This window comes from Arachis ipaensis, chromosome B7 (genome assembly GCF_059453495.1).
Source record: "Arachis ipaensis isolate K30076 ecotype BB chromosome B7, ASM5945349v1, whole genome shotgun sequence".
NCBI classification, from domain to species: domain Eukaryota; kingdom Viridiplantae; phylum Streptophyta; class Magnoliopsida; order Fabales; family Fabaceae; genus Arachis; species Arachis ipaensis.
In genome coordinates this window covers 46,285,187-46,357,275 of record NC_142442.1, presented here as the reverse complement: position 1 = coordinate 46,357,275, position 72,089 = coordinate 46,285,187, and the positions used below count along the sequence as shown (strand labels likewise).

General features: G+C 39.5%; 1 protein-coding gene and 2 non-coding genes across 3 annotated transcripts; 1 reads left to right on the top strand and 2 right to left on the bottom strand.

Moving 5' to 3' along the window:
* Positions 1-36,711: 36,711 nt before the first annotated feature.
* LOC148551025 (small nucleolar RNA R71) lies at positions 36,712-36,819 on the bottom strand. Its single transcript, XR_015893387.1, has one exon. It is a non-coding gene; the product is annotated as a small nucleolar RNA R71 (small nucleolar RNA).
* A 7,982-nt stretch (positions 36,820-44,801) lies between these two features.
* On the bottom strand, positions 44,802-44,909 carry LOC148551024 (small nucleolar RNA R71). The gene has a single exon (XR_015893386.1). It is a non-coding gene; the product is annotated as a small nucleolar RNA R71 (small nucleolar RNA).
* Positions 44,910-64,513: 19,604 nt separating this feature from the next.
* Positions 64,514-65,005, top strand: LOC107607167 (uncharacterized). The gene has a single exon (XM_016309144.1). It carries the CDS (start codon positions 64,514-64,516, stop codon positions 65,003-65,005), a length of 492 nt encoding a protein of 163 aa, XP_016164630.1.
* The last annotated feature ends 7,084 nt before the right edge of the window (positions 65,006-72,089 follow it).

Sequence of the window (72,089 nt, the reverse complement as noted above, 5' to 3'; positions counted from 1 at the left end):
CAGCAGAATTGAAGTTTCATCTGTACCATCACGCCTGACAGTAGAACAAGCTGCCTGGAAATCTCTTAGGTGCTTGATGGGCTCTTGAGCAGGTAAGCCATGAAACTTGGGCATCAAATTGAGCAGTGCGGTCTTTATTTCAAAATTTGTAGCTACTGCTGGGTGATGCGCTTGAAACGGTTGCATTGTAAAATCAGGGACTCCTTCCACCTGGATGGTAACTCTCTTAGCTGCCATGTCGTCTGCACGTGAATCAACCGAATCAGTAGAACGGGAGCTGGTTTCTTCCTCAAGTTCACTTTCAGATCCGCCCTCAGAGCGGACTAACTGATGCCGAGCTCGCCTTATTTGTGAAATAGTCCTCTCAATTTCAGGATCGAATATTAGCAAGTGCGGATCAGGAAGTGAACGCGTCATTTGACGAAAGAAACATGCAGCTCATAGTAGCAAAATAAAATAAAATGCAAATAAATAAATTCTAATTAATAACTTTAGCACTCTATTGCAACTCCCCGGCAACGGCGCCAAAAATTGAAGCGGGCAAAAATTAGCGAATTAAAAATGATTAAAATATATACGTTGCAAGTATAGTTCTTAGTTCGCCGGAAATCCGCCTATCAATTTAGAAAGGTGTCACAGAAAATTGAATTTAAAATACTGGGAGTATGAATCCCAGGTCGTCTCCCAACGAGTTGTAGAAAAGTGTGCTATTTTATTCATCAGAGGTTTTCAAAAAGGTTTGAATTGGGCAAATAGGAAATTAAATTTGTGAATTTGAATAATGTAAATAAAAGCCTTGACTGGGAATTAATTATTTGGAATCCCTATTATTGTTGGAATGCTCTCAGGATTAATTGACAATTAAAGGTTATCCTGTTTAGTTATCCTTCACTAGGTGAAGGAAAGTTAAACAAGTTGGAATGCTACGTCTGTTCACAAGTTGCAATCCACTTAATTAAAAGGGATTGGTGTTAGTGATTAGAAGTCAATCCAACCATAAACCCAATTACAATTTTTCTTTCAAGCCTTCCAACTCAAAGGTTCCTTTCAATCAATTCCCCATTAAGTTAGGGAACTACTCACTCATTGTAAAGGTAAAATTCATAGCATATAAAAAGGAATTAAGGAAAGACATTGTAAATAAAATTAAAATAGTCAATTAAAAATAAAAGTGATCCTTGTATTAAATAAACCTAAGAATATTCCAATGGTAAAATTAAACAAAGCAAAGAACATGGAAGAGTAAGACCAAGTAAAGAAAATGAACTAGAATGACGAAGTCTTGATGAGGTAATAACTCTTCTCAATATCCCAAACTATGAATGTAAAATAATAATCCTAAAAACTATGAATGTGTAGAGAGAAAACCTAGGGGAGGAGCAAAACTAGATCTAAAACTAAAACTGTGTAGAATGAATATTGTCTTTGGTTTATGCATGTTCTCTGGCTCTAGTCTGCTGTTCTGGGCCGAAAACTGGGTCAAAATAGGGCCCGAAATCGCCCCCAGCGAATCTACAAATTATGCAGGTCGCGCACTGATGAGCGGATATTTTTTACGCTTTTTGGGGTTAATTTCATATAGTTTTGAGTATGTTCTAGTTAGTTTTTAGTCTATTTTCATTAGTTTTTAGGAAAAATTCATATTTCTGGACTTTACTATGAGTTGTGTGTTTTTCTGTAATTTCAGATATTTTTTCTGGCTGAAATTGAAGGATCTGAGCAAAAATCTGATTCAGGCTGAAAAAGGACTGCTGATGCTGTTGGATTCTGACCTCCCTGCACTCAAAGTGGATTTTCTGGAGCTACAGAACTCGAAATGGCATGCTTCCAATTGCATTGGAAAGTAGACATCCAGGGTTTTCCAGCAATATATAATAGTTCATACTTTGCACAAGGATAGATGACGTAAACTGGCGTTCAACGCCAGTTCTCTGCCCAATTCTGGCGTCCAGCGCCAGAAAAGGATCAAAAGCTGGAGTTGAACGCCCAAACTGGCACAAAAACTGGCGTTCAACTCCACAAATGGCCTCTGCACGTGAATTGCTTAAATCTCAGCCCCAGCACACACCAAATGGGCCCTAGAAGTGGATCTCTGCATCATCCATCATAGTTTACTCATTTTTTGTAAACCTAGGCTACTAGTTTAGTATTTAAACAACTTTTAGAGACTTATTTTGCATTTTTTATAACATTTTTTTAGATCTGAACTTTGTACTCTTTGACGGCATAAGTCTCTAAACCCCATTGTTGGGGGTGAGGAGCTCTGTTGTGTCTCGATGAAGTAATGCAAGTATTTCTGTTTTCCATTCAAACACGCTTGTTCCTACCTAAGATGTTCATTCACGCTTAACTGTGATGAAGGTGATGATCCGTGACACTCATCACCTTCCTCAACCTATGAACGTGTGCCTGACAACTACCTCCGTTCTATATCCGATTTAATGAGTATCTCTTAGATTCCTTAATCAGAATCTCCGTGGTATAAGCTAGAACTGATGGCGGCATTCATGAGAATCCGGAAAGTCTAAACCTTGTCTGTGGTATTCCGAGTAGGATTCAATGATCGAATGACTGTAACGAGCTTCAAACTCGCGAGTGCTGGGCGTTAGAGACAGACGCAAAAGGATGAAGAATCCTATTCCAGGATGATTGAGAACCGACAGATGATTAGCCGTGCTGTGACAGAGCATGTGAGCATATTCTTCACTGAGAGGATGGGATGTAGCCATTGACGACGGTGATCCCCTACATACAGCTTGCCATGGGAGGACGTGCATGCGTGAATCAGAAGACAGAGGAAAGCAGAGATTCAGAAGACAAAGCATCTCCAAAACTCTAACATATTCTCCATTACTGGATAACAAGTAACCTTTAATTTATGCTCTCTTGGTTATTCGCGATTCAAATGATAAACATAACTGACTTCCTGACTAAGATTTACAAGATAACCATAGATTGCTTCAAACCAACAATCTCCGTGGGATTCGACCCTTACTCACGTAAGGTATTACTTGGACGACCCAGTGCACTTGCTGGTAAATGGTACGCGTTGTGAAAAGTGTGATTCACAATTCGTGCACCAAGTTTTTGGCGCCGTTGCCGGGGATTGTTCGTGTTTGGACAACTAATGGATTACTTTGTTGCTTAGATTAGGAAAAATTTCTCTTTTTATTTAGAGTCTCTTATTATTGTCGTGTTAAAATTTTAGAATCCTTATTTTCTTTTTAAAATCTTTTTCAAAAATAATTTTTCTACTGAATTCTGTGCCAAACTTTAAGTTTGGTGTTTTTTTTTGTTGATTTTTCTTAAAATTTTCGAAAATTTATTTTGGTTTTCTAAAAATTTTAAGTTTGGTGTTCTTCCTTCATGTTCTTGTGTTCTTGTGAGTCTTCAAAGTGTTCTTGAGTTTTCCTTGTGTCTTGATCTTAAAATTTTTAAGTTTGGTGTTCCTTGGTGTTTTCCCTCCAAAATTTTCGAAAATAAGGAGCATTAGATCTAAAAATTTTAAATCTTGTGCTATCTTATTGTTTTTCTCTTTCCTCTTAAAAATCAAAAATATCTTTTCTCTCTATTTTAAAAACAATTTTTCGAAATATATTTCTAAAAATTCAGATTTTTATTTCAAAATTTAAAATTTTTTTTCAAAATCATCATATCCTTTTCAAAACTTCCTAACCACTTTCTCTCTCCTCAGTTTTTCGAAAATCTTCACTCAATTTTTATTTATTTTAATTTATTTCATTTTCGAAATAAATATATAAATAAATAAATAAAAATAATTTTTCCATTTTACATCATCTCCCTTTCTCCATCATGGACCTAAGCGGAAATGAACAGTCCAGGAGGACTCTGGGGTCATATTCTAACCCCTCTACTGCTTCATATGGGAGTAGTATCTACATACCCTCCATTGGAGTCAGTAGCTTTGAGTTGAATCCTCAGCTCATTATCATGGTGCAGCAAAGTTGCCAGTATTCCGGTCTTCCACAGGAAGAACCTACAGAGTTTCTGGCACAGTTTTTACAAATTGCTGACACAGTACATGATAAAGAAATAGATCAGGACGTCTACAGACTATTACTGTTTCCATTTGCTGTAAAATATCAAGCTAAGAGGTGGTTGAATAACCAACCTAAGGCCAGCATAAGGACATGGAAACAGCTAACAGAAAAATTCCTGAATCAGTACTTTCCCCCAAAACGGATGACACAGCTAAGGCTGGACATCCAAGGCTTTAAACAAGGAGATAATGAATCTCTTTATGATGCCTGGGAAAGATACAGAGAGATGCTACGAAAATGCCCCTCTGAAATGTTTTCAGAGTGGGTTCAGTTAGACATCTTCTATTATGGGCTTGCAGAAGGAGCTCAGATGTCTCTTGATTACTCAGCTGGTGGATCTATCCACATGAGAAAGACAATTGAAGAGGCTCAAGAACTCATTGATACAGTTGCCAGGAATCAGCATCTGTACCTAAGCAATGACTCTTCCATGAAAGAAGAGGTTAAGACAGCAACTGCTGAACTCAGTCCTGTAAAACAAGCTGCTGAATTCAATCAGCAATTGGACTTTCTAACAAAGCAGTTAGCCGAATTCAAAGAAAGGTTACAAGAGACAAGGATGGCTAATATACATATGGACGAACAGTTTAAGCAAACAAAGCAGCAGCTGTCAAGGCAAATAGCAGAAGAATGCCAAGCAGTTCAACTAAGAAGTGGGAAAACATTAAATACCCCACCTCAAGGCAGCAAAAAGCTAAGAAATGAGCAAACCACCCAAAATTCACCTGAGGACAGTAAGAGCCTAGGGAAAAGTAATTCTGGAACTAAAACGCCAGAAAATTGGTGGAAGGCTGGCGCTGAACGCCCAGACCATGCTCAGGACTGGCGTTCAACGCCAGAAACAAGGCAGGACTGGCGTTCAACGCCAGAAATGGGCAAAGATCTGGCGTTGAACGCCCAAAATGGGCCAGATCTGGCGCTGAACGCCCAAAATGGGCACAGTTCTGGCGTTCAGACGCCAGGAGCAGACAAGGAGCTGGCGTCCAGTTTCACTCCAGCTTTTAACTCTGGCACTCAATTGCCAGTGAAGGATCAGACACACACAAATGCTGATAACAACCCCTCTAAAAAAGGCTTCTTCAACCACTTCTGTAGGCAATAAAGCTGCAGCAACTAAGGTTGAAGAATATAAAGCCAAGATACCTTATCCTCAAAAACTCCGGAAAGAGGAGCAGGATAAGCAATTTGCTCGCTTCGCAGATTACCTCAGGACTCTTGAAATAAAGATTCCATTTGCAGAAGCACTTGAGCAAATACCTTCTTATGCCAAGTTCATGAAAGAGATCTTGAGTCATAAAAAGGATTGGAGAGAAACAGAAAGAGTTCTACTCACTGAAGAATGCAGTGCAGTCATTCTGAAAAGCTTTCCTGAAAAGCTTAAAGACCCTGGGAGTTTTCTGATACCATGCATATTAGAAGATAATTGCACCAAGACAGCTTTATGAGATCTTGGGGCAAGCATCAACTTAATACCTGCATCCACTATCAGAAAGCTTGGCTTAACTGACGAAGTTAAACCGACCCGGATATGTCTCCAACTTGCTGATGGCTCCACTAAATACCCATCAGGCGTGATTGAAGACATGATTGTCAGGGTTGGGCCATTCGCCTTTCCCACTGACTTTGTTGTGCTGGAAATGGAGGAGCACAAGAGTGCTACTCTCATTCTAGGAAGACCCTTCCTAGCAACTGGACGATCCCTCATTGACGTCCAATAGGGGGAAATAACCCTGAGAGTCAATGATGATGAGTTCAAGTTGAACGCTGTCAAAGCCATGCAGCATCCAGACACATCAACAGACTGCATGAAAGTTGATCTTATTGACTCTTTGGTAGAGAGATCAACATGGCTAAGAGTCTCGAATCAGAGTTGGAACATATATTTAAGGATGTTCAGCCTGATTTGGAGGACTCATAGGACATGAAAGAGCCTCTGAAATTTCTTCTGGAAGAGGAAAAACCTCCTAAACCCGAGCTCAAGCCATTACCACCATCCTTGAAATATGCATTTCTGGGAGAAGGTGATACTTTTCCAGTGATCATAAGCTCTGCTTTAAATTCACAGGAAGAGGAAGCACTTATTCAAGTGCTAAGGACACACAAGACAGCTCTTGGGTGGTCCATAGGTGACCTTAAGGGCATAAGCCCAGCTAGATGCATGCACAAAATCCTATTGGAGGATAATGCCAAACCAGTGGTTCAACCACAGAGGCGGCTAAATCCAGCCATGAAGGAAGTGGTGCAGAAAGAGGTCACCAAATTACTAGAGGCTGGGATTATTTATCCTATTTCTGATAGCCCCTGGGTGAGCCCTGTCTAAGTCGTCCCAAAAAAGGGAGGCATGACAGTGATTCATAATGAAAAAAATGAACTGGTTCCTACAAGAACAGTTACAGGGTGGCGCATGTGTATTGACTACAGAAGGCTCAATACAGCCACCAGAAAGGATCATTTTCCTTTACCATTCATAGACCAGATGCTAGAAAGACTAGCAGGTCATGATTATTACTACTTTTTGGACGGCTACTCAGGCTATAACCAGATTGCAGTAGATCCTCAGGATCAAGAGAAAACAGCATTCACATGTCCATCTGGAGTGTTTGCTTATAGAAGGATGCCATTTGGGTTATGTAATGCGCCTGCAACCTTCCAGAGATGCATGCTCTCTATTTTCTCTGATATGGTGGAAAAATTTCTGGAAGTCTTCATGGATGACTTCTCAGTATATGGAGACTCATTCAGCTCCTGTCTTGATCACCTGAAACTTGTTCTGAAAAGATGCCAAGAGACCAACCTAGTCTTAAGCTGGGAAAAATGTCACTTCATGGTGACTGAAGGGATTGTTCTTGGGCATAAAATTTCAAACAAGGGAATAGAGGTGGATCAAGCAAAAATAGAGGTAATTGAAAAATTACCACCACCTGCCAATGTTAAGGCAATTAGAAGCTTTCTGGGGCATGCAGGATTCTATAGGAGGTTTATAAAGGATTTTTCAAAAATCGCAAAACCTCTAAGCAATCTGCTAGCTGCTGACATGCCATTTGTGTTTAACACAGAGTGCCTGCAGGCGTTTGAAACGCTGAAAGCTAAGCTGGTCACAGCACCAGTCATTTCTGCACCAGACTGGACGTTACCATTTGAGCTAATGTGTGATGCCAGTGATCACGCCATTGGTGCAGTATTGGGACAGAGGCATGACAAGCTTCTGCATGTCATTTATTATGCTAGTCGCGTTCTAAATGATGCCCAGAAAAATTACACAACCACAGAAAAAGAATTACTTGCAGTGGTTTACGCCATTGACAAGTTCAGATCATACTTAGTAGGATCAAAAGTGATTGTGTATACTGATCATGCTGCTCTTAAATATCTACTCACAAAGCAAGATTCAAAACCCAGGCTCATCAGATGGGTGTTACTTCTGCAAGAGTTTGATATAGAAATAAGAGACAAAAAAGGGACAGAGAACCAAGTGGCTGATCATCTGTCCCGGATAGAGCCAGTAGAAGGGACGCCCCTCACCTCTCTTGAGATCTCTGAGACTTTTCCGGATGAGCATTTATTTGCCATTCAGGAAACACCATGGTTTTCCGATATTGCAAACTATAAAGCTGCAAGGTTCATACCCAAGGAGTACAACAGGATACAAAAGAAGAAATTAATTATTGATGCAAAGTACTACTTGTGGGATGAACCTTATCTCTTTAAGAGATGTGCAGACGGAATAATCCGTAGGTGTGTGCCTAGAGAAGAGGCACAGAGGATCCTGTGGCATTGCCATGGATCTCAATATGGAGGCCATTTCGGAGGTGAGCGAACAGCCACCAAGGTCCTCCAATGTGGCTTCTATTGGCCCACACTCTATAAAGATTCCTGAGAGTTTGTACGTAACTGTGACAGTTGCCAAAGAGCTGGCAATCTGCCTCATGGTTACACCATGCCTCAACAAGGAATCTTGGAAATTGAGTTGTTTGACGTATGGGGAATTGACTTCATGGGACCTTTCCCACCATCATACTCAAACACTTATATTCTGGTGGCAGTTGACTATGTATCAAAATGGGTTGAGGCTATTGCCACACCCACCAATGATACTAAAACAGTGCTGAAGTTCCTCCAGAAACATATCTTTAGCAGGTTTGGTGTCCCTAGAGTACTAATCAGTGATGGGGGCACTCACTTCTGCAATAAACAGCTTTACTCTGCCATGGTTCGGTATGGAATTCGCCATAAGGTAGCCACTCCATATCATCCACAAACTAATGGGCAAGCTGAAGTCTCTAATAGAGAATTAAAGAGAATCCTGGAACGGACAGTAAATACCCGTAGAAAGGATTGGGCACGGAGCTTGGATGATGCTCTGTGGGCTTACAGGACAGCATTCAAGACCCCTATAGGGACCTCTCCATACCAACTCGTGTATGGTAAGGCATGTCACCTGCCCGTGGAACTGGAACATAAGGCCTACTGGGCAACCAGATTCCTAAACTTTGATGCCAAACTAGCAGGAGAAAAACGATTGCTCCAGCTAAATGAGCTAGAGGAATTCAGATTCACAGCTTTCGAAAATGCCAAGCTTTATAAAGAGAAATAAAAAAAGTGGCATGACAGAAAGCTGTCATCTAGAATCTTTGAACCAGGACAGAAGGTTCTGTTGTTTAACTCTAGACTCAGGCTATTCCCCGGGAAACTAAAATCCCGGTGGAGGGGACCATACGTGATTACAAGTGTATCACCATATGGTTATGTGGAGCTTCAAGATATTGATTCTGATAAGAAGTTCATTGTCAATGGACAGAGAATCAAGCACTATCTTGAAGGCAACATTGAGCAAGAATGCTCAAGGCTGAAGCTAGATTAAAAGCTCAGCAAGGTCCAGCTAAAGACAATAAAGAAGCGCTTGCTGGGAGGCAACCCAGCCATGGGGCAACAATCCTCTAAGCATTTTACCCTATTTTTATTTTTATTTGTTTATATAAAGTTCACTGACACTAAAGTGAGGAATCATTTACAGAAGACCTCGGCACTCAAAACAGAGAAAAAGAGCTCACTGGCAAGAAAACGCAAGTAATGGTAGCAATCTGGGCGTTCAACGCCAGAAATGGGCACCCACTGGGCGTTGAACGCCAGTAATGGTAACAGCTGGGCGTTGAACGCCCAGGAGAGCAGCAATTGGGCGCTGAACGCGTAAAACAGGCAGTGTTTGGGCGTTCAAACGCCAGGATGGCAAGGAGGAGCCAAATTCATTTTTCCACACGTTTTTCCATTCTAATTTCAAATTTTATGTTTCAATGCATGATTTTTACATAAACATGTTAAGACCCCTGATTTCTAAAATCCTTAATTTCTAAAAATCCCTCTTTCCAAATTCAATCCAACTCTTTTCAAATCTATTCTAAAAACAAATTTATCTTTTTCACTCTAAAATATTTTCAACTAATCAATATCTTTTTCAAATCTCCATATTATCTTTTTCAAAATCTAGATTCATCTTTTTCAAAAATCTATCATATCTTCTCAATTTTAAACTATATCCTCTATCTTATCTTTTTCAAATCAATCTTTTTATCCTATCTTTTCCAATTTTTCAAAAAAACCACCCCCCATCCCTTTAAATATGGGTTCGGCCCCCCTCCTCCTCCATCCACAATTGCACCTAGCTCTCCTTCCATCCCTCTCCTTTCTTTTCTTTTGCTTGAGGACAAGCAAACCTCTAAGTTTGGTGTGTTTATCCGAGATCACTAAGATCATGGCTCCTAAAGGAAAACAAACCACTCCAAGAGGCAAGAAAGAGAGTGTTCCAAAACCACTTTAGAATCAAGGGAAGTTCTTATCTAAAGAACATTCAGACCATTATCATAAAATAATGGGTATGAGATCAGTGATCCCAGAAGTTAGATTCGATCTGAAAGAAGATGAATATCCAGAGATCCAGGAGCAAATTCGAATCAGGAACTGGGAAGTCCTAGCTAATCCTGAAACGAAAGTGGGGAGGAACATGGTCCAGGAGTTCTATGCTAATATGTGGCAAACTGACAAGCAGAAACTATCTGGGACTGCTCTCTATGACTATCGGACCGTGGTCAGAGGAAAGATTGTTCATACCCACCCTGATAGGATCAGGGAAATCTTAAAGCTACCTCAGCTGAAGGATGATCCAGACTCCTTCAACAGGAGGATGATGAGAGCAGACAAGGGCCTGGATAAGATTCTAGAGGACATATGTATCCTTGGAGCCAGGTGGACCACCAACACAAAGGGTGTCCCAAATCAACTCAAGAGAGAGGATCTCAAACCAGTCGCCAGAGGATGGCTAGAATTCATTGGGCATTCTCTGTTGCCTACTAGAAACCGTTCTGAAGTCACAGTTAAAAGAGTAGTGATGATCCATTGCATCATGATGGGAAAGGAAGTGGAGGTTCATCAGCTGATTTCAGCTGAACTCTACAAAATTGCTAACAAAAATTCTAAAGAGGCCAGGTTGGCTTATCCAAGCGTGATTTCTCTGCTCTGCAAGGACGCTGGAGTAAGGATGGGAATAACTGAGTATATCTCAGTTGAGAAGCCAATCACCAAAGCATCAATGGAAAAACAACAAGCACAGGATGATCCCATCAAGAAGAGAGCACAGGAATTCCTCCCAGAGATCCCTCAATCTGAATAGTGGGAGTATCTTGAGACGTCTGTTACCAAGATACGGGAAGCTATGGAGCAAATAATAAAAGAACAGAAGGAACACAGTCAAATGCTGACCTATATGTTTAAAGAACAAGAGGAGCAAGGGCATGACTTAAGGGAATTGAAGCGCCAAAAGTCTTCTCTTGCAGGACCAAGCACCCCAAGGATCAGAGGAACCCCCGTTCCCCCAGAATAAAGGTTGTTAATTTCCAATTCCTGCCTTAACTCTGTGACAGTGTCCTTATAGAAGTTTACCTTAGGAGTCATATAGTAGTAATTAGTATCCATTTTGATTTTATCTCCAATTAAGCTATAGTTTATTTTTCTCATCATCAGCAAACATGAATAAAGTAGTAGATCTTTTGAATAAGAGGCAATAAAATTTCGAGTTTTAATAAGAAAAATTCTAATTAGTTAAATGTGGTGGCAATGCTTTCTGTCTTCTGAATGAATGTTTGAACAGTGCATATGTCTTTTGAATTTTTTGTTTAAGACTGTTAAATATGTTGGCTCTTGAAAGAATGATGAACATGAGACATGTTATTGATAATCTGAAAAATCATAAAAATGATTCTTGAAGCAAGAAAAAGCAGCAAAGAACAAAGCTTGCAGAAAAAAAAATAGAAAGAAAAAGAAAAAGCAAGCAGAAAAAGCCAAAAGCTCTTAAAACCAAGAGGCAAGAGCAAAAAGCCAATAACCCTTAAAACCAAAAGGCAAGGGCAAATAAAAAGGATCCCAAGGCTTTGAGCATCAGTGGATAGGAGGGCCTAAAGGAATAAAATCCTGGTCTAAGCGGCTAAACCAAGCTGTCCCTAACCATGTGCTTGTGGCGTGAAGGTGTCAAGTGAAAACTTGAGACTGAAGGGTTAAAGTCAAGGTCCAAGGCAAAAAGAAGAGTGTGCTTAAGAACTCTGGACACCTCTAATTGGGGACTTTAGCAAAGCTGAGTCACAATCTAAAAGGTTCACCCAATTATGTGTCTGTGGCATTTATGTATCCGGTGGTAATACTGGAAAACAAAGTGCTTAGGGCCACGGCCAAGACTCATAAAATAGCTATGTTCAAGAATCATCACACTGAAATAGGAGAATCAATAACACTATCTAAATTCTAAGTTCCTATAGATGCCAATCACTCTGAGCTTCAATGGATAAAGTGAGATGCCAAAACTGTTTAGAAGCAAAAAGCTACTAGTCCCGCTCATCTAATTAGAATCTGAGCTTCACTCAAAAACTCTGAGATATTATTGCTTCTCAACCTATTAGTCTTCTATTTTATTTGTCTAGTTGCTTGAGGACAAGCAACAGTTTAAGTTTGGTGTTGTGATGAGCGGATATTTTATACGTTTTTTGGGGTTAATATCATATAGTTTTGAGTATGTTCTAGTTAGTTTTTAGTCTATTTTCATTAGTTTTTAGGAAAAATTCATATTTCTGGACTTTATTATGAGTTGTGTGTTTTTTTGTAATTTCAGGTATTTTTTCTGGCAGAAATTGAAGGAGCTGAGCAAAAATCTGATTCAAGCTGAAAAAGGACTGCTGATGCTGTTGGATTCTGACCTCCCTGCACTCAAAGTGGATTTTCTGGAGCTACAGAACTCGAAATGGCATTCTTCTAATTTCGTTTGAAAGTAGACATCCAGGGCTTTCCAGCAATATATAATAGTCCATACTTTGCACAAGGATAGATGACGTAAACTGGTGTTCAACGTCAGTACTCTGCCCAATTCTAGCGTCCAGCGCCAGAAAACGATCAAAAGCTGGAGTTGAACGCCCAAACTGGCACAAAAACTGGCGTTCAACTCCACAAATGGCCTCTGCACGTGAATTGCTTAAATCTCAGCCCCAGCACACACCAAGTGGGCCCCAGAAGTGGATCTCTGCATCATCCATCATAGTTTACTCATTTTTTGTAAACCTAGGCTACTAGTTTAGTATTTAAACAACTTTTAGAGACTTATTTTGCATTTTTTATAACATTTTTTTAGATCTGAACTTTGTAATCTTTGACGGCATGAGTCTCTAAACCCCATTGTTGGGGGTGAGGAGCTCTACTGTGTCTCGATGAATTAATGCAAGTATTTCTGTTTTCCATTCAAACACGCTTGTTCCTACCTAAGATGTTCATTCGCGCTTAACTGTGATGAAGGTGATGATCCGTGACACTCATCACCTTCTTCAACCTATGAACGTGTGACTAACAACCACCTCCGTTCTATATCCAATTGAATGAGTATCTCTTAGATTCCTTAATCAGAATCTCCGTGGTATAAGCTAGAACTGATGGCGGCATTCATGAGAATCCGGAAAGTCTAAACCTTGTCTGTGGTATTCTGAGTAGGATTCAATGATCGAATGACTGTAACGAGCTTCAAACTCGCGAGTGCTGGGCGTTAGTGACAGACGCAAAAGGATGAATAATCCTATTCCAGGATGATCGAGAACTGACAGATGATTAGCCGTGCTGTGACAGAGCAGGTGAGCATATTCTTCACTGAGAGGATGGGATGTAGCCATTGACGACGGTGATCCCCTACATACAGCTTGCCATAGGAGGACGTGCATGCGTGAATCAAAAGACAGAGGAAAGCAGAGATTCAGAAGACAAAGCATCTCCAAAACTCCAACATATTCTCCATTACTGCATAACAAGTAACCTTTAATTTATTCTCTCTTGGTTATTCGCGATTCAACTGATAAACATAACTGACTTCCTGACTAAGATTTACAAGATAACCATAGATTGCTTCAAACCAACAATCTCCGTGGGATTCGACCCTTACTCACGTAAGGTATTACTTGGACGACCCAGTGCACTTGCTAGTAAGTGGTACGCATTGTGAAAAGTGTGATTCACAATTCATGCACCACACACATCACGCGATCGCGTCGCTTATGCGGACGCGTCATTTGCGTTTCTGCTTTGCCACGCGGACGCGTCGTCCATGCGGCCGCGTCACTCGTGCTGTTCCATCCGCGCGGTCGCATCATCCATGCGGCCGCGTCGATGCAAATTGTTCTTTTCCGCGCGGTCGCGTCATCCATGCGACCGCGTCGCCTCTCGCTGGTCATCTCCTCAATTTCTTGTGTTCCTTCCATTTTTGCAGGCTTCCCTTCCAATCTCCAACTCATTCATGCCCTATAAAGCCTGAAACACTTAACACACAGATCATGGCATAGAATGGAATAAAGAAGAAATAAAATACATAATTAAAAGTCTCTAGGAAGCAAGTTTTCAACCATAAAACATCTTTAGGAAGGAAATATAAATGCATGCTTATTTAATGAATAAGTGGGCAAAGATCATGATAAAATCACACAATTAAACACAATATAAACCATGAAATAGTGGTTTATCAATGATACGGAGGTAGATTTCTCTCGACCTCCAATCTATGACTTAAGTGATGAGGAAGACATAGATGGCTTTGATCAGGACATGGATATATTTGAAGAATCTTGCAAAGAAGTGGAGAATTTCACAGAAGAGCACAAAGGAGTAGAACTCACAGAACCATTGGAACCACCTATCCCAAGGCCATTACCACCCAATACAAGCTTCAAGTGGGTACAATCCTTAACCTTTAACCGTATTTTTCCACTTGAATATGGTTTGCTTGAAACAGATGGCCAGCTTAGAGCTCTCTGCGGCTTTAAGAGTAAGCGGGAAATGGCTCGTACTCAGAGCTGGTACACAAGGTTCAATAAGGTTCCACGCTTCAACTCGAAGTGTAAGGATTGGTTTCATATTCAATCAAGTGGATCTCGAAAAGAGTTTGGTCATCTTGGTGGGAATCCAATTTTTAAACCGCCCAGATGGAAAAGTACAGATGAAGATGAAGGCAGATTTAAAAGCAAAGTTTGGGATCCTGGAATCTATTCTGACATTCATCACCCCGGGAGCCTGACAATCTGTTTGAAGCTGCTCAGAAGCTTCACATGCCTAGTTTGGGACCCCGGAGGCTATTGTCATTCCAAGCAATAGTGGAGATTTATGGATGAATTCAAGCATAAGCCACCATAACAGAAAGCTCCTCCAATGTCCAACTTAAGGACTTTAACTAAAAGTGCTAGGTGGGAGACAACCCACCATGGTATGACCGTTCCTTTTTCAATTTTTATTTAGTTTTATTTGTTTTCAAGTTTTATTTTATTTTATTATATTGAACCTGGAAGTTTTGCATCGTATTCATATTAATCATTGCATTCTGGATACTGCATAAAAAAAATAAAAGAATAAAAAAATAAAAAAAGGGGTGTGCGACGCGACCGCATCACTCATGCGATCGCGTCAAGTTGCGAAAAACACTTCCCACGCGCTCGCGTCATTCACGCGGCCGCGTGATCTGGAGATCGGCGTAAACATCCAACGTCCAGAAAGTTAGGCTGGAATCGTGCGGCCATCGTGCGTTTTGCACAAATGACCCACGCGATCGCGTGCCCCACGCGATCGCATCACTTGCACAACATCAATCCCACGCGACAGCGTGAGCGACGCGATCGCGTCGCAAGGATTGCATAAACACCCCAAAGGAGACAGAGAGTTGTGCTGAAACGACGCTGGAACTGTGCGTTTCGCACAAATTCTAGTGACATGATCGCATGCCCCAGCCGATCGCGTCATTCACTCTTTTTGCCCTCCACGCAATCGCGTGCCCCACGCGATCGCGTCAACCACCATTTCAGCCCAACTACGCGACCGCGTGCCCCACGCGATCGCGTGGATTCAAATTTATACCCCCCCAGTCACGCGAACCCTATCAGTCGCCCCCCCCCCCAAACCCCTCTTCTTCCTCTCTTCTTCTCCAACCAAGCACTACCACCTAGCCACCATCACCCACCGCCGCCACCGCCGACCACCCCCCAGACCCCGCCGGCTACCCATCCCCCTTCCTTCCCCCCCCCACCTCTTTCTTCTTCTTCCTTCTTCTTCCTCCCTCCACCGCCACTGCCCTCCTCCGCGATCACCACCACCGCGCCGTCGTCACCACTGCCCAGCGCCACCCACACCCCCTTCCTTCCCCTATTACCCCCTACCCCCATTCCCCTCCCTTTTCCCTCCCTTCCTCCGAACAGCAGCCACCGCCGCCGTGCTGGACACCACCACTGCCGTCCCCAGCCACCTCTCTGCCCCACTCTCCTTATTTGGCCTACCAGGTTCCGACGAACGCCACCCTTCTATCCATTCGTAGTTAATTCATACATTTCTGTTTATGTTCATATTTAGGCTAGTTAGATATGCATGTTGTAGTGGATTCTAGGTTGTTAGGTAACCTAGGATGTGGTTAGTGGATTTAGGCCTGTTTAATTGCGCTGTTCGTGTTTCTTGTTTCATTATTTTCGCAATTTTGATGTTGCTGTGATGTTAGTTTTGTTCATATGCTGTAATTTCTTGTTTCATGCTGCTTTTTACTCTGATTTTTCATGATTCTTATTCCTTATATGTAATTGCAGCTTTATTTTTGATTCATATGAACTATTCTGTTGCTGTTTATTTTCCGGGACAATCCAATTTTAGCCAGAATGCTGCCCAAATTTTTGTAAAATATTTCCATTCATGTCTTGGTTTTGGCATTTTCAACTGTGCTTTCCTTAGATTTCACCAAACCAGTTCATGAATGACAGGGCACGCATTCTTATTCTCTTTGATATCCTGGTTCATAAATTGTAATTTTGATGTTTGATTCCAATTTTTGCTATTTCTATGTCTATCTGAATCATCATCAACCTATTTTCCTTGTTTGGTTCTGAGTTACCTGTAGCTTCTAATTATGAATGCTTGTTACTTAGAAACTTATCCTTATGCCACTTACCTTACCCCATTTTTCACTAACTCACTAATTTTATCTTCCTGAACTCTTTTTCAATTCTAACCAAACTAACCTTTCAAAACATCTCTTCTGGTTTTTCACTTTCTTTTAACCTTCTAACCATGGCATACTGATAATTTTTTTTCTTCCTAATTAACATGCCTTCTATTACATTTTGGATTGTGCATTCTTCTTTTCAAACTTTTAACTCCTATTCAATCCTTGATGCACATTTGCTTAGCTCATATTCATTACTCTCCTGCTCCTTTGCCACTATGTGCTTCTTTTGTTACTTGCCTACTTGTTTTCCTGTTTTTATTTTATCCTTGATTTCTATTTTTTAGGATGTCAGACTCCCACAGAAAAGGAAAAGGAAAGGCAACAACTGGCAAACGGTAAAGAGAAGAATCCTCTATGTCTATCCTAGATCTCATGCATGATGCCTCCTGGCGGGAGAAAAACTTTACCCCGCAGGAGAAGGCCGACCAGCTACTCCCTGCTACTAATCCAGTAAAGTTTGCAAACCGATAATGCGAGCTGAAGTATCCGGTATTTGCAACCTCTAGGAACTTGTACCTGGAGAGAACTTTGAAGATCCCAGAAGAACTCCAGCAATACACCTCTGATCAGATCAAACAAAGAGGCTGGTTCTTCCTGGAAAGAAACCTGACTGAGGTCAATGCATCTTGGGTAAGGGAATTCTACTGCAATTACTTCAAGACTTCCCTAGACGCAGTGAACCTAAGAGGGAAGCAGATTCTGGTCACTGAAGAGGCCATTGAAGATGTTCTACAACTTCTGCCTAAATCCGATCAGCTGGATGGTTATCAAAAAGCTGAGGAGGATATGCGCTTCATGAAGTTTGATTGGGATGCAGTCAAGGCCCGGATAGCCCTTGACCCGACCGTTCCATGGATTATGGGTCAGAACACTACCATGCCAAAGGGAATCAAGCAGATTTACTTGAATGATGAGGCTCGGTTATGGCATCAGATACTTAGCAACTTCATTATGCCGAGTACTCACGAGACTGAGATACCAGCCGCTATGATCACCCTCCTATGGTGTGTGATGGAAGGTAAGGACCTGTACCTGCCACGCTTTATCCGGTACTATATGGCCAGGGTCCACCTTCGAGGCACTCTTGATAGCAAGAATTGTTGTGGGTCTAGAATTTCTCTTGTAGAAATAAGAATTTCGTTGCAAGTATAGCCCAAACCAACAAACAACTCTCGCATCAAATTAAATTTTAGGTTTTGTCACAAGTACAAACCCCAATAAGAAATAACCGGAGTATTTTGGACTCCGGGTCGTCTCACGAAGAGTTGTAATGAAGTGTTTAATTATTGGCTATGAAAATCAAAGGGGGGGTTGATTTGTGTTTTGGCAAGAAAAGTAAATTAAACAAGTACTTAAAGAAAGCAAGATAAAGAACTCTTGGCTAAGACTTAGGTAATTGAGATCACCATCCCTGTCTACATACCAAATATTGATAATTATGAGAGGCCAACCCATTAAGTCTACTTCCAAAGCGTTAAGTACGTAATATCTACTCCTAGGCTTGAAGTACGTCAAATAGGCTTGATCACATCCACCCATAAGTCCTAACCTATCTACTAATTAGCTTAGTAGTGGGTTAGCGTCAATGAGCTTCAAATTGATCACATAGGGTTCTCAAATCACCAATTCAATGAGACCCAATGACTCAAGGTCACTCAATTCCCTTAGCCTAGGCCAAGAGCAAAGAAAACTACTCAAAAAATAGAGGAAACATTTTAACAAATACTTAGTGTGCAAGAAAAGTAAACATCATCAAATGCAAGAATTAAAGGAAACCATAACCATCAATAGCAAGAAATCAACAATAGCAAGCAAGATCAACATAAAAGAACATGGAAATATAAAATTACATTAAAAGAAATCAAGATCCAACAATGTCCACCAACACAAAAGAGAGTAAAATAAGAAATTAACAAGAGAAACTACAAGATCAAAGACAATAGAACACTAAAACATAAAGAGAATTGAAATCAAAACAAGAATTAAAAGAGAAATTTGAGAGTGATTATCATAACTCTATCCTAATTTCTATCCTAAATCTAGGGAGAGGAGAGAGCTTCTCTCTCTAGAATTCTATCCTAAAACATGATGAAAACTAAAACTATGACTACCTCCCCATTCCCCCTTCAATCCTTGGGTTCAATAGCATCAGAAATGGGTTGGATTGGGCTCAAAAAGAGCTGCAAAATCGCTGGGGGCGATTTCATAAAAGTGGGCCACGGACAGCATCGGTGCGCGGGCGCAAAGTGCGCGTGCGTGCCCCTGAACGTGAAGCAACATATGGAAAAGTTTATATCATTTCGAAGCCCCAGATGTTAGCTTTCCAACGCAACTAGAACCGTCTCATTTGGACCTCTGTAGCTCAAGTTATGGTTGATTGAGTGCGAAGAGGTCAGGCTTGACAGCTTTACGGTTCCTCCATTTCTTCATGAGTTCTCCCACTTTGCATGCTTTTCTCCTCACTCCTTCCATCCAATACTTGCCTTACGAACATGAAATCACTCAACAAACACATCAAGGCATCGAATGGAATTAAAATGAGTTAAAATCCCCAATTTTATGGCCTAAAAAGCATGTTTTCACATTTAAGCACAAATCAAGGGAGAATTGCAAAACCATGCTATTTCATTGAATAAATGTGAGAAAACGTGATAAAATCCCCCAAAATAAGCACGAGATAAACCACAAAATTAGGGTTTATCAACTCTTCCCTTTCCTTATCTGATTACACAGCTAGGCCGTCAAGCTGACATGCCTTGGGAGGATGCTGATGAAAAGCCACCTGCTGCAGAATGCAAGAAGATTATCCCGCACAGCAGGAACTTTCTGGCTTTGGGCTACAGACCTCCATTCCTCACTGCTGCTACTGAGACAGCCACACCATCTGTTGGCCCCTCTTCCTCTATAGCTGCCCCAGCTACCCCTGCCACCACCACTGCACCTCCACCTGCCCCAGAGCCCGTCTATCATCTAGTGCACCGCCTGTTTCAACGGCTTGACCAGATGGAGCGTCGCAACAAGCGACGCTATGAGTACCTGAAGCTGATGATACGATCTGGCGACATCTCCTCCTAGTCTGACACACCATCCGAGGCATCTGAGGAGGAGGCGGATGCGCCCGAGGCTGCGACTCATCCACAGCAGGAGGCAGAGCCGGCAGGCACCCAGCAGGCAGCACACCAGCAGGAGACCCCGCATCAGATTCAGGCTGTAGACCCTGAGATCCCTATCCAGTCAGCACCTTCTCTACCAGAGGCAGCTCCTCAGACCACCACCACAGAGACTCCAGCTACCCGTCCTTCCACTGATGACACCCCTTCACACCCTGCTTGAGTGAGCATCAGGGACGATGCTACATTTTAAGTGTGGGGAGGTCGCCATCTCTGGCGTTCTTTTTTTTGGTGAACCACTACATACTCTTTTTATTTATTTTGCTACTTTTCTGTATTTTTATTTTTATTTTTTTTATTTTCTCAGTACTTATATATATTGCTATTTTTATGTATTTATTACATGTTGCATTTTTAGTTCATATTTTAGCCATTTAGTTTAGTAACAATTCTAACTTATTAGTTATAGAAATTGTGGATTGATTAGCATATTTTACCCTTTTTTTTAGCATAAGATAGCTTAGTTTAAATTGAAAAATATAAAAAGGAAGTAAACTAGGGACTTGAACATAAAAGAAATAATCCACACACCTTGTATATATAGCATTACATGTTAGTTAGTTAACAGCATTTCATCAAGGAGAAACACTAGAACTTTAAAGCCACCTTAAGTTTTACATTGAAAATAATAAGAATTTTTAACTAAACCTGCATGACATACATAACTGATATATGATTTCTGAGTTAGAGAACACACAGCCTGTGAGTTTTGAGCTTAATTGTATGGTTACATTCAAACCATAATATTTTATTCCTGTGTGTTCCGCCCTTCTTTTTTATTCTGATGTTCTTTACTTTGTTTTAATCTATATGTCCGATTATAGAATATAACTATATACCAAGAGAGTGATTGAGGCCATTGTTTTATTTTTAGCTCACTTATCCCAAAATAGATTACCTTTTACATCACCCTTGTTAGTCCCCTTGAGCCTTTAAATCCCCTTTTATTCTATAAACCACATTACTAGCCTTAAGCAGAAAAACAAAATAAAAATCCCAAGTTGAATCCTTGGTTAGCTTAAGATAGAAATTGTGTATGGTTTACATGTGGAAAACCTATTGGGAACATGGATGATAAAAACAAAAAGGTAGAAAGGTTGAAAAGAATAAAATAATTCAAATAAAAATTTTGGGAAGCATGCTCATGTGAAATCAAAATAATTGAATTACCATGTGCATTAAAAAAAAAAGAGAAGTGTTATTTTTCAGTAGTTGAATAAAGGGGACACGAAAGAATTCTCCAAATGTAAAATAAAGCAATGCACATGGGATAAAAATAATAAACATTAAGGCTTGAGCATGTAACATCAAAAGTGGAAAATATAGGAAAATAGGTAAAGAAGCTTTGCTTTAGAAAGTATGTATGTTAGGTGAGATCTTAGACTAATTAAGGATTCACTTATTAGCTCACTTAGCCTTATACATATACCCTTACCTTTACCTTGGCCCCATTACAACCTTAATTTAAGACCTCATGATTTTTGGTATGTCTATATTCTATAATTGTTTATTGGTTAGATGAAGAACAAAGTTATAGAAAGAAAGAATAAAAAGAAGAATAGAGTGATTAACCCAATAAACACTGAGTGACTAGAGAATAAACACAAAATCCAGTGAGGGTTCAATAGCTCATTAACATATATCTGTGCTTAAATTATTAATTGTCTTGCAAGTTTATAAAATGTTTTTTCTCTTCCATCTCAATTGTAAAGGCACTTTATCACCATCTAAGGCTTGGCTATATATATATATGACTCCTTGAGAATGTGAATTAATTCAACTACATGCAAGCTTTATATTCAAGTGAATAAAAATTAGAATTGTATGATGCATCATTCATCTAGGTAGTTGCATTTAGATTAGATTACATTGCATGACATTCCACCACTTTAACCTTACCTTACTCTTTATCTTGGACTTAGCATGAGGACATGCTATTGTTTAAGTGTGGGGAGGTTGATAAACCCATATTTTATGATATATTTTGTGCTTAATCTGAGTGATTTATTCAATCCTTCACCTACTTATTCATATTAACTGCATGGTTTTACTTTCCCTTCCTTATTATATGATGTATGTGAAAAACATGTTTCCTATACTTTAAAATTAATTATTTTAATTACCTTTATTTCCATTAGATGCCGTGATTAGTGTGTTGAGTAGTTTCAGATCTTCTAAGGCAATGACTCAAAAGATGGAAAGGAAACATACAAAATGGAAGGAAAGCATAAAACGGAGTTTGTGAAGAAACTGGCAGCCACGCGATCGCATGGACGACGCGGCCGCATGCCAATGCGAAGAAAGCGCGGCGCAAACTCATGACTGACGCGACCGCGTGATAATGAAAAACTCCCAATGACGTGGCCGCGTGACCCACGCAGACGCGTGACAGAGGCCACGCACCAGAAATTGCAGAAAACGTTCCCAGCGAATTCTGAAGCCCTTTTTTTCCCAAATCCAAGTCCAGAAGGCATAGACCAGAGGTTATGAAGTGGGAGAATGCATCCATTCAAGGAGAGTCTCCACTTTAGTTACTTTTCATGATTTAGATTTAGTTTTGAGAGAGGTTCTCTCCTCTCTCTTCTCTCTTTAGGATTAGGATTTAAAATTAGGATTTTATTCGCTTTCAGGATTATCTCTTTATCAGGTTCAATATTCCTTTTTATTATTTTCTCAATTTAATTTATGAATTCTTCCATGTTACAAATTACTCTTTTGAATTAATGTTATTTGAGGTATTTCAATTTAGTATTGCTTTCTTTTTTTACTTTATTGTTATTCCCATCTGAAGGTATTTTTATTCCAGTAGATTTACTTTTCTCCTTTTGGTCTTGGTTAAGAAATCAGTAACTCAGGAGTTATCAAACTCAAACATGATTGATAATTGTTATCTTTGTTAATTGAATTGAACTTCAATAATCCCAATCTTTTCTTAGGAAATAAATAGGATCCGAAGATCAAACCAATTAATCTTTTGACCTTCCTTTATCTTAGTAAAGGTTAACAAAGTGGAATTAAGATTCAATTCTCATCATCATTGATAAGGATAACTAGGATAGGACCTCCAATTTCTCATACATTGCCAAAAGTTTATTTACAGTCATTTATTTATTTTACTTGCCATTTAAATTGCTCGTTCTTCATTTACTTTATTTGCTAATTAAACTATTCACTCCTCATTCTCAAAACCCCAATTTACAATCTCCATAACCAATAATAAGAACATACTTCCCTGCAGTTCCTTGAGAAGATGACACGAGGTTTGAATACTTCGGTTATCAATTTATTTAGGGGTTTGTTACTTGTGACAACCAAAACATTTGTATGAAAGGACCTTTTTTGGTTTAGAAACTATACTTGCAACGAGGATTTATCTGTAAATTTCTAGACCACAAAAAAGTTCTCTCATCATGGACGCATGGTTCACGCAACCGCGCGGAATGGAGGAGATCACAATGACGCGATCGCGTGCCTGACGTGAACGCGTGGACTAGAATCTGCACAAATGACGCGAACGCGTGGACGACGCAGACGCGTCACATGCGCCACGTGCAAAAAATGTAGAAAAATGCTGGGGGCGATTTCTGGGCTGTTTTGACCCAGTTCTTAGCCCAGAAATCACAGATTAGAAGCTGCAGAATGGACAAATCAAGTGGTCCCACCCATCAGCTGAAGACTTGTTAATTAATTCGAATTTAAATTCAAATCTTATTTTAGGAAAAGATATTATTTTAATTTTAATTTTAGAAATTTGATTTTTAAATTATTAGGATTAGTTATAAAAGGGATCCCAATAGGGTGGTTCCAGGGGAACATTCCACAACGTTATTCCATACAAATTTATATTTCGTATTCCATGAGCAACTAATCCTCCACTGTTAAGGTTAGGAGCTCTGTCTATTGTATGGATTGATAATATTATTTTTCTATTTTAGTTCATGTTTTGATTTATATTCAATAATTGTTTTTGTTCTTTATTTTATGACTTTGGGTGGAACGGAAGTATGACCCATGTTCTATTTGAGTTCTTGTAAAACTTGGAAAAGCTCTTTACTTGAACAATAGCTTGAAAACATATTATCCTGAATTTCTAATTGTTTGTATTTAATGGGATACGTGACATATAATCCCTTTATTTTTGGATAATTAGGATTCTTGTGGCACATAAACTAGAATTTGATCATCACCCTCTAATTGGAATTAATTGACCAAGGAATTGGCAGTTGATGAATTTTAGAAGAGACTAGGAAGGTCTAAGGAATTAGGGTCTAGTCACAAATAGTTTGCCATGAATTAAATCTTGCATGATTAAAATAGTTAATAAGAAAAGTCAATCCAGAAAATAGATAACTCTAAAACCTTAACTGTCTTCTCCATATATTATTCCCAACTTAATTACTTGCCCTTCTTTAATACTTTTGCTATTGTTTAATGTCTTTGAACTCCCAACACTATTTTCTATTTGTCTAACTAATCCTATCAAACGCTATTGTTGCTTAATCCATCAATCCTCATGGGATCGACCCTTACTCACGTAAGGTATTACTTGGTACGACCCGGTGCACTTGCCGGTAAGTTAGTGGGTTATAAATTCCGCATCAGTAGACGTAGTGAAGTGATTTCACTTGCTCCAGGTGAGGATGTGAAGTAATGATATGATATTGTTGAGACAAAATAGCTGGGGATGGTTTTGTTTATAATTTTGATCCTGGTTTGTTGGAGAGTTAGAAAGTCGGGAAGCATGAGAAATGTGATTTAGATTTAGCATTTCCTTATGACAGTTGCATATTCATGGATTAGCGATAACCTAGGATGGATATTTGGGGAAAAGAAGTTTATGATGCTTAGTGAGTTTTTATTGCAGTGCATTGTATTTATTTGGCACTTTTATCGTACTGGGAACCCATGGGTCGGGGGTTATCATTCCGTATATATCTCTTGTTTTTCAGATACAGGTCCAGGTACTCAGAAGTGAGCTGTGGTTCATCTGAGAGGTGGCGAAGATCCTTACATTCTCTACTTTATATTTTGCATAGAATCTCTCCACCTTTATTTTGGAAAACTTATAGCATGTATTGAACTCTTTTGAACTTGCCTATAGAGGCTCTTATGCTTCTTTTGGGAGAGATTAGGAGATTCTGTTGTCAACTACATTCATACTGTACCCTAGCCGACCTAAACTTCGCGAGTCGCGGCTAGTGGCTATTTACTTATGTTATATATATCTATATGTTGTCTATCTCTTAATCTCCTTTATGCCTTTATCTGTATATCGCTTTCGACTTCACGCTTTATCTTTTAGCAGTCGATGCGTGAGTGATACGTCTTCGCAATTTTATTTTTACACTTTCAGGCTTCTCGTTTAATACTCCTTTCAATTATACTTATATTTATGTATCAAAAATCCACCTGAGAGTCGTACCACCGTAATATCAGACTTATGACTCGAGCATAAGGATTTGAATATTAGGGTGTTACATTGAACGCAGGGAATGGTGCTTTAAACGCATGGCTTGCTGTGTTGTCCAGGAGCTTCTCTGTTTTGTCCAAGAGCTTCTGTGTTTGCCACTTTCCATCCTTGTTTCTAGTGTTTCTCTTGCTTACCTCTCTTCATTATTGTTCTTGGTTACTTTCATTCACAATCTCCTATAATTAAGAATTCAAAGCTACTCAAAGTAGTAGTCACAAAACCATAAAATAATTGCTTATAAAAGAAGAATCATTAACTTATTGAATGAAATTCTAGGGTAAAACAACTAAAGATGAGGATACATCACATATGACAGTTCTTATTTTGTCTCATAGAGCTTGTATCATTTTCTCTCTCCTAAAAAAATTCATCTCAAATTTTTATCCAAACCAAAAAGAGATAGATTAGAGACATTAAAAGTAGCTGACACATTATATTCACCTGGAAGATCAATCTTGTATGCATTGTCATTGATCCTTTAGAGCACCTGAAATAGACCATTGCCCCTTGTGTCTATTTTGGATTTCCTTTGAGAAAAAAACCTCTCCTTCCTCAAATGAACCCAAACCCAATCACTAGCTTCAAAGGCAAGTTGTCTTCGATCTTTATTCACCCTTTGAGCTATCAACCTATTTTTCTTTTCAATCAACTCATGTGCTTTCAAGTGCATTGTCATAACTTTTGCAGGTTTACCTTCTACATCTAAGCTAACAAGATCATTCAAAGAAAAAAAATAAGTCTAAAACAGTTAAAGGATTAAAATCATACACAAGTTCAAAAAGAGAAGAATTTGTGGAAGAATGAATTATCCTATTATGAACAAACTCAATAAAAAGTAAACAATCTTCTCAAATTTTCAAATTCTTATCAACAGCAACACACAATAAGGTCCTTAACAAGTAGAGAGTATAATAACTTGGTTTCCAATGTACTCCACAATACTTTTTAAAAATAACTTAGAATTTTTATATCATGATTAGAAACAATAGTTTGAAAAATACCATGCAAGTGCACAATCTCCCTAAAGAATATATCAGCAATATTTGTTGCATCATCATTTTAATAACATGTAATGAAATAAACCATTTTACTAAGCTTGTCTACCATAACAAAAATATTATCTCTACCCTTCCTAATTCTAGACAAACTAAAAAAATTCATAAAAATATCAACTCACGGATGCACAGGAACAGGTAAAGGAGTATACAAACTATGTGGCAATAACTTATATTTAGTCTGTTTACATGTGATATATTTAGCACAAAATTTTTTAACATTCCTACACATGTGTGGTCAGTAAAAATATTCAGATAACACATCTAAAGTCTTATATATGTACACCAAAATGATCTATTAAACCCCATTATGTGATTTCATAACAAGTAAGTCCCTATAGAATAAGCAGGTACACAAAAATTATTACCATGAACTAGAAAACCTTCATGCCTATAAAATTTGTTAAATGCACCATGTTCACAAGAGGCACACATAACAAAAAATTCAGAATTAGTTGCATGCAACTCTTTTAAAAATTTAAATCCTAACAACTTAGAAGTAAGTGTAGAGATCAAAACATACTTTTCAGATAAGGCATAAGCAAATACATTTTCTTTAATTGTTTAAAAGCAATCACATATGAAAAAGTCTCAATGAATTTCACCCATTTAGAATGTCTTTTATTAAGCTTACTTTGTTCCTTTAGGTACTTCAAGGATTCATGATTCGTGTTAATCATGAATTCTTTGGGTAGTAGATAATGTTGTTAGATTTTCAATATTCGAACCAAGACATATAATTCTTTGTCATAAGTTAAATATTTGCGCTGAACTAAATTCAACTTTTTATTGAAGTGGAAATGGCTTGCTTTTCTTACATTAAAACAGCATCTATACCAATCCTAGAAGCATCACCTTCAATTTTCAAGGTTTTGTCAAAGTTAGGTGAAATAAGAATATGGACAGAACACAAAAAATCTTTTAGAGTACGAAATACAATTTTTTGTTCTTTTTCTTCTTTAAATTCAACATCTGTTTTGATAACCTCTATGAGAGACATAAAAATGGTAGAAAATTTTTTCACGAATTCCTTATAAAACCCAACTAAAACATGAAAACTTCTTAGCTTAGAAGCATTTTTAGGTGTTGGCCATTCACAAATAGCCTTTGCCTTTTCCTCATCTACCTATTAATTCCACTCACACTCACAAGAAAATCAAGAAGCACAACTATATCAATACAAAATGTGCACCTTTTATGATTGGCATATAATTTCTCTTTTCAAAATACTTCCAAAAATAACTAAAATATGTGACAAGTGATTATCCAAACAAGTGATATAAATAAAAATATCATCAAAATAAAAAATAACATTTTTTCCAAAAGGCGTGGCAAAACATGGTTCACTAAACGTATAAAAGTACTTGGTGCATTAGTTAACCCAAAAAAAACTATTAACCACTCATATAATCCATGTTTTATTTTAAATTCAGTATTTCACTCATCCCCTAGTTCCATTCTAATTTGATGATTTCCATGTTTCAAATCAATTTTAGTGAATATGCATGTACTATGTAATTCATCAAACATGTCATCTAACCTAGGGATAAGAAAACATACTTTACCATAATCTTATTGATTGCAAGACAATCCACACACATCCTCCAAGTATTATCTTTCTTTGGAACCAACAAAAATAGTACAACACATGAATTCATACTCTTCTTGATGTGACCTTTAGGGGTGGTCCCTCCCCATCTCCAAGTATAGTGGGCTTAAAATGCTAGCCCACCCTACTTTATAGTGCCTTGGTGAACCGACAGACTAGTCTACTTATCTCTTTCTCTTAAAGATAATAAAATTAATTAAAATTAATAAAAATAATAAATTAAAAATTAAATACAAGTAAAAAATAGTCAAATTATAATATATTTTTTCACTATTTTTTTAAGTTTTTAACTTTAATAAAATTGTTTAAAATAATATCTATCAATAGACTCATCTTTATTTTAAGAAATAAATCACATAATTTGAGCATATATATGAAAGTGTAAAATAAAATAAATCAAATTAATAGCTAAAAGAAGAATAAAATATAAAAGTATTTAAAAATTATATAATTATTAATTTTTGTAATGCTAGTCACTTTTTTATTTAATAAAAAATAATAAAAATATTTGGTCTGGAGGGCCGGGCCTACCCACACCACCAAAACTCGCAAAATTGGTGGTGCAGGTTTGGCAGGTTTTTTTTATTTGGTGGGTTCTAAATTTCAACCTAGCCTGCCCTTTTTAGCAGGTTTGGCGGGTTGGCTCGACGGGTTCAGCCTATTTTGCCACCCTAGTGACCTTGGCTAAAAACTCCTTTACTTGCCTTTGAAACTCCTTTGTCTTCTCATAATTACTCTTATAGATTGGTCTATTTAAAATGGTAGTTCCAGGAATAAAATCAATCTAGTACTCAATCCATCGTAATGGAGGTAAATCACTTGGCACTTTAGTAAGAAATACATCTACAAATTTTTACAACAAAGAAACAATTATTTAGGAAATTTCGGCTAAGGTTTGCGTCAAATAATAAAGTGTCTCTAAACCAAACCATAATCATAGCTCTCTTGCCTACCAAAGCAGTCTTCAAATCTCTTTTTTTTTTACAAAGAAAAATAATTTTCTCTCAACTCCCTCATTTTTCTCTTTATTCCCACTATTCTCACGACATGAACTATTTTGCTTTCTTTTCATTCACCTTTAGACCTTTTGGCATATTCTTTTCTCTCATGATCTCTTTTTTCTTAGATTTTTTGTTTACCTCACATCCCATTTTGTTTGGTATCATGTTAAAGCTTCAATTGATCAAGGTAAACCTTTTTAGGTGATAACAGAGCAAACATGATCTTACATCAATTAAAATAAAAAAAAGAACTGATTCATGTAACCATCATGGAATGCTCAACGGTCAAACTGTCAAGGTCTACCCAATAATAAATGACAAGCTTGTAATAAAACTACACAATACCTCATAAAGATACTTCCTAATAGAGAATGCAACTATAACTTTCTTGTCAACCTTTATCAAACCAATGTCATTCAACCACTGTAATGTATACGGTTTAGACGTCGAACACATGTCAAGCCCAAATTCTCCACCATAAGAGTACTAGCCACATTAGTCCAACTCTCTCCATCAATAATCAAACTGCACACCTTTTCACCCACTAAGCATCTAGTGTGAAAAAGATTTTAGCGTTGCTCTAGGCTATCTTCTTTCACCTAAAAATTTAAAGAACGTCTAACAACAAGAGATTTACCATAGATTGCATACTCAACATCACATCAGAACAATCTTCCAAAAGTCACATACTATCATGATCGAAGTCATTACCTTGATCAAAGTCAGACACAATATCACCTTCTTTAATAACCATCGTCCTCTTGTTCGAGCAACCACTAGTATAATGACCTAAACTATGACTGATAAACCCCGTTTTAGGGTTTATCTTGTATGGATTTTGAGAGTTTTATCAATGGTCTTTCACACTTACTCATATAAAAATGCATGATTTTGTGTCCATTTCCCAATTTTGCTTCATGGATGGAAACATGCTTCTTTTACACTAAATTAGATATATTTTAATCCTCCTCTATTACCATTCGATGCCGTGATCCGTGTGTTAAGTGATTTCAGAGTCTATAGGGCAAGGATGGCCTAGAAGAAAGGAAGAAGCATGCATAAAGGGAAGGAGCATGGAAATTGGAGCTTTGGAGTTTTGCGCAGCGACGCATACGCGTGCCTTGCGCGTACGCGTGGATGCGCGCCTCCAAGATTGGTGCGAAGAAGTCGAAGCCAGAAGCCAATGCAATTGCATGGCTAAGCCAAAACCTCATGGATGCACATGCGTGCTTCACGCCTGCGCGTGGATCGTAAAGCTCTAGGGACGCGTACGCGTGCTGTGCGCGTACGCATCGATGCCCGCACGTGACTTTTAAAGAGAAAATGTGACTGGCAATTTTTGGGCAATTACAGACCCTGTTTGGAGCAGAGTTCTGGCGAGAAAAGGCATAAGAAGATCAAGGATTGAAGGGATCCACATCCATTCACTCATTACACTCATTTTCTAGATATTTTCTTAGTTAGTTACATTTTGTAGAGAGAGAAACTCCAACTTCTCTCTAGGATTTTTTGCTCTCTCCATTCCAATTTCTCTTGGATTTCTTTGGTGAGATCAATTGCTAATTCAGTTTTACTTTGATTCAAGTTGTAGATCTACTCTCCTCCACTCAATTAGTGTTCTTATGGTTTGATTCACTTTGGATCTTAGATTTGAACTTTGTTACTTTGATTTGGATTATTGAATTGAGGTATTTCATGTTCATTGATTTCAATTGTTTGATTGTTGATGATTGCTTGAAGTAGATAGCTTGAATTCAATTTCTTTTTCTCAATTTCATAATGTCTCTTACTATTGCTCACCAATTGTTTGAGGAAATGACAACCTTAGCTATGGAGTAGATTCCTCTTTCTTGGCTTAGGGGTTGAGTTGTTGGAGACACTTGAATAGTTAATATCAATTGTTGATTACCAATTGGAGATTGCTAATAGACTTGTAAGTCACTAAAGCTAGACTTCCCTAGGGTTAGACTAGGACTTGTGACTCAAGTTGGTTATTTTCACTTGACTTTCCTCCATAGTTAGAGGTTAACTAAGTGAAGCAATAATCAATTGTTGTCATAATTGATGGAAGCTATAATGATGGAACTTCCAATGCTCACCCTTAGCCAAGGCTTTTATCTTGATTGATTGTTGTTCATTTTTGTTAGCTTGAATTCCTACACAAACTCTCAAAACCACAAAAGACTTCCTAATCAATGATGTGCATTCTAAGGCAATTCCTAGGGAGGACGACTCGGGACTAATACTCTCGGTTATAGATTTTAGAATTGTTTGATGTGAAATTTGCGTGTCGGTTAGACTATACTCACGATTGGATTTATTGCTAATTTCTACACTGGCATAAAAATCTCTCATCAAAATGGCGCCGTTGCCAGGGAATTGCACATGAGTGCCATGTTGTTGGTTATTGTAAATATGTTGATATGTACATACTTGCATTTTGTTTGATTGTGTGTGTTAGTTAGGATTAATCTTTGCTTAGTTCCACTTGTTATCATGAGCTTTATACTTCCTTCATTGTATGACGCATTCACTACTGGATCTAAGCTTAGCCGCATTTGATCTGGAAATTGAGAGAACTTTGCTTCACATTAGGCAAGCTCGGAGGCGGTTAGCCTTTGAAGGTGGTGAAAAGGTTTTCAGTAATTCACCAACCATATCTGAGGTTGATTCCAAACCGTCATTCGAAGAAGGCACTATCTACTCTTCCGTTGATACTACTAATTGTTCTTCTTTTGATCTAGGTGCCGACACTATGGCCGCTCCAAGGAGAGTTACTCTCAAGGAAGCAGGTGCTCCGGACTTTGTCCTTCAACCTCTTCACGTGCTTCACCCAAACTTGAATGCAAACTTTGAGCTTAAAACCGCTTTGATTAATCTTCTACCAAAGTTCCACGGACTTTCCGCACAAGATCCTATTAGACACCTTAAGGACTTTCAAGGTGTATGCGTAACAACTAGGCAGGAAGGTTCCGATGAGGTTGCTATATGGTTGTTTGCCTTCCCATTTTCTCTTGAAGGAAGAGCCAAAGAGTGGTTCTACACTTTGCCTAGTGATGTTGTTACCAATTGGGACTTGCTTGGAAGGGAGTTCCTAGATAAATTCTTTTTCGTGGAAGTGACGGACAAGCTAAGAAAAGAGATCTCATGCATTGTACAAGGTGAGATGGAGACTCTATACGAGTATTGGGAGCGGTTTCGCAAGCTTTTTGACTCATGTCCCAACCACATGATTGACACTCAAGTATTTCTTAGCTATGTGTGCCAAGGAATGAAACCTCAAGACAAGACTCTATTGGATGCTTCAAGCAATGGTTCTTTATCAAAGTATAGGATGGCGGAGGAGGCATGGCAACTCATTACCGACTTGGCCGAGTCCACTCAACATGCTAGGCAGAGAACCAACCATCCAAAAATCGTGACTGAAGTATCCTCTAATAGTGAGACCGCCGCCCTTGCCAAATCCTTGGGTGAGATGACAAGCCTTCTTAAGCAACTCCAACTTGGTCAACAACAACCTCAACAATAACATCAATCTCCACCACCTCCTCAACAACATAGTCAACAATTGGTCCCCAAAAAGTGTGTGGCATTTGCTCTTGCTATTCCCACTATACGGACGAATGTCCAAGTCTCCAAGAAGATAACACCTTGGCGGCTACCCACAATTTCTATGGCCGTCCGAATCAAGGATACTACCAACAAGGTGGCAATTTCAACCAAGGGTATTGATGAACGGATAATTTATACGCTTTTTGGCATTATTTTTAGTATATTTTTAGTAGAATCTAGTTACTTTTAGGGATGTTTTTAATAGATTTTATGTTAAATTCACATTTCTGGACTTTACTATGAGTTTGTATGTTTTTCTATGATTTCAGGTATTTTCTGGCTGAAATTGAGGGACTTGAGCAAAAATCAGATTCAGAGGTTGAAGAAGGACTGCTGATGCTGTTGGATTCTGACCTCCCTGCACTCAAAGTGGATTTTCTGGAGCTACAGAACTCGAAATGGCGCGCTTTTAATTGCGTTGGAAAGTAGACATCCAGGGCTTTCCAGCAATATTTAATAGTCCATACTTTGGCCAAGAATAGATGACGTAAACTGGCGTCCAACGCCAGCTTTCTACCCAATTCTGCCGTCCAGCGCCAGAAAAGGAGCCAAAACCAGAGTTGAACGCCCAAACTGGCACAAATACTGACGTTCAACTCCAAGAAGGACCTCTACACGTGCAACACTTAAGCTCAGCCCAAACACACACCAAGTGGGCCCCGGAAGTGGATTTATGCATCAATTACTTACTCATGTAAACCCTAGTGACTAGTTTATTATAAATAGGACCTTTTACTATTGTATTTGACATCTTTGGATTACCTTATGATCCTTTGATCACGTTTTGGGGGCTGGCCATCTCGGCCATGCCTGGACCTTCACTTATGTATTTTCAACGGTAGAGTTTCTACACTCCATAGATTAAAGTGTGGAGCTCTGCTGTTCCTCAAGGATTAATGCAAGTACTACTGTTTTCTATTCAATTCATCTTATTTCGCTTCTATTCGCACCCAAGAACGTGATGAAGGTGATGATTATGTGTGACGCTCATCACCATATCCCCTATGAACACGTGCCTGACAAACACTTCCGTTCTACATGAAATAAGCTAGAATGAATATCTCTTAGATCTCTTAACCGGAATCTTCGTGGCGTAAGCTAGAATGATGGCGGCATTCAAGAGAATCCAGAAAGTCTAAACCTTGTCTGTGGTATTCCGAGTAGGATTCAATGATTGAATGACTGTGACGAGCTCCTAACTCGCGATTGCAGGGCGTTAGTGACAGGCGCAAAAGGATAGTAAATCCTATTCCAGCATGATCGAGAACCAACAGATGAATAGCCGTGCCATGACAGGGTGTGTGAGCATATTATTCACTGAGAGGATAAGATGAAGCCATTGGCAAGGGTGATGCCTCCAGACGATTAGCCGTGCCGTGACAGGGCATTGGATCATTTTCCCGAGAGATGACCGAAAGTAGCCATTGACAGTGGTGATGTATCACATAAAGCCAGCCATGGAAAGGAGTGAGACTGATTGGATGAAGATAGCAGGAAAGCAGAGGTTCAGAGGAACGAAAAGCATCTCCATTCGCTTATCTGAAATTCCTACCAATGATTTACATAAGTATCTCTATCCCTATTTTATTATATAATATTCGAAAACACCATTATCACTTTATATCTGCCTGACTGAGATTTACAAGGTGACCATAGCTTGCTTCATGCCAACAATCTCCGTGGGATTCGACCCTTACTCACGTAAGGTATTACTTGGACGACCCAGTGCACTTGCTGGTTAGTTGTATCGAAGTTGTGACAAATTATGAATGTGTAATCACGATTACGCGTACCAAGTTGCTCACGTGCCAGGAATAGTTTGAGCCTGGACATCACAATTTCGTGCACCAAGTTTTTGGCGCCGTTGCCGGGGATTGTTCGAGTATGGACAACTGACGGTTCATCCTGTTGATCAGATTAGGTAATTTTCTTTTTGTTTTGTTTTCAAAATTTTTTCAAAAATCTTTCAAAATCTTCTCACCTGTTTTCAAAAAAAAATATTTAATTAAAAAAATTTGTTTTCAAAAATAAATTATTCTATGGCTTCAGAATTTTTAAGAATGAATTCTAGTGTTTCATGAAGCATGTTGAAGCCTGGCTAGCTGTAAAGCCATGCCTGTAGGGCATGTCAGGCGTGTCATCTCTGAGTTACATACTAAAGCTTGGCTGGCTATTAAGCCATGCCTGACCCTTTGATTGGAGCTTTAGAGCATAAGATTCCTGGAATTCATATTAAAAATTTTGAATCCTTATTTTTCTTTTTTTTAAGTAACTTTCGAGAAAAATACAAAAAAATTAGAAAATCATAAAAATCAAAAATATTTTTTGTTTCTTGTTTGAGTCTTGAGTCATGTTATAAGTTTGGTGTCAATTGCATGTGCATCTTGCATTTTTCGAAAATTTTCATACATTCATAGTGTTCTTCATGATCTTCAAGTTGTTCTTGGTAAGTCTTCTTGTTTGATCTTGATGATTTTTTGTTTTGTGTTGTATGGTGTTTTTCATATGCATTCTTGAATTCTTAGTGCCTAAGCATTAAAGAATTCTAAGTTTGGTGTCTTGCATGTTTTCTTTGCATTAAAAATTTTTCAAAAATATGTTCTTGGTGTTCATCTTGATATTCACGGTGTTCTTGGTGTTCATCTTGACATTCATAGCATTCTTGCATACATTCATAGTTTTGATCCAAAATTTTCATGCATTGCATCATTTTAGTGTTTTTCATAAAAATTCAAAAATCAAAAATTATATCTTCCCCTTTTTCTCTCATCAAATTCGAAAATTTGAGTTGACTTTTACAAAAATTTTTAAAATCAAGTTGTTTCTTATGAGTCAAATCAAATTTTCAATTTGAAAATCTTATCTTTTTCAAAAATCAAATCTTTTTCAAAATTCTTAGTTATTTTCGAAAATTCCAAAAATATTTTTCAAAAATTTTTTTCTTATTTTTATATCAAATTTTCGAAAATAACATAATCAATTAATATTTTGATTCAAAAATTTGAAGTTTGTTACTTGCTTGTTAAGAAAGATTCAAACTTTAAGTTCTAGAATCATATCTTGTGATTTCTTATGAATCAAGTCATTAATTGAGATTTTAAAAATCAAATCTTTTTCAAAACTAATTTCTAAAATATCTTCTTATATTACCTTTTTCAAAAAGTTGGTTTCAAAATATCTTTTCTAACCTCCTAACTTCTTATCTTTTCAAAATTTGTTTCAACTAACTAACTAACTTTTTGTTTGTTTCTTAACTTTTTCAAAACTACCTAACTAACTCTCTCTCTCTAATTTTCGAAAATATCTTCCCCCTTTTTCAAAAATTTCTTTTTAATTAACTAATTATTTTTATTTTTATTTTTGATTTTAAAAAATTTTCGAAAAATACTAACATTTTTCAAAAACCATTTTCGAAAATCACTAACTCTTTTTCAAAAATATTTTTCAAAAATTCTCCCTCTCCCATCTTATTCTATTTATTTATTCATTTACTAACATCTCATCTCACATCACAACCCTCCTCACAGTTGTGTTTCTTCCATTCCATTACATTCTTTATCTCCCTCTTTTCTTTCACTCACAAAGGAATCCCTATACTGTGGTATAAAGGATTTCTATTATTATTATTTTTCTGTGCCCTCTTCTTTGTCATATGAGCAGGAGCAAGGACAAGAACATTCTTGTGGAAGCAGATCCAGAACCTGAAAGGACTTTGAAAAGGAAACTAAGAGAAGCTAAAATACAACAATCCAGAGATAACCTTTCAGAAATTTTCGAACAGGAAGAGAAGATGGCAGCCGAAAATAATAATAATGTAAGGAAGATGCTTGGTGACTTTACTGCACCTAATTCCAATTTACATGGAAGAAGCATCTCCATCCCTGCCATTGGAACAAACAACTTTGAGCTAAAACCTCAATTAGTTTCTCTGATGCAGCAAAACTGCAAGTTTCATGGACTTCCATCTGAAGATCCTTTTCAGTTCTTAACTGAATTCTTGCAGATATGTGATACTGTTAAGACTAATGGAGTAGATCCTGAAGTCTACAGGCTCATGCTTTTCCCTTTTGCTGTAAGAGACAGAGCTAGAATATGGTTGGATTCTCAACCCAAAGACAGCCTGAACTCTTGGGATAAGCTGGTCACGGCTTTCTTAGCCAAGTACTTTCCTCCTCAAAAGCTGAGCAAGCTTAGAGCTAATGTTCAAACCTTCAGACAGAAAGAAGGTGAATCCCTCTATGAAGCTTGGGAAAGATACAAACAGTTGACCAAAAAATGTCCCTCTGACATGCTTTCAGAATGGACCATCCTGGATATATTCTATGATGGTTTATCTAAGCTATCAAAGATGTCACTGGACACTTCTGCAGGTGGATCCATTCACCTAAAGAAAATGCCTGCAGAAGCTCAAGAACTCATTGACATGGTTGCTAATAACCAGTTCATGTACACTTCTGAAAGGAATCCTGTGAGCAATGGGATGCCTATGAAGAAGGGAGTTCTTGAAGTTGATACTCTGAATGCCATATTGGCTCAGAATAAAATATTGACTCAGCAAGTCAATATGATCTCTCAGAGTCTGCATGGAATGCAAGCTGCATCCAACAGTACTCAAGAGGCTTCTTATGCAGAAGAATCTTATGATCTTGAGAACCCTGCAATAGCAGAGGTAAATTACTTAGGTGAACCTTATGGAAACACCTATAACTCATCATGGAGAAATCACCCCAATTTCTCATGGAAGGATCAAAAGGCTCAACAAGGCTTTAATAATGGTGGAAGAAACAGGTTTAACAATAATAAACCTTTTCCATCATCCACTCAGCAACAAACAGAGAACTCTGAACAAAATGCTTCTAATTTAGCAAATCTAGTCTCTGATCTATCTAAGGCCACTGTGAGTTTCATGAATGAAACCAGGTCTTCTATTAGAAATTTGGAAGCACAAGTGGGCCAGCTGAGTAAAAGGATCACTGAAATCCCTCCAAGTACTCTCCCAAGCAATACAGAAGAGAATCCAAAAGGAGAGTGCAAGGCCATTGACATAAGCACCATGGCCGAACCTGTGAGGAGAGGAGAGGACGTGAATCCCAAGGAGGAAGACCTCCTGGGACGTCCAGTGGTCAATAAGGAGCTTCCCTCTGAGGAACCAAAGGACTCTGAGGCTCATCTAGAGACCATAGAGATTCCATTGAACCTCCTTATACCCTTCATGAGCTCTGATGAGTATTCCTCTTCTGAAGAGAATGAGGATGTTACTGAAGAGCAAACTGCCAAGTTTTTTGGTGCAATCATGAAGCTGAATGCCAAATTATTTGGCATTGATACTTGGAAAGTTGAACCTCCCTTGTTCATCAATGAACTAAGTGATCTGGATCAACTGACATTGCCTCAGAAGAGACAGGATCCTGGAAAGTTCATAATAACCTGTACCATAGGCACCATGATCTTTAAGGCTCTGTGTGTCCTTGGTTCAGGAATAAACCTCATGCCCCTCTCTGTAATAGAGAAACTGGGAATCTATGGGGTGCAAGCTGCTAAAATCTCATTAGAGATGGCAGACAGCTCTAGAAAACAGGCTTATGGACAAGTAGAGGACGTATTAGTAAAGGTTGAAGGCCTTTACATCCCTGCTGATTTCATAGTCCTGGATACTGGAAAGGAAGAGGATGAATCCATCATCCTAGGAAGACCTTTCCTGGCCACAACAAGAGCAGTGATTGATGTTGACAGAGGTGAAATAGTCCTTCAATGGAATGAGGACTCCCTTGTGTTTAAAACTCAAGGATCTCCCTCTGCAACCATGGAGAGGAAGCAGAAAAAGCTTCTCTCAAGGTAGAGTCAACCAGAGCCCCCACAGTCAAACTCTAAGTTTGGTGTTGGGAGGCCACAACCAAACTCTAAGTTTGGTGTTGAATTCCCATATGCAAACACTAAGTTTGGTGTTGGAGAGTCTCAACAAAGCTCTGCACATCTGTGAGGCTCATTGAGAGCCCACTGTCAAGCTATTGACATTAAAGAAGCGCTTGTTGGGAGGCAACCCAATTTTTTATTTATCTAACTATATTTTTCTTAGTTATATGTCTTTATAGGTTCATGATCATGTGGAGTCACAAAATAAATAAAAAAATTGAAAACGGAATCAAAAACAGCAGAAGAAAAATCACATCCTGGAGGAGCATCTGTCTGGCGTTCAAACGCCAGAACAGAGCATGGTTCTGGCGCTGAACGCCCAGAATGGGCAGCATCCTGGCGCTGAACACCCAGAACAAGCATGGTTCTGGCGTTCAACACCAGAAATGGCAGCAAATGGGCGTTGAACGCCCAAAATGGGCACCAACCTGGCGCTGAACGCCCAGAGTTGTGTGCAAAGGCATTTTACATGCCTAATTTGGTGCAGGGATGTAAATGCCTTGACACCTCAGGATCTGTGGACCCCACAGGATCATCTTAGGATCTGTGGACCCCACAGGATCCCCACCTACCTCATCATATCTCTTTCCATTCATGATCATCCCTTCTGTTTTCCATTTACCACTCACATCCATACACCCACCTATCTTCAAAATTCAACATCTCTTTCCACCCAATCCCACCCATATGGCCGAATATACACATCCCTCATTCTCCTTCATATCTTCTTCTTCTTCTTCTATTCTTTCTTCTTTTGCTCGAGGGCGAGCAATATTCTAAGTTTGGTGTGGTAAAAGCATAAGCTTTTTTGTTTTTTCCATAACCATTGATGGCACCTAAGGCCAGAGAAACCTCTAGAAAGAGGAAAGGGAAGACAAAAGCTTCCATCAAGGGTCTATAGCTCAGTGGTAGAATATTTGACTGCAAATCAAGAGATCCCTGAGATACCTCAGGGGATACAATTTCTTCCACACAATTATTGGAAGCAACTAAGGGTGGAACATCTAGAGCACTCCATCATCCTTCATGAAATAAGAGAAGATCAAAAAGCAATGAGGGAGGAGCAACAAAGACAAGGAAGAGACATAGAAGAGCTCAAGGACATCATTGGTTCCTCAAGAAGGAAATGCCACCATCACTAAGGTGGATTCATTCCTTGTTCTTGCTTTCTTCTGTTTTTTGTTTTCTATGTTATGTGCTTATCTATGTTTGTGTCTTCATTACATGATCATTAGTAGTTAGTAACTATGTCTTAAAGTTATGAATGTCCTATGAATCCATCACCTCTCTTAAATGAAAAAATGTTTTAATTCAAAAGAACAAGAAGTACATGAGTTTCGAATTTATCATTGAACTTAGCTTAATTATATTGATGTGGTGACAATGCTTCTTGTTTTCTGAATGTATGCTTGAACAGTGCATATGTCTTTTGAAGTTGTTGTTTAAGAATGTTAAATATGTTGGCTCTTGAAAGAATGATGACTAGGAGACATGTTATTTGATAATCTGAAAAATCATAAAAGTGATTCTTGAAGCAAGAAAAAGCAGCAAAGAACAAAGCTTGCAGAAAAAAAAATAGGCGAAAAAAAAATAGAAAGAAAAAGAAAAAATAAGCAGAAAAGCCAAAAGCTCTTAAAACCAAGAGGCAAGAGCAAAAAGCCAATAACCCTTAAAACCAAAAGGCAAGGGCAATAAAAAGGATCCCAAGGCTTTGAGCATCAGTGGATAGGAGGGCCTAAAAGGAATAAAATCCTGGTCTAAGCGGCTAAACCAAGCTGTCCCTAACCATGTGCTTGTGGCGTGTAGGTGTCAAGTGAAAACTTGAGACTGAGCAGTTAAAGTCAAGGTCCAAAGCAAAAAAAAAAAAAGAGTGTGCTTAAGAACCCTGGACACCTCTAATTGGGGACTTTAGCAAAGCTGAGTCACAATCTGAAAAGGTTCACCCAATTATGTGTTTGTGGCATTTATGTATCCGGTGGTAATACTGGAAAACAAAGTGCTTAGGGCCACGACCAAGACTCATAAAACAGCTGTGTTCAAGAATCATCATACTGAACTAGGATAATCAATAACACTATCTGAACTCTGAGTTCCTATAGATGCCAATCATTCTGAACCTCAATGGATAAAGTGAGATGCCAAAACTATTCAAGAGGCAAAAAGCTATAAGTCCCACTCATTTGATTGGAGCTATGTTTCATTGATAGTTTGGAATTTATAGTATATTCTATTCTTTTTATCCTATTTTGATTTTCAGTTGCTTGGGGACAAGCAACAATTTAAGTTTGGTGTTGTGATGAGCGGATAATTTATACGCTTTTTGGCATTATTTTTAGTATATTTTTAGTAGAATCTAGTTACTTTTAGGGATGTTTTTAATATATTTTATGTTAAATTCACATTTCTGGACTTTACTATGAGTTTGTGTATTTTTCTGTGATTTCAGGTATTTTCTGGCTGAAATTGAGGGACTTGATCAAAAATCAGATTCAGAGGTTGAAGAAGGACTGCTAATGCTGTTGGATTCTGACATCTCTGCACTCAAAGTGGATTTTCTGGAGCTACAGAACTCGAAATGGCGCGCTTTTAATTGCGTTGGAAAGTAGACATCTAGGACTTTCCAGCAATATATAATAGTCCATACTTTGGCTAAGAATAGACGACGTAAACTGGCGTCCAACACCAGCTTTCTACCCAATTCTGGCGTCCAGCGCCAGAAAAGGAGCCAAAACCAGAGTTAAACGCCCAAACTGGCACAAATACTGACGTTCAACTCCAAGAAGGACCTCTACACGTGCAACACTTAAGCTCAGCCCAAACACACACCAAGTAGGCCCCGGAAGTGGATTTATGCATCAATTACTTACTCATGTAAACCCTAGTGACTAGTTTATTATAAATAGGACCTTTTACTATTGTATTTGACATCTTTGGATTACCTTATGATCCTTTGATCACGTTTTGGGGGCTGGCCATCTTGGCCATGCCTGGACCTTCACTTATGTATTTTCAACGGTAGAGTTTCTACACTCCATAGATTAAGGTGTGGAACTCTGCTGTTCCTCAAGGATTAATGCAAGTACTACTGTTTTCTATTCAATTCATCTTATTTCGCTTCTATTCGCACCCAAGAACGTGATGAAGGTGATGATTATGTGTGACGCTCATCACCATCTCCCCTATGAACACGTGCTTGACAAACACTTCCGTTCTACATGAAATAAGCTAGAATGAATATCTCTTAGATCTCTTAACCGGAATCTTCGTGGCATAAGCTAGAATGATGGCGGCATTCAAGAGAATCCGGAAAGTCTAAACCTTGTCTGTGGTATTCCGAGTAGGATTCAATGATTGAATGACTGTGACGAGCTCCTAACTCGCAATTGCAGGGCGTTAGTGACAGACGCAAAAGGATAGTAAATCCTATTCCAGCATGATCGAGAACTGACAGATGAATAGCCGTGCCATGACAGGGTGCGTGAGCATATTATTCACTGAGAGGATAAGATGAAGCCATTGGCAAGGGTGATGCCTCCAGACGATTAGCCGTGCTGTGACAGGGCATTGGATCATTTTCCCGAGAGATTACCGAAAGTAGCCATTGACAGTGGTGATGTATCACATAAAGCCAGCCATGGAAAGGAGTGAGACTGATTGGATGAAGATAGCAGGAAAGCAGAGGTTCAGAGGAACGAAAAGCATCTCCATTCGCTTATCTGAAATTCCTACCAATGATTTACATAAGTATCTCTATCCCTATTTTATTATATAATATTCGAAAACACCATTATCACTTTATATCTGCCTGACTGAGATTTACAAGGTGACCATAGCTTGCTTCATGCCAACAATCTCCGTGGGATTCGACCCTTACTCACGTAAGGTATTACTTGGACGACCCAGTGCACTTGCTGGTTAGTTGTATCGAAGTTGTGACAAATTATGAATGTGTAATCACGATTACGCGTACCAAGTTGCTCACGTGCCAGGAATAGTTTGAGCCTGGACATCACAATTTCGTGCACCAAGTTTTTGGCGCCGTTGCCGGGGATTGTTCGAGTATGGACAACTGACGGTTCATCCTGTTGATCAGATTAGGTAATTTTCTTTTTGTTTTGTTTTCAAAATTTTTTCAAAAATCTTTCAAAATCTTCTCACCTGTTTTCGAAAAAAAATATTTAATTAAAAAAATTTGTTTTCAAAAATAAATTATTCTATGGCTTCAGAATTTTTAAGAATGAATTCTAGTGTTTCATGAAGCATGTTGAAGCCTGGCTAGCTGTAAAGCCATGCCTGTAGGGCATGTCAGGCGTGTCATCTCTGAGTTACATACTAAAGCTTGGCTGGCTATTAAGCCATGCCTGACCCTTTGATTGGAGCTTTAGAGCATAAGATTCCTGGAATTCATATTAAAAATTTTGAATCCTTATTTTTCTTTTTTTTAAGTAACTTTCGAGAAAAATACAAAAAAATTAGAAAATCATAAAAATCAAAAATATTTTTTGTTTCTTGTTTGAGTCTTGAGTCATGTTATAAGTTTGGTGTCAATTGCATGTGCATCTTGCATTTTTCGAAAATTTTCATACATTCATAGTGTTCTTCATGATCTTCAAGTTGTTCTTGGTAAGTCTTCTTGTTTGATCTTGATGATTTTTTGTTTTGTGTTGTATGGTGTTTTTCATATGCATTCTTGAATTCTTAGTGCCTAAGCATTAAAGAATTCTAAGTTTGGTGTCTTGCATGTTTTCTTTGCATTAAAAATTTTTCAAAAATATGTTCTTGGTGTTCATCTTGATATTCACGGTGTTCTTGGTGTTCATCTTGACATTCATAGCATTCTTGCATACATTCATAGTTTTGATCCAAAATTTTCATGCATTGCATCATTTTAGTGTTTTTCATAAAAATTCAAAAATCAAAAATTATATCTTCCCCTTTTTCTCTCATCAAATTCGAAAATTTGAGTTGACTTTTACAAAAATTTTTAAAATCAAGTTGTTTCTTATGAGTCAAATCAAATTTTCAATTTGAAAATCTTATCTTTTTCAAAAATCAAATCTTTTTCAAAATTCTTAGTTATTTTCGAAAATTCCAAAAATATTTTTCAAAAATTTTTTTCTTATTTTTATATCAAATTTTCGAAAATAACATAATCAATTAATATTTTGATTCAAAAATTTGAAGTTTGTTACTTGCTTGTTAAGAAAGATTCAAACTTTAAGTTCTAGAATCATATCTTGTGATTTCTTATGAATCAAGTCATTAATTGAGATTTTAAAAATCAAATCTTTTTCAAAACTAATTTCTAAAATATCTTCTTATATTACCTTTTTCAAAAAGTTGGTTTCAAAATATCTTTTCTAACCTCCTAACTTCTTATCTTTTCAAAATTTGTTTCAACTAACTAACTAACTTTTTGTTTGTTTCTTAACTTTTTCAAAACTACCTAACTAACTCTCTCTCTCTAATTTTCGAAAATATCTTGCCCCTTTTTCAAAAATTTCTTTTTAATTAACTAATTATTTTTATTTTTATTTTTGATTTTAAAAAATTTTCGAAAAATACTAACATTTTTCAAAAACCATTTTCGAAAATCACTAACTCTTTTTCAAAAATATTTTTCAAAAATTCTCCCTCTCCCATCTTATTCTATTTATTTATTCATTTACTAACATATCATCTCACATCACAACCCTCCTCACAGTTGTGTTTCTTCCATTCCATTACATTCTTTATCTCCCTCTTTTCTTTCACTCACAAAGGAATCCCTATACTGTGGTATAAAGGATTTCTATTATTATTATTTTTCTGTGCCCTCTTCTTTGTCATATGAGCAGGAGCAAGGACAAGAACATTCTTGTGGAAGCAGATCCAGAACCTGAAAGGACTTTGAAAGGGAAACTAAGAGAAGCTAAAATACAACAATCCAGATATAACCTTTCAGAAATTTTCGAACAGGAAGAGAAGATGGCAGCCGAAAATAATAATAATGTAAGGAAGATGCTTGGTGACTTTACTGCACCTAATTCCAATTTACATGGAAGAAGCATCTCCATCCCTGCCATTGGAACAAACAACTTTGAGCTAAAACCTCAATTAGTTTCTCTGATGCAGCAAAACTGCAAGTTTCATGGACTTCCATCTGAAGATCCTTTTCAGTTCTTAACTGAATTCTTGCAGATATGTGATACTGTTAAGACTAATGGAGTAGATCCTGAAGTCTACAGGCTCATGCTTTTCCCTTTTGCTGTAAGAGACAAAGCTAGAATATGGTTGGATTCTCAACCCAAAGACAGCCTGAACTCTTGGGATAAGCTGGTCACGGCTTTCTTAGCCAAGTACTTTCCTCCTCAAAAGCTGAGCAAGCTTAGAGCTAATGTTCAAACCTTCAGACAGAAAGAAGGTGAATCCCTCTATGAAGCTTGGGAAAGATACAAACAGTTGACCAAAAAATGTCCCTCTGACATGCTTTCAGAATGGACCATCCTGGATATATTCTATGATGGTTTATCTAAGCTATCAAAGATGTCACTGGACACTTCTGCAGGTGGATCCATTCACCTAAAGAAAATGCCTGCAGAAGCTCAAGAACTCATTGACATGGTTGCTAATAACCAGTTCATGTACACTTCTGAAAGGAATCCTGTGAGCAATGGGATGCCTATGAAGAAGGGAGTTCTTGAAGTTGATACTCTGAATGCCATATTGGCTCAGAATAAAATATTGACTCAGCAAGTCAATATGATCTCTCAGAGTCTGCATGGAATGCAAGCTGCATCCAACAGTACTCAAGAGGCTTCTTATGCAGAAGAATCTTATGATCTTGAGAACCCTGCAATAGCAGAGGTAAATTACTTAGGTGAACCTTATGGAAACACCTATAACTCATCATGGAGAAATCACCCCAATTTCTCATGGAAGGATCAAAAGCCTCAACAAGGCTTTAATAATGGTGGAAGAAACAGGTTTAACAATAATAAACCTTTTCCATCATCCACTCAGCAACAGACAGAGAACTCTGAACAAAATGCTTCTAATTTAGCAAATCTAGTCTCTGATCTATCTAAGGCCACTGTGAGTTTCATGAATGAAACCAGGTCTTCCATTAGAAATTTGGAAGCACAAGTGGGCCAGCTGAGTAAAAGGATCACTGAAATCCCTCCAAGTACTCTCCCAAGCAATACAGAAGAGAATCCAAAAGGAGAGTGCAAGGCCATTGACATAAGCACCATGGCCGAACCTGTGAGGAGAGGAGAGGACGTGAATCCCAAGGAGGAAGACCTCCTGGGACGTCCAGTGGTCAATAAGGAGCTTCCCTCTGAGGAACCAAAGGACTCTGAGGCTCATCTAGAGACCATAGAGATTCCATTGAACCTCCTTATACCCTTCATGAGCTCTGATGAGTATTCCTCTTCTGAAGAGAATGAGGATGTTACTGAAGAGCAAACTGCCAAGTTTTTTGGTGCAATCATGAAGCTGAATGCCAAATTATTTGGCATTGATACTTGGAAAGTTGAACCTCCCTTGTTCATCAATGAACTAAGTGATCTGGATCAACTGACATTGCCTCAGAAGAGACAGGATCCTGGAAAGTTCATAATAACCTGTACCATAGGCACCATGATCTTTAAGGCTCTGTGTGACCTTGGTTCAGGAATAAACCTCATGCCCCTCTCTGTAATAGAGAAACTGGGAATCTATGGGGTGCAAGCTGCTAAAATCTCATTAGAGATGGCAGACAGCTCTAGAAAACAGGCTTATGGACAAGTAGAGGACGTATTAGTAAAGGTTGAAGGCCTTTACATCCCTGCTGATTTCATAGTCCTGGATACTGGAAAGGAAGAGGATGAATCCATCATCCTAGGAAGACCTTTCCTGGCCACAACAAGAGCTGTGATTGATGTTGACAGAGGTGAAATAGTCCTTCAATGGAATGAGGACTCCCTTGTGTTTAAAACTCAAGGATCTCCCTCTGCAACCATGGAGAGGAAGCAGAAAAAGCTTCTCTCAAGGTAGAGTCAACCAGAGCCCCCACAGTCAAACTCTAAGTTTGGTGTTGGGAGGCCACAACCAAACTCTAAGTTTGGTGTTGAATTCCCATATGCAAACACTAAGTTTGGTGTTGGAGAGTCTCAACAAAGCTCTGCACATCTGTGAGGCTCATTGAGAGCCCACTGTCAAGCTATTGACATTAAAGAAGCGCTTGTTGGGAGGCAACCCAATTTTTTATTTATCTAACTATATTTTTCTTAGTTATATGTCTTTATAGGTTCATGATCATGTGGAGTCACAAAATAAATAAAAAAATTGAAAACGGAATCAAAAACAGCAGAAGAAAAATCACATCCTGGAGGAGCATCTGTCTGGCGTTCAAACGCCAGAACAGAGCATGGTTCTGGCGCTGAACGCCCAGAATGGGCAGCATCCTGGCGCTGAACACCCAGAACAAGCATGGTTCTGGCGTTCAACACCAGAAATGGCAGCAAATGGGCATTGAACGCCAAAAATGGGCACCAACCTGGCGCTGAACGCCCAGAGTTGTGTGCAAAGGCATTTTACATGCCTAATTTGGTGCAGGGATGTAAATGCCTTGACACCTCAGGATCTGTGGACCCCACAGGATCATCTCAGGATCTGTGGACCCCACAGGATCCCCACCTACCTCATCATATCTCTTTCCATTCATGATCATCCCTTCTGTTTTCCATTTACCACTCACATCCATACACCCACCTATCTTCAAAATTCAACATCTCTTTCCACCCAATCCCACCCATATGGCCGAATATACACATCCCTCATTCTCCTTCATATCTTCTTCTTCTTCTTCTATTCTTTCTTCTTTTGCTCGAGGGCGAGCAATATTCTAAGTTTGGTGTGGTAAAAGCATAAGCTTTTTTGTTTTTTCCATAACCATTGATGGCACCTAAGGCCAGAGAAACCTCTAGAAAGAGGAAAGGGAAGACAAAAGCTTCCATCAAGGGTCTATAGCTCAGTGGTAGAATATTTGACTGCAAATCAAGAGATCCCTGAGATACCTCAGGGGATACAATTTCTTCCACACAATTATTGGAAGCAACTAAGGGTGGAACATCTAGAGCACTCCATCATCCTTCATGAAATAAGAGAAGATCAAAAAGCAATGAGGGAGGAGCAACAAAGACAAGGAAGAGACATAGAAGAGCTCAAGGACATCATTGGTTCCTCAAGAAGGAAATGCCACCATCACTAAGGTGGATTCATTCCTTGTTCTTGCTTTCTTCTGTTTTTTGTTTTCTATGTTATGTGCTTATCTATGTTTGTGTCTTCATTACATGATCATTAGTAGTTAGTAACTATGTCTTAAAGTTATGAATGTCCTATGAATCCATCACCTCTCTTAAATGAAAAAATGTTTTAATTCAAAAGAACAAGAAGTACATGAGTTTCGAATTTATCATTGAACTTAGCTTAATTATATTGATGTGGTGACAATGCTTCTTGTTTTCTGAATGTATGCTTGAACAGTGCATATGTCTTTTGAAGTTGTTGTTTAAGAATGTTAAATATGTTGGCTCTTGAAAGAATGATGACTAGGAGACATGTTATTTGATAATCTGAAAAATCATAAAAGTGATTCTTGAAGCAAGAAAAAGCAGCAAAGAACAAAGCTTGCAGAAAAAAAAATAGGCGAAAAAAAAATAGAAAGAAAAAGAAAAAATAAGCAGAAAAGCCAAAAGCTCTTAAAACCAAGAGGCAAGAGCAAAAAGCCAATAACCCTTAAAACCAAAAGGCAAGGGCAATAAAAAGGATCCCAAGGCTTTGAGCATCAGTGGATAGGAGGGCCTAAAAGGAATAAAATCCTGGTCTAAGCGGCTAAACCAAGCTGTCCCTAACCATGTGCTTGTGGCGTGTAGGTGTCAAGTGAAAACTTGAGACTGAGCAGTTAAAGTCAAGGTCCAAAGCAAAAAAAAAAAAAAGAGTGTGCTTAAGAACCCTGGACACCTCTAATTGGGGACTTTAGCAAAGCTGAGTCACAATCTGAAAAGGTTCACCCAATTATGTGTTTGTGGCATTTATGTATCCGGTGGTAATACTGGAAAACAAAGTGCTTAGGGCCACGACCAAGACTCATAAAACAGCTGTGTTCAAGAATCATCATACTGAACTAGGATAATCAATAACACTATCTGAACTCTGAGTTCCTATAGATGCCAATCATTCTGAACCTCAATGGATAAAGTGAGATGCCAAAACTATTCAAGAGGCAAAAAGCTATAAGTCCCACTCATTTGATTGGAGCTATGTTTCATTGATAGTTTGGAATTTATAGTATATTCTATTCTTTTTATCCTATTTTGATTTTCAGTTGCTTGGGGACAAGCAACAATTTAAGTTTGGTGTTGTGATGAGCGGATAATTTATACGCTTTTTGGCATTATTTTTAGTATATTTTTAGTAGAATCTAGTTACTTTTAGGGATGTTTTTAATATATTTTATGTTAAATTCAAATTTCTGGACTTTACTATGAGTTTGTGTATTTTTCTGTGATTTCAGGTATTTTCTGGCTGAAATTGAGGGACTTGATCAAAAATCAGATTCAGAGGTTGAAGAAGGACTGCTAATGCTGTTGGATTCTGACATCTCTGCACTCAAAGTGGATTTTCTGGAGCTACAGAACTCGAAATGGCGCGCTTTTAATTGCGTTGGAAAGTAGACATCCAGGACTTTCCAGCAATATATAATAGTCCATACTTTGGCTAAGAATAGACGACGTAAACTGGCGTCCAACACCAGCTTTCTACCCAATTCTGGCGTCCAGCGCCAGAAAAGGAGCCAAAACCAGAGTTGAACGCCCAAACTGGCACAAATTCTGACGTTCAACTCCAAGAAGGACCTCTACACGTGCAACACTTAAGCTCAGCCCAAACACACACCAAGTAGGCCCCGGAAGTGGATTTATGCATCAATTACTTACTCATGTAAACCCTAGTGACTAGTTTATTATAAATAGGACCTTTTACTATTGTATTTGACATCTTTGGATTACCTTATGATCCTTTGATCACGTTTTGGGGGCTGGCCATCTTGGCCATTCCTGGACCTTCACTTATGTATTTTCAACGGTAGAGTTTCTACACTCCATAGATTAAGGTGTGGAGCTCTGCTGTTCCTCAAGGATTAATGCAAGTACTACTGTTTTCTATTCAATTCATCTTATTTCGCTTCTATTCGCACCCAAGAACGTGATGAAGGTGATGATTATGTGTGACGCTCATCACCATCTCCCCTATGAACACGTGCTTGACAAACACTTCCGTTCTACATGAAATAAGCTAGAATGAATATCTCTTAGATCTCTTAACCGGAATCTTCGTGGCATAAGCTAGAATGATGGCGGCATTCAAGAGAATCCGGAAAGTCTAAACCTTGTCTGTGGTATTCCGAGTAGGATTCAATGATTGAATGACTGTGACGAGCTCCTAACTCGCAATTGCAGGGCGTTAGTGACAGACGCAAAAGGATAGTAAATCCTATTCCAGCATGATCGAGAACCGACAGATGAATAGCCGTGCCATGACAGGGTGCGTGAGCATATTATTCACTGAGAGGATAAGATGAAGCCATTGGCAAGGGTGATGCCTCCAGACGATTAGCCGTGCCGTGACAGGGCATTGGATCATTTTCCCGAGAGATGACCGAAAGTAGCCATTGACAGTGGTGATGTATCACATAAAGCCAGCCATGGAAAGGAGTGAGACTGATTGGATGAAGATAGCAGGAAAGCAGAGGTTCAGAGGAACGAAAAGCATCTCCATTCGCTTATCTGAAATTCCTACCAATGATTTACATAAGTATCTCTATCCCTATTTTATTATATAATATTCGAAAACACCATTATCACTTTATATCTGCCTGACTGAGATTTACAAGGTGACCATAGCTTGCTTCATACCAACAATCTCCGTGGGATTCGACCCTTACTCACGTAAGGTATTACTTGGACGACCCAGTGCACTTGCTGGTTAGTTGTATCGAAGTTGTGACAAATTATGAATGTGTAATCATGATTACGCGTACCAAGTTGCTCACGTGCCAGGAATAGTTTGAGCCTGGACATCACAATTTCGTGCACCAGGTATCCCCAACAAGGAGGCAATTACAATCAAGGGGGTAGCAACTATAACCAAGGTTGGAGAGATAATTCCAACCAAGGATGGCGGGACAATTATCAACAAAGAGGTAGGGACAATGGAGGAAATCAAAGATGGAACAACAACAACTCACAAAATCGATAATCACAAAACCAACCATACCCTCAACAAAAACAAGGAAGAAACTACTGATAAACCCATATTTCATGAGTTATTTTGTGCTTAGTTTGAGTGATTTATTCAATCATTCACCCACTTATTCATATTAATTGCATGGTTTTACTTTTCCTTCCTTATTATGTGATGTATGTGAAAAACATGTTTCCTAAGCTTTAAAATTAATTATTTTTAATTACCTTTACTTCCATTCGATGTCGTGATTAGTGTGTTGAGTAGTTTCAGATTTTCTAAGGCAGAATGACTTAAAGGATGGAAAAGGAAACATACAAAAATGGAAGGAAAGTGTGAAACGGAATTTTGGAGAAACTGGCATCCACGCGATCGCATGGACGACGCGATCGCGTGCCAGGAGCGAAGAAACAGCGACGCGGCCGCATGATTGACGCAGTCGCGCGACTTGAGCATAGCGCATTCGACGCAGACGCGTGACCGACGCGACCGCGCCACAAGGAAAACTTCAGATGACGCGACCGCGTGACCCACGCGGACGCGTGACAGAGGCCACGCATCAGAATTTACAGAATACGCCTCCAGCGATTTCTGAAGCCCTTTTGGCCCAGATCCAGGTACAGAACACACAGACTAGAGGCTATAAAGTGGGGGAATGCATCCATTCAAAAGGGAGCTCGCATTTTTGTTACTTCCTATGATTTAGATTTAGTTTGAGAGAGGTTCTCTCCTCTCTCTCTTAGGATTTAGGACTTCTCTTAGTTTGTAAGAGTGACTCTCGATCCAGGTTTTATGTTTCTTTGTTTTAAGCTTCCCTTTTCACTTTTATTTATTTATTCCAGCACTTGAATTGATTATTTACTCTTATAATTTAATTTATGAATTATTCCATGTTACAGATTGTTAATTGAATTAATGATTATTTGAGGTATTTCAGTTATTGATTGCTTTCTCTTTAATTTGTGTTACCATTGCTTTCCATCTAAGGACATTTTTATTCCAGTAATTTTACTTTTTCCCCTTTTGGTCTTGGTTAAGAAATCAGTAACTCAACATTATCAAACTCAACATAACTGATAATCGCTATCTTGCTAATTGAACTGAACTTCAATAATCCCAACTTTTTCTTAGGAATTAAATAGGATTCTAAGGTCAAACTAATTAGTCCCTTGACTTTCCTTTGCTTTAGTAAAGGTTAACTAAGTGGAATTTAGATTCAACTTTCATTATTGTTGAGAGGGATAACTAAGTTGGACTTCCAATTTCTCTTACCTTGCCAAAAGTTGCTTTACAGTGTTTATTTATTTTAAATGCCATTTATTTTACTTGTCATTCAAATTACTTGCTTCTCACCTTCTAAACCCCGATTACAACCTTTATAGCCAATAATAAGAACATACTTCCTTGCAATTCCTTGAGAAGACGACTCGAGGTTTGAATACTCGGTTAACAATTTTTAAAGGGGTATTGTTACTTGTGACACCCAAAACGTTTGTATGAAGGGATTTCTGTCGGTTTAGAGACTATATCTACAATGCGACTGTTTTTATGAACTTCTTTACTGGCAAAAATCCTCTCATCAAAATGGTGCCGTTGCCGGGGAACTACTAACGTGTGCCTTATTATTGGTTATTGTAAATATTTTTCTTTTGCTTGTTTATTTATTTTTGTTTTTCCTTTTTATCTTTATTTGCTACCATGAATTCTCACCCCTCTCGCTTTGAGTTTGGTTCTAACTTTGTTGAAGGAAATAGAAGTTACAGTAGGAATGTGCATCAAGGTCAGACCAATCAAGGATGGATGGAGCCAAGAGGATCTAATCAACCCTTTAGGCAGCAACACCCTCCGAGATATCTTGGACAAAGACCATTCTACCGTGCATACCCAGCTAAAAGATATGGTGGACAACCTTGCAACTACCAACAAGCCCCACCCCGTGTATATAAACCATCCTTTCAACATAACCTCGAACCACCACACTCACAAGCTTCTCTTCACCATTCGCCACCATATGATCCTTCCTTATCCCAGTACCAATCCAATCACTCCCAATCACCACCACTTTCCTATGTATCATGTCCAAGTCCGGCAACCCGAGAAGCAGAGGTTCGCCTAAAGGAAACAGTAAATAAAAGGTTTCTAGGCGCTCAAATACACAAGGATCAGCCACAGCCCCATGTGAACAGTCTAATGAAGAGCGTAGCATGAAGGAGATACCAGAAACTCCAGTGGACAAGACAGAGAATGAATTCGTACTAGAACAGGTAGAAGAAGCTGTCATTATTCAAGAAGAAGAGTTGGTTGAAGATCTAGGAGATGCTGAACCTCCATGGGAATCCAGAACTGAGGAGAACTCCGTCAAGGACGCTACAGTTGATGCTAAGGAGGATATTGTACAATCTCCAAGGCAAGTTGTTTATGAAGAATCAGACGGAATAACCCAAGACACAAATTCCCTTGATGATGATAGTCACAAGTCAAATTCTCTTAGTAATGAACTGGCATCCGCAAGTGAATTCTCTGAGGTCGAAGAATCTTCCCCAAGTGAATATGAAGACGATGCGGAGGTAGATTTCTCTCAACCTCCAATCTATGACTCAAGTGATGAGGAAGACATAGAAGACTTTGACCAGGACACAGATACAATTGTAGAGCCTTGCAAGGAAGTGGAGGAATTCACAGAAGAGCACAAGGGAGTAGAACTTACAGAACCACCAGAAACACCTACCCCAAGGCCATTACCACCTAATACAAGCTTCAAGTGGGTACAATCCATAACCTATAACTTTACTTATTCACTTGAATATGGTTTGCTTGAAACAGATGGCCAGCTTAGAGCTCTTTGCGACTTTAAGAGTAAGAGGGAAATGGCTCATACTCAGAGTTGGTGCAAAAGGTTCAATAAGGTTCCACGCTTCACCTCGAAGTACACGGATTGGTATCATGCTCAATTGCATGGATCACGGAGAATGTTTGGTCACCATGGTGAGATTCTACTCTTTAAACTGCCCGGATGGAGACATGTATATCAAGACGGAGGCGGATTTAAAAGCAAGGCTTGGGATCTTGGAGTTTATTCTGACGTTTGTCACCCCGGGAGCCTAACAATATGTTTGAAGCCGTTCAGAAGCTTTGCATGCCTAGTTTGGGATCCCGGAGGCTATTGCCATTCCAAGCACTGGTGGAGATTTTTGGACGAATTTAAACACAAGCCACCATAACAGGAAGCCCTTCCAATGTCCAACTTAAGGACTTTAACTAAAAGTGCTAGGTGGGAGACAACCCACCATGGTATGATCGTTCCTTTTGCAATTTTAATTTTATTTCATTTTGTTTGTTTTTGAATTTTATTTTTATTTTATTTAACCTGGAATCATGCATAGCATTCACATTAAGCATTGCATCCTGCATTCAGTTAAAAAAAAAAAGGGATGCACGACGCGACCGCTTGCACCATGCGATCGCGTCATAATACGAAAACGCTACCCACGCGACTGCGTCATCCACGCGGCCGCGTGCCCTGGAGATCAGCGTCAAAATCCAACGTCCAGAAAGTTAGGTTGGAATCGTGCGGCCCTTGTGCGTTTTGTACAAATTGGCCACGCGATCGCATGCCCCATGCGATCGCGTCACATGCACAAAACCAATCCTACGCGACCGCGTGAGCGATGCGATCGCGTCGCATGGATTCCACAACACCCTCGAAGGAGACAGAGAGTTGCGCTGAAACGGTGCTGGAGTCGTGCGTTTAGCACAATTTCCAGCGACGCGATCGCGCGACCCATGCGATCGCGTCATCTCCTCTTCCACCCCTCTCATGCGATCGCACGCCCCACGCGATCGCGTCACTCCCATTTTCACCCCCAACCACGCGACTGCGTGCCCCCACGCGACCGCGTGGATTCAAAAATATAACACCCCTTGTCACGCGAAACCCTACATTCGCGCAGCCCCCCCCCCCCGCCCCCAATTCCTCTTCTCCCTCTCTTCTTCCCCAACCCTCAACCACCACCACCCAGCCACCACCGCGCCACCACCTAGACGCCGCCGCCGTCCAGACGCCGCCGCCACCTACCCCCCTTCCTCCCTTCCCTTCTTCCTTCTTCTTTCTTCCTCTCTTCCCCCCCTTTCCGCCACTGCCCTCTGCGAACCACCACCCACCACCGCCGGCCATCCCAGCCGCGCCACCTCCTTCCCCCTATCCAATCCCCTCCCCTATTTCCCCCATTACCCTTCCCAAACCCCTACCCCCTAACAGCAGCAACCGCCGTTCCACCGCCGCCACCCGCCGTGCCGGACGTCACCGCCACCACCCCAGCCACCTCTGTACCCCAACCTCCTTTTTTCGCCTTCCAGGTTCCGCAACACGCAATCCCTTTTATCCGTTCGTAGTTTACTCTTATTTTTTCATCTTTGTTCATGTTAGGATAGTTAGATATGCATGCTGTAGTGGATTTTAGGTTGTTAGGTAGCCTAGGATGTGGTTAGTGACTCTAGGTCTGTTTATTTGCACTGTTCTTGCTTCTGTTTTATAATATTTGCAAATCTGCTGTTGCTGTAATCTTGTTCATATGCTGTATTTCTTGTATATTGCTGCTCTTTACATTGAATTTTCATGCTTATATTATATATATGTACCTGCAGCTTGACTTTTTAATTCATATGAACTGCCTTGTTTGCTGTTTATTTTCCGGGACAATCCAATTTTAGCCGGAATGTTGCCCAAATTTTTTGTGAATTGTTTTCATTCATGTTTTGGTTTGGCAATCTGAACTCTGTTGTCCTCTGCCTTAACCAAGCCATTTCATGAATGCTATGGTAGACTTTCTTATCCTCTTTGATTTCCTGGTTTATAAACTACATTTGTGATATTCTGATTCTAGTTCTTGCTTTCTTTATATCTATTTGAATCAACATCACCCTGTTTTCCTTGTTCGGTTATGAGTTATTTCTAGTCATAATTGTGAATCCTTGTTACATGGACTATTTTATTTATGCCACTTACTTTAACCCGCATTTTACTGACTCACTAATTTTAATTTACTAACTTTTTTTTTTCAAATTCTAACCGTACTACCCTTTTAAAATCTCTCTTCTGATTTTTCACTTTCCTCTAACTTTCTAACCATGGCATACTGACAATTTTTCTATTTAACTTGAATTATGATACATTTTGGATTGTAAATTCTTCCTTTCAACTTTTAAACTACTATACAATCCTTAATACGCCATTACTTAACTCATTTACCTACTTCCCATTCTCCTTTGCCACTTTGAGTTTTCTTTGTTTAATTGCCTATTTACTTTCCTATTTTTATCCATATCCTGGTTTCCCATTTTTCAGGATGTCTACCTCACAAAGAAAAGGAAAAGGCAAGGCTACTGGCAAGCGCAAGAGAGGAGATTCCTCCCAGTCCATCATTGACCTAATGCATGATTCCTCATGGTGGGAGAAGAACTTTACACAGCAGGAAAAAGCTGACCAGCTACTCCCTGCAAATGATCCAATAAAATTTGCAAACCGGTACTGTGAGCTGAAGTATCCGGCATTTGCAAACTCCAAGAATCTATACCTGGAGAGAACTCTGAGGATTCTAGAAGCACTCCAGCAGTACACCACTGAGCAAATCAAGCAAAGAGGCTGGTTTTTTCTGGAGAGAGCACTAACAGAGGTCAATGCATCTTAGGTCAGGGAATTCTACTGCAACTACTACATCACCACCCTCGATGCAGTGAACCTGAGAGGAAAGTAGATTCTGGTCACTGAGGAGGCCATAGAGGACATTCTCCGGCTCCTAGCCAAGTTCGATTAGCCTGATGGTTATTCAAAGGCTGAGGAGGACATGCGCCTGATGCAGTTTGATTGGGATGCTGTGAAGGCACGAATAGCTCTCGACCCAACTGTTCCTTGGGAGATGGGTCAGGACACCACCATGCCTAGAGGGATCAAGAGGACATAATTAAATGATGAGGCTCGGTTATGGCACCAGATCTTGAGCAACTATGTGATGCCGAGTACTCATGAGACGGAGATCCCGGCTGCTATGATCACCCTCCTATGGTGTGTGTTGGAGGGTAAAGACCTTTATCTGCCACGCTTTATCCAGCATTATATGGCCAGGGTTCATGTCCGAGGCACCCTCTCTTTTCCGTATCTGGTTACACAGCTAGGCCGTCGAGCTGACGTGCCATGGGAGGATGCTGATGAGAGACCACCAGCGGCAAAATGCAGGAAGATCATTCCTCACAGCAGGAACTTCCTAGCCTTGGGCTCCAGACCACCACCCTTCACTGCTACTGATGAGACAGCCCCACCGTCTGCTGGACCCTCTTCATCCACGGCTGCCCCTGCTGCCACCACTGCACCTCCACCTGCCTCTGAGCCCGTATACCGCCTCGTGCACTGCCTATTCAGACAGCTTGATCAGATGGAGCGCCGTAACCGACGCCGGTATGAGAGATTGGAGCGTCGCAGCCAGCGATGCTATTCGCATCTGAAGCTGATGATCCGACAGGGTGGTGACATCCCCTCCGAGCCCGACACACCATCGGAGCCATCAGAGGAGGAGGAGCATGAGCCCCAGGAGGAGACCCATCTGTAGGCAGGCACAGAGCAGGCTACACCACATCAGGAGGTTACGCATCAGATCGAGGCTGCAGATCCGGAGATCCCGATCCAGTCAGCACCGCCTCTACAGCAGCCAGACCCTCAGCCCACCACCACCACAGTGCCTCCAGCTACCATCCCTACCAGTGATGACACCCCTTCACACCTGGCTTGACTGATCATCAGGGACGATGCTTCATTTTAAGTGTGGGGAGGTCGCCATCTCTGACGTTTTATTTTGGTGAACCACTACATCTCTTTTTTCTTTTATTTTGGATATTTTTTCTGTATTTTTCTTTTTACTGTTATTTTCTGAGTACTTATACATTGCTGCTTTTATGTATTTTTACTCTATTTCCGCATTTTGCATTTTTAGTTCATATTTTTAGTTATTTAGTTTAGTTTACAATTCTGACTTATTAGTGGATTAATTATTATAGTTTACCCTTTTTAGCATAAGATAGCATAGTTAAATTGAAAAAGGAAGTAAGCTAGAAAATTAAACATAACAGATTTAAATCCATAAACCTTGTATATATAGCATTACATCATATAGTTAAGTTGACAACATTTCATCAAGGAGGAACATTAAAACTTTAAAGGCTACCCTAAATAATCTTTTTATGAGAATAATGGGAATTTTTTAACTAAACCTGTATAACATATATGAATGATATATGATGCTTGAGTTAGAGAACACACAGCCTGTGAGTCTTGAGCTTAATTGTATGGTTGCATTCAAACCATAATTTCATTCTTGTGTGTTTCACTTCTTTTTATTCTGATGTTCTTTACTTTGCTTTAATCTATATGTCCAATTATAGAATATAGAATATAGAATATAGATACATACCAAAAGAATGATCGAGGCCATCATTTGATTTTAGCTCACTTACCCCAAAATAACCTACCTTTCACATCACCCTTGTCAGCACCTTTGAGCCTTTAAAATCCCTTTTATTCTATTTAGCCATACTACTAACCTTAAGCAAAAGAACAAAATAAAATCCCAAGTTGAATCCTTGGTTAGCTTAAGATAGAAAATTATGAATAGATTAAAATGTGGAAAACCTATTGGGAACATGGATGATAGAAACAAAAGGTAAAAGAGTTAAAAGAAATAAAATAAAATTTGGGAAGCATGCTCATGAGAAATCAAAGTGATTCAATTACCATGTGCATTAAAAAAAAAGTTATTTTTCAGCATTTAAGGGGATACATAAGAACTCCTCAATGAAAAATAAAAGCAATGTACATGGGATAAAAATAAAATTGAAACATGAGCATGTAACAACAAGTGGGATAATATGGAAAAATTGGTAAAGAAGCTTGTTCTACTAAATATGTATGTTAAGTGAGATCTTAGTCTAATTAAGGATTCACTTATTAGCTCACTTAGCTTTATACATATATCCCTACCTTTACCTTGGCCCCATTACAACCTTAATTAAAGACCTCATGACTTTTGGTATTACTGTACTCTATAATTGTTGATTGGTTAGATGAAGAACAAAGTTACAGAAAGTAGGAATAAAAAGAAAAGTAGAGTGAATAAACCCAATAAACACTGAGTGACTAGAGGGTAAATACAAAATCCAGTGAGGGTTCAATAACTCATCAACATATATCTGTGCTTAATTTACTAATTGTTTTGCAAGTTTGTACAATATTTTTATTTCCCATCTCATTTGCTAAAATGCTTTATTATTTAAGGGTTGGCTATATATATATATATATATATGACTCCTTGAGAATGTGAATTAACTTGACTACATGTAAGCTTTATATATGAGTGGATAAATTGGAATTGCATGACTCATTTAGGTAGATGCATTTAGAATAGGTTGCATTGCATAACATTCCACCACTTTAACCTTACCTTATTCTTTACCTTGGATTTAGCATGAGGACATGCTATTGTTTAAGTGTGGGGAGGTTGATAAACCCATATTTCATGAGTTATTTTGTGCTTAGTTTGAGTGATTTATTCAATCCTTCACCCACTTATTCATATTAATTGCATGGTTTTACTTTCCCTTCCTTATTATGTAATGTATGTGAAAAACATGTTTCCTAAGCTTTAAAATTAATTATTTTTAATTACCTTTACTTCCATTCGATGCCGTGATTAGTGTGTTGAGTAGTTTCAGATTTTCTAAGGCAGAATGACTTAAAGGATGGAATAGGAAACATACAAAAATGGAAGGAAAGCGCGAAACGGAGTTTTAGAGAAACTGGCATCCACGCGATCGCATGGACGACGTGATCGCATGCCAGGAGCGAAAAAGCAGCGACGCGGCCGCATGACTGATGCAGCCGCGCGACTTGAGCATAGCGCATTCGACGCGGACGCGTGACCGATGCGACCGCGCCACAAGGAAAACTTCAGATGACGTGACCGCGTGACCCACGCGGATGCGTGACAGAGGCCACGCATCAGAATTTACAGAATACGCCCCCAGCGATTTCTGAAGCCCTTTTGGCCCAGATCCAGGTACAGAACACACAGACTAGAGGCTATAAAGTGGGGGAATGCATCCATTCAAAAGGGAGCTCGCATTTTTGTTACTTCCTATGATTTAGATTTAGTTTGAGAGAGGTTCTCTCCTCTCTCTCTTAGGATTTAGGACTTCTCTTAGTTTGTAAGAGTGACTCTCGATCCAGGTTTTATGTTTCTTTGTTTTAAGCTTCCCTTTTCACTTTTATTTATTTATTCCAGCACTTGAATTGATTATTTACTCTTATAATTTAATTTATGAATTATTCCATGTTACAGATTGTTAATTGAATTAATGATTATTTAAGGTATTTCAGTTATTGATTGCTTTCTCTTTAATTTGTGTTACCATTGCTTTCCATCTAAGGACATTTTTATTCCAGCAATTTTACTTTTTCCCCTTTTGGTCTTGGTTAAGAAATCAGTAACTCAACATTATCAAACTCAACATAACTGATAATCGCTATCTTGCTAATTGAACTGAACTTCAATAATCCCAACTTTTTCTTAGGAATTAAATAGGATTCGAAGGTCAAACTAATTAGTCCCTTGACTTTCCTTTGCTTTAGTAAAGGTTAACTAAGTGGAATTTAGATTCAACTTTCATTATTGTTGAGAGGGATAACTAAGTTGGACTTCCAATTTTTCTTACCTTGCCAAAAGTTGCTTTACAGTATTTGTTTATTTTAAATGCCATTTATTTTACTTGTCATTCAAATCACTTGCTTCTCACCTTCTAAACCCCGATTACAACCTTTATAGCCAATAATAAGAACATACTTCCTTGCAGTTCCTTGAGAAGACGACCTGAGGTTTGAATACTCGGTTAACAATTTTTAAAGGGGTTTTGTTACTTGTGACACCCAAAACATTTGTAGAAGGGATTTCTGTCGGTTTAGAGACTATATCTACAACGCGACTGTTTTTATGAACTTCTTCACTGGCGAAAATCCTCTCATCAACTACCAAACCTACCAACCACCACATCAAAGACAACCACCTCAACCCAATCAATCACAAGCCCCTCAAATCACATATCCCTCCACATCTCCCAATCAAGATGATACACTCCGATCCATTCTTCAAGGACAAAAAGAACTTCAAACTACACTTGCCTCTGGTCTTACCGGTCTTACATCTACTCTCCAAGCTCTTCTCGCCCGCATGGAACCATCTACATCCACTCCTCAAGCCTCAAGTTCTAGTGCGATACCCTCTCAACCGCTACCCAACCCCAATGGTGGTATCAACGCCATTACCTTGAGGTCCGAAACCAAATTGCAAGAGAGGAATCCAAAGGCACCTATACCAATGATAGTCACCCAAGATGAGGAGGGAATTGAGATAGAAGAAATTGAAAAGGAGAATGAGGCACAAGAGGTAGTTGAAGATGAAGTCCCTCAACCAAGAGGTGAAGTCTCCAAAGATGAGAAGGTCTTGGAAGAAGAAGTCGCTCAACCAATTCCATTTCCCACATTAGCAAGGAAAGCTAAGAAGCGTGTAGAGCTTGACCCCAAAATGGTGGAGATGTTGAAGAAAGTTGAGGTAACTATCCCTCTCTTTGATGCTATCCATCAAGTACCTAAATATGCAAAGTTTCTTAAGGACTTATGTATGAACAAAGATAGAATTCATGAGTTAGAGACTATTCCATTGGGGAGTTCTATTTCGGCTTTGATGGGAGCACTACCGGAAAAGTGTGGTGATTCAGGCCCGTGCATGGTTACTTGTACTATAGATGGAGTTCAATTTATTGATTGTATGTGTGATCTTGGTGCATGCGTTAGTATTATACCTCTTTTCGTTTACCATATATTGAAGCTCCCACCATTGAAGCGGTCGGCGGCTAGGTTTGTCTTAGCGGATAAGAGCATAATAACTGTGACGGATATTGCAGAAGATGTGTTGGTAAACATAAAGGGTTTGATATTTCTGACTGATTTTTATATTCTTGAGATGCCACCTAGTGAATCCGAAAGGACATCATCCATCTTACTTGGGAGGCCATTTTGGAGGACCTCTAGGTTCAAATTGGATGTTTATTCGGGAACTTACTCTTTTGAGATCGACGGGAGAGTCGTAAGTTTTAGCCTAGATGAAGCGATGAGGCACCCACCGGAGAACCATTCCATATTCTGGTGTGACTTAATTGATAACATTGTGGCCGAAGTGCATTATACAAAGCTAGATGAGAAAAGTATGATTGAAGAACCGAATGAAGAGAACACCTCACCCCTTCCGGCACCACCGGAAATTCATCAAGTGTCAAGTCAAGAGAAAAATATAGAATTGAAACCACTACCGCCCCACCTAAAGTATTCCTACCTTGATGAAGCCCACAAGTTTCCAGTGATTGTTGCAAGGGAACTCACTCCTCAACAAGAAGAGAAGTTTCTACATGTTTTGAGGGAGAACAAAAGGGCCATAGGGTGGAGCTTGGCGGATCTAGTGGGCATAAGCCCCCCAAGTGTACGAGCACCGAATATTCCCAAAGGAAGGAGCTAGACCCGTTCAACAACCTCAAAGGCGACTAAATCCTACCATTCTAGAGGTTGTAAAAAAAGAGGTCACCCGGTTATTAGAAGCGAACATCATCTACCCCATTTCGGATAGTGAATGGGTGAGTCCCGTTCAAGTTGTGCCAAAGAAGTCCAGGGTGACTACAATCAAGAATGAGAGCAGGGAGCTTATAGCAATAAGGGTGCAAAACTCTTGGCGGGTGTGCATTGACTACCGACGGTTGAACACGGCCACTAGAAAGGATCATTTTTTGCTACCATTTATCGATCAAATGCTTGATCGGCTATCTGGTAAATCTCATTACTATTTTCTAAATGACTATTCAGGGTACTTCCAAATTCACATTGCTTTAGAAGATCAAGAAAAAACAACATTTACGTGCCGCTTTGGAACTTATTCCTATAAGCGTATGTCATTCGGCTTATACAATGCACCGGCAACTTTCCAAAGGCGCATGATGAGCATATTTGCGGATTTTCTAGAGCAATGCATGGAGGTATTCATGGATGACTTCAGTGTTTATGGGACTCTTTTGATCATTGCTTGGATAACCTTGCAAAAGTGTTGGAGAGATGTACTAAATCGAACCTTGTCTTAAATTTTGAGAAGTGTCATTTTATGGTTAGGCAAGGTATCGTTTTAGGACATATTGTCTCCAATGATGGTATTTCAGTAGATCCAGCAAAGATCAATGTTATATCTAGCTTGCCTTACCCCTCCTCCGAGAGGGAAGTCCGTTCGTTCCTTGGACATGCAGGTTTTTACCGAAGATTTATCAAGGACTTTAGCAAGGTAGCATTGCCTCTATCTCGATTGTTGCAAAAGGATGTTGAGTTTGACCTAAGCAAAGAGTGCATAGAGGCTTTTGACAAGCTTAAGGTGGCATTGACCCAAGCTCCCATCGTGAAAGGGCTGGATTGGAGTCGGCCGTTCGAAATAACGTGTGATGCTTCAAACTATGCGGTGGAAGCCGTGTTAGCACAACACGAGGGTAAGAATCCATATGTCATAGGCTATGCATCAAAAACATTAAATGGAGCCCAATCCAATTACACTACCACCGAGAAAGAGCTATTGGCTATTGTTTTCACTTTGGATAAATTTCGAGCTTATCTACTTGGTTCTAAGGTGGTAGTGTACTCGGATCATGCGGCATTAAAATATTTGTTGGCTAAAAAGGAATCCAAACCGAGATTGATTAGATGGGTTTTATTGTTGCAAGAATTTGACTTGGAAATCAAAGATAGGAGTGGTTCGCAAAACCTAGTGGCGGATCACTTGAGTCGCCTTGAGCACACCAAAGGCAATGCCACTCTTATTAATGATTATTTTCCATTTGAGGGCTTGCAAGCAATCTCGAAAGTCATTCCTTGGTATGCGCCAATAGCTAATTACTTGGTATCCTGCACCTTTCCTCCTAATCTCTCCAAGCATCAAAAGGATAAGCTAAAAAGTGAATCCAAATATTATGTATGGGATGACCCATACCTTTGAAGATGTAGAGCGGATCAAGTAATTCGGAGGTGCATTCCACAAACCAAATTCCAATCAATCTTGGAAGCTTGCCACTCTTCCGAGGGAGGTGGACATTATGGACCTCAAAGGACGGCAAGAAAAGTCCTAGATTGTGGATTTTTGTGGCCAACTCTTTTCAAGAATTCCGCTCTCTTTTGTAAATCTTGCTCTCAATGTCTTTAGATTTGGTAATATCTCCAAGAAGGATGAAATACCCCAACAAACCATGCTATTTTGTGAAATTTTTGATGTGTGGGTATTGACTTCATGGGGCCATTCCCAAACTCTAACGGTTTTCTCTACATTATACTTGTCGTTGATTATGTGTCCAAATGGGTGGAAGCGATACCCACCCGGACGGACGATGCTAATGTAGTCCTTTCTTTTGTGAGGAATAATATAATTTATCACTTTGGATCACCACGAGCAATCGTTAGTGACCAAGGTTCACATTTTTGCAATAAAAGAATGGAAGGACTCATGAGGAAGTATGGCATCATACATAAAGTAGCCACGGCCTATCACCCACAAACGAACGGCCAAGCCGAGGTTTCCAATCGAGAGATCAACCATGTATTGGAAAAGATTGTGAAGCCTAATAGAAAAGATTAGAGTGCCAAGCTTACCGATGCACTTTGGACCTACCGAACGGCGTACAAGACGCCAATTGGCATGAGCCCCTTTCGGTTGGTATATGGCAAAGCTTACCATTTACCGGTGGAAGTAGAACATAAAGCATATTGGGCCGTCAAGGAGTGCAATCCAAGTTTGGGAGGTGCCGGAATTGAGAGAAAGCTACATTTAGTGGAATTGGAGTGTTTGCGGTTGGAAGCCTATGAGAACTCTAGACTTTACCAGGAGAGGATGAAAGCCATGCATGACAAAAACATAAGAAGAAGGGAATTTAGAGCCGGTGATCTAGTCCTCCTCTACAATTCAAGATTGAGATTGTTGCCCGAAAAACTAAGGTCAAGATGGGAAGGACCCTATCAAGTGGAGAAAGCGGAACCTTATGGGGTCTATCATTTGTGCCATCCCTCAAGTCCGGACATCTTCAAGGTTAATGGGCATCGTCTAAAGTTATATCATGGTGAAAAAATGAAGAGCAACAAGGAGATTGAGGTGTTCCTTTTGGAAGATGCACCCAATGGCAAAGGGAATTGAGCTAGTGACCGTCCAACTTAAGGACATTAAACAAAAGTGCTAGGTGGAAAACACCCCACCATGGTGAGATCTACCTTTTTGTCTCTTTTGTATATAGTTCTTGAACTCTCTGTTGATTTGTGATTGCTTAGCTATAGAATTGTTGGGATAGATTTGATTTTGGTTGCCTTAGATAAGTTGTTCATGAAGAATTGCATTGATTTTAAGTAGGTGGATTGATAGTGTGGTAGAAAACACCCCATTTTTAGGTAATGCATGGAGTTTTGGGTGTTTTTGGTCCCTTTGGCTTGCTTGCCTACTAAATTTGTCATAAAAATGCATTTCTTCATGTTATCCAAAAAAAAAAGGGGGGAGGATCCACGCGTGGGCGTGCTAGACACGTACCCATTGACGGCCTTCGCAGCTCCTGATACAAAAATCCAGAGAGTTATGCGAGAATTGAGCCAGCACTGAGCCCCACGCCTGACCCCACTCACGCGTGCGCGCACCTGGCGTGAACGCGTCCATGATTCTGAATGCGCAACCCACGCGTCCGTGTGGGCGACGCGTACGCGTCGACTGCGCCACCTGCACCCCTGGTACATTTTCCAGAGAGTTAGGAAAACTCTGGGATGACACTATGCCCTGCGCCTAACCTAGCTCACGCGTGCGCGCACCTGGCGCGTACGCGTCCTTCTGCTGGTTTGCGAATCGAGACGTAAGCATGCATGCCGCGTCTGCGTCGATCGCACAACTCCAACTCTTGGTACCATTTTCCCGAGAGTTGCGCAAATATTGCGCTAACACTATGCTGGGAGCACGACTCCCACCGACACGCCAGTGTACCTGATGCTTGCGCGTCCATCTGCTTCATGCCAAATCCACGTGTGTGTGCACTGTGCGCGTGTGCGTTGATCTTCCTGCAGCTAACTCCTGGTACCCAGACCAGAGAGTTGCGCGAGTTTTGGGCTAACATTGTGCCACTAGCACAACTACCCTAACACGTGCGCGCCACTTGCGCGTACGCGTCCATTCTTCTTCTGGTGCCCAGGCGTACGCATGGGCGACGCTTCTGCATCCTTACTATCTTCTGCCCATCCATGCGTATGAGTAGAGGGCGCGCTCGCGTCGATCCCATGACGCAGAAACACTGCAGCGCGCCCCTTTTCAAATGCTTTGCTTCTTCTTTCCACTTCCATCTTACTTCTCTACTCCAAACCCCCTTCTTCAACCACTTCTACCACCCTCTCTCAGCCCCTCTCACTGGCGACACTGATCACCGGCAACCACCACTTCCGGCGGTGCCACACTCTTCTCTCTCCTCTCTTTCCCCATTTTTCTTCTCCTCCCTTCTCACTTATATTCTCCATTACCTTCTTCCCCTCTCAAGGTATTTTCACCTTTCCCTTTTCTTTTTTTTTTACTTCTTTCTTTTTCTTTCTTTAGTTGCATTTCCTTGCTTTCCTTCTTAGTTAGCTTCTTATTCATGCTTACTTGTTTGTTTGCTTTTTCCTTTCTTTTTTCATTTTTTTTCATGGGTGTTGAGGGTGGAGATTTCTCTTGCATTAGTGGGTTAATTAGTTATATTTGATTTCCTTGCAATATGTGGTGCTCTATGATGATTAGTAATGTTTTGTGGGATGCTACATTGTTACTTTTCCTCCATTTGTTTATTGCTTAAGGGTTGCACACCAAGTGTTTGATGAAAGGCACATATGAGTTTTTATTTCAAATTTGACTTAGTTCTTCCCACTTAGTGTCCTTTCCCACTCACTTGCTTATTCCTATGTGCATTGAGCCTATTACTCTTCATGTTTCATATTTCCATGCTCACCCCTTATGACTTGCTTCTTGTTATTGATGTTTGAGTGTATGCTTCTCATGCCTCTTATTTGCATGCTTATATCCCTCTTGCATCACATGCTAGTGACTTGGCGTTGTGTCCATTGTTGTCTTAGTTACATGTTGCAGCTGTCATGTATTTAAGACACTATTTCTCTTATGGCCTTCTTTCTCACTTGCATGATTACCATTTATGAGTGTTTCTTTGAGTTTAATGTCTCCTCCTTTTTCCCTTTCATAGGATGGTCATAAAAAAGGATAAGGGAAAGGCGCCGAAGAAACCGCCTACTAAAAAGGCCCCTCAAAGATCCACCAACAAGGGGCACCAAGCACCTAAGGCTAAGCCCCTCCTCAAGAAGGCAAGGAGCATCGCTAATGTTGATGCACTAGAGAAGGATAACCCTCCGAGGGATCCAAATAAGTTTTTCAACCGATACTGTGAGCTTGTATACCCCATGATAATTGAAAGGAACTATCACGCGGATCCTCTTCTTGCCCCTCCGGCTCATGTTGTTCCGTTTGTGATACCCCCCCCCCCCATCGAGCGAAAACAATGGGTTTTCTCATGAGACAACAACAGGATGCCAACCTATCTTGGGTGGTGGAGTTTTACTCCAACTACCACTCACCTTCTCTTGCATTGGTTTTTGTGCGTCGAAAGCAAGTCCCCATCACGAAGGAAGCTATTCAAGGAGTGCTTAGGACCGGGCCATTATCGGATGGGATTGACGCTTACCAAGAGTTCTTGTCGCAGCGTTGTGAATATGGTTTTGATTGGGATGCCATTCTCCGAGTCATAGCCCAACCGGAAGCATTTTGGATTCATGGGAGAATGAGACCACGGCCCAAGGGCATTGATGCCCATTTTCTCACTGTAGAGGCTCAGGCATGGGCCCAAATCTTAGCCCATTATATGCTTCCAAGCACCCACGGGTCATCTATCACCATCGAGCTCGCCTTATTGGTTTGGTGCGTGCTTACAAAGAAACCGGTCAACATCCCATCTATCATCCGACAAGCCATGGGGCGTATCCATGCTAAGGGAAACCTACCCTTCCCCGCTTTGGTGACCGAGTTAGTTGCCGCAGCCGGGGTTTCCCGAGAGACAAAGGATCGGAGGGCCATGATCCCGGTAGATGGCAATGTTGTCCCAACCGGGAAATATCTCAAGCCTTCGGTGGACACCGAGAACCTTGACATGGCCATTCCCAGGGGCATCTCCACTACTTCATCCGCACCACCGAGATCATCCCACCAACGCCTTGAGGATCTCCACGAGAATATGGATCGTTATGAGTGGCGGAATCAACGCCGGTATACTTATGTGAAGAAGCTTTTAAGTGTTGTGACCCCACCTATGGGGGAACCGGAGATCTCCACATCTACCACAACCTCAAGTGAAGATAGCGATGATGAAGGAGATGATGGACACTCCGGAGCCGATCACCCATTGCACCTCACTCATAGCACGGGGGACTGTACTAACTTTTAAGTGTGGAGAGGTCGGTCAACTGATCTCCGTAGGTAACACCCGAATAAACTTTGAATCTCTTTTGTTAATTAGGATAGATTGCATGATTAGGTTTTTGCTTTTTGACACCATTTGCATGATAGTTATCTCTTGCTAGGTCTACTTGGTTAGAGTAATGACTTCATATCCAAGGAACTAGAATTTTAGGGCAACCCTACCAATTTTAGGTCCATTGTTGTATGTATGAACGCATGTATATGATTGAGGCCATCATTTCGCTTAGCCACTCACCCAAATGGCCTTACCTTATAACAACCTTTGTAACCAATTTTGAGCCTATGATTAACCCACTTGTTCTTAATTTTAGCATATTACATGCCAAAAGTAGAAAACCATGAATGTCCTTATTTGAATCTTTGATTAGCTTAGGCTAGTGTGTGTGTGTCATTCAAGTGTGGGAAAACGGGGGACATTCGTTGAGGTAAGAGCATGTTGTTGTTTTTGCTAAAAATATTGGGAAGTGGGTACATACTCATGTGTTGACTAAATATGTAAGACCACATGCGGTGACAAGAAAAAAAAAGGAAGAGAAAACCAAAAAGAAAAAGAAAAAAAATGAATAATGAAAAAGAAAAAAAAAAGAAGAGAGTCGAAAGAAAAGAAAGAGGAAAAAAGAAAGAAATAAAAAGGGGACAAAATGCTCCAAGGTAAGGCTCAATAACAATCAATGCATATGTGTAGTGATCAAAAGAGAATGCATGAGTATGTGAAAAAGTGAGGAATGGGTAGTTAGGTTAGTACATAATTGTATAGGATGTTATATAGGTTAGGCAGGGAAGCTTAGGTTAATCAAAGGATTCAAATTTTAGTCCACTTGGCCATATATATAACCCTACCTTGACCCTAGCCCCATTACAGCCTAAGAAAAGACCTCATGATATATGTATACATGCATAGGATAATTGTTGATTGTTAGAGGAAGAACAAATTTTGGAAAGCATGAAGTAAAGGATAATTGAGTGATTAACCCTATACATCGAGTGAATAGAGTGCAAACACTTCCGGTGAGGGTTCGAAGCCCAATTCCTTGTTCCCGGCTCTCACGAGCGTTCTTCCTGCAAGTTAAGCGCATTTCACTTTGATGTTTGAATTGGTAGAGTTCATATATCATGTTATCATTTTGCCCTACATACTTATATATGTTCTTGGAAGATTGATTTGCTTGTGACCAAGTAGATAGTAGCATTCATCTTAGTTGCATTCATGTAGGTAGATTGCATCTCATGAATCTCATTCTCTTGTGATCTTTTGGTCTTTTGCTTTCCTTTAGCATGAGGACATGCTATAGCCTAAGTGTGGAGAGGTTGATAAACCCCATTTTTAGGGTTTATCTTGTATGGATTTTGAGGATTTTATCAATGGTCTTTCACACTTATTCATATAAAAATGCATGATTTTGTGTCCCTTTCCCAATTTTACTTCATGGATGGAAACAGTCTTCTTTTTCACTAAATTAGATATATTTTAATCCTCCTCTATTACTATTCGATGCCGTGATCCGTGTGTTAAGTGATTTCAGAGTCTATAGGGCAAGGATGGCCTAGAAGAGAGGAAGAAGCATGCATAAAGGGAAGGAGCATGGAAATTGGAGCTTTGGAGTTTTGCGCAGCGACGCGTACGCGTGCTTTGCGCGTACGCATGGATGCGCACCACCAAGATCGGCGCGAAGAAGCCGAAGCCAGAAGCCGGCACAATTGCATGGCTAAGCCAGAACCTCATGGACGCGCATGCGTGCTTCACGCATGCGCATGGATCGTAAAGCTCCAGGGACGCGTATGCGTGCTGTGCGCGTACGTGTCGATGCCCGCACGTGACTTTTAAAGAGAAAACGTGACTGGCAATTTCTGGGCAGTTACAGACCCTGTTTGGAGCAGAGTTCTGGCGGGAAAAGGCATAAGAAGACCAAGGATTGAAGGGATCCACATCCATTCACTCATTACACTCATTTTCTAGATATTTTCTTAGTTAGTTACATTTTGTAGAGAGAGAAACTCCAACTTCTCTCTAGGATTTTTCTCTCTCCATCCCAATTTCTCTTGGATTTCTTTGGTGAGATCAATTGCTAATTCAGTTTTACTTTGATTCAAGTTGTAGATCTACTCTTCTCCACTCAATTAGTGTTCTTGTGGTTTGATTCACTTTGGATCTTAGATTTGAACTTTGTTACTTTGATTTTGATTAATGAATTGAGGTATTTCATGTTCATTGATTTCAATTGTTTGATTGTTGATGATTGCTTGAAGTAGATAGCTTGAATTCAATTCCTTTTTCTCAATTTCATAATGTCTCTTACTATTGCTCACCAATTGTTTGAGGAAATGACAACCTTAGCTATGGAGTAGATTCCTCTTTCTTGGCTTAGGGGTTGAGTTGTTGGAGACACTTGAATAGTTAATATCAATTGTTGATTACCAATTGGAGATTGCTAATTGACTTGTAAGTCACTAAAGCTAGACTTTCCTAGGGTTAGACTAGGACTTGTGACTCAAGTTGGTTATTTTCACTTGACTTTCTTCCATAGTTAGAGGTTAACTAAGTGAAGCAATGATCAATTGTTGTCATAATTGATGGAAGCTTGATGAGAGGAAAATTGTGTGGTATAGAATTTCACTAATGAAATCTCGTTGCAAGTATAGTTTCTAAACCAACAATAATCCTTTCATACAAAATTTTGTTTGTCACAAGTAACAAACCCCTAATAATCCTAATAACCAAAGTATTTAAACCTCGGGTCGTCTTTCAAAGGAATTGCACGGTAGTGTTCTTGTTATTGGTTATGAGTTGTATATTTTGGGGTTTTGGATAATAGACACGAGTAAATGGCAATGGAAATGTAAATGATAAAGCGATCTTGGCAAGGTTTGGTGGTCAAGGATCTCTATCCTTATTACTAACCACAACATGAGAATTGGCAAGGATCAATCCCATTAAGTCATCCTCTAACTAGTAGTAAAGGAAAGTCAAACGAGCTATATCAATCCAAGTCCATAAGTCCTAACTCTCCACTAATTCAATTAGTGAGAACTAGAGTCAATGGCTCCCAATCATCAATTACTTGGAAATTAGTAACTCAAGAGTTCCTAAGTTACCATCTCAAGCCAAGAGCATAAAATTCTACTCTAAAATCCAACCAAGCATTTTATCAAATACTTGGAAAGTACAAAAGGAAGGCATAGTAAAATCACAACAAGAATGAATTCTAACAACAATTAAATGCAAAGAATTAACAACAACAATCAAAGAAATCACAATTAACATAAATTACCTCAAATTGCATTAAAAGAAAATAAAAGAACAAAAGTAGATCCACAACAAAATATAGAAACAAAATAAGGGAAACTACAACAAGCGAATAGAAGAACAAGATGTAGAAACAAGGAATTGAAAGGTAGAAGTAGATGCAAGCAAAGATTAAAACCTAGATCTAAGAAATTCTAACCTAAACCTAATCCTAATTCTAGAGAGAAGAGAGAGCTTCTCTCTCTAAAAAACTAAACTAAAACTAGATCTAATGTGTAATGTGTGATCAAAGATGCATTCCCCTTCAATCCTTGGCTCTTTTAACCTTTTCCCGCCAAGATTCAACTCCAATGTGGGCCAGAACCTCCTCAGAAATCGCCAAGCACGATTTCATTAAAGAAGTCACGTGCGGACATCGACGCGTACGCGTCCCTGGAGTATTGCGCGATCCACGCGTATGCGTCTAGTGCGCGCGCGCGTCCATGGGCACAT

Coding starts and splice junctions, on each gene's coding strand:
- LOC107607167 (XM_016309144.1), top strand. CDS start 64,514: ATGAGCCCCTTTCGGTTGGTATATGGCAAAGCTTACCATTTACCGGTG.